Genomic DNA, 71,413 nt, shown 5'->3' with positions numbered 1-71,413 from the left:
CATCTTGGAATCCCTGAGCGTATTGAATCAGCATTTTGCATGCAGTAAGCTGTGCCTTTTTTTGACCCCGAAAACTTTACTTTCGTTATCCGCAGCTCATTCCACTTGTTACCATCGTCGGCGTCGGAATGGCAGGAGCAGTATTCTACACCACTCGTCTCGCGCTCAGGAACCCAGATGTCAGGTAATCACTTTCACTACGAACGCTTAGGGCTATGTTGGTCAGCTGGCACTAACGTAAAGGCGGGAACCAGAGAAACGCTACAATAACATTTTAAGCGGCGGGATTAACCTTTTTGGTATGAGATCTGGATTTGTATGCAAATGCATGATAGGAAAAGAATATAATTTGTAGAGCTTCATATGATCACTGGTTGCTGAAAGAAGCGTGCATTCCGTGAGCAAATTAACTTGTGTGTATGTGTTGAAGTACAGAGGTGAACATGCTTGTCTAGATCACTGAAGTGGTGTGCTTTCTTCTTCTTCTTTTTTTTGGAATTTCACAAGTGTTAAATTTCGACAGTGTTGCTTTGTTGCAGGAACTTTCTTGCACTTTTGCCGTTTATGTAGCAATATGGCAGTGCTTGAGAGCAAGAATTACATGCAAGAACTGCTACATGCCTTAAAAATTTGCACCTTTCACTCTACCGGCCACAGCTCGAGTGTTTAGTCAAGCCTGCTAATGTCTCTACACGCTTCCAATTTTTAACAATATTGTATGGGTGTCAACCTTGAACGTAATGAATTTTTAGGACAAGCCACATGTCACCAATCGCTTGCAGCCTGCTCAGTGTTTTACTAACTAATCTTGCAATCAATCCTTATTTTACTGTTTTCGATTGAAGCACTCTGCAAGAAAGAAAAAAAAAAATACAGAGAGCTAAAGCTGCTTTTTATTGACCATTTTGTGAACCCACAAGCTCTTGCCGCTAAAAGTTTTCCTTGCACACGCACGATAGGGCCAGTACGTTTGTGAAAAAAGAGGGAACACTATACTCAGTTGTGGTAAAGCCTTGTTTCATTTGCCCTCTTCAGGCCGATAAGGATAAGTTGGACAAGTAGCACGATAGATCAAGGCAATAGTTGGGTGGATGCGTGGTGCTTTAGGAACACCCTAGCAGACAATGGTTGCCCTGGTCTCTCTTCCGTTCACATGAAGCAACTCTTGCAGAGAGCTGGTGTTCACTCTCATGGATGCTGATCGAATGAAAGGTTAATGCTTGCGTGATATTCTTTTTTTGAATTGGAAGGATGTACAAAGCACTCAGCAAATTGCGTTATGTTGGTCTAGAGGCTGTTAGCAGGTTACGTCTCATTCAATTGGCAGTTCATGTGTGGGTGGAAAATACTGCTGATTTGCAGTTTAAACGCTCAATGCACGAAATGAGTTTCACACAGAGAAATAAAGAATGATGATATGTGAGTCTTGGAGATGTCCACTAATTGTCATTTGCACGGACATGAAATCCAGTGTGAGGCAGAAACTCGTCTGGTAGGGAATATTTATGGCAGAAATGTATCTAGCGCTGATCGTCTGTTAAATCAAAACAGTGGGTCTTGTTCACAAGGAAGAAATGAAGGTGAATGTTTATAGTATACATTTCATGATATCATGTAAGCAGTGGGTGTATATCAAGGGTAGGTGTTGTGCATGTGCATGTGCTGTTCCTTAAATATGATAAGATTCCAGATAAAGCAATTTTGTCATGCTACGGTATACTGTTAGAGCTATCATGCATGCGTTGCAAAGTGCTTCATGTTAGTATGACAAACAGCAGTCCACAATTGGCCTCATGGTCCATTTTGTCTTTGTGCACATTGGCTGCTGCCTTTTGCATAAGCATTGTGTTTGGCATATTTATTTCGTTAATGTATGTGATATGATGTTGTGACTTGGGGTGTTTTCCATTGTACTGGTAGGCTTGATGACAGGGAATTCAATTTCAGCAGTGGTGGCTGGATTTTAGTGAAGGCAGAGCTCAAAAAACCTTAGTGTGTGTGTGCTGTGCGGAGCCAGTGCTCATTCAGGGGTCCCATATGGTCAAAATCTGTACTTCTCAGTTCTGGCCTTCCTCATAGGCCAGAACTGAACACCTCATACACCAAATCAAACCATTCATAGCCCTTGTTCAGGTTCTGAAAGTGCACATGTACTGGCATTCTGAAAGTGTTAGTACCAGTAGTGGTATCTTTTCTTTGAGCATTATCATAATACTCCCCGGAGAGAGAAGGGGACATCAATTATTAGGGTACAGCTATGATGGCACTATGCAATTAACTGCACCCAAATCATTTAGCGCCTTCCATGGATATGTGTTACCACTTAAGCTGCATTCAGGGAACCTTTTCGGCTGAAATACCGTTTACCTTGCTGGCAGATGACGAGGAAGGAGAAAGAAGTTGTGGGACTCGACCGTTGAGAGATCGTAATTATGCAACCTAGCCGCCATGGCGCAGTTGACTTTTTTTTTTAGTAGTACCACCTAGCGAGAAATAGCAGAAATTTTGTGTTGAAGAACGCTTCTTTCTGTCACTTCTGTGGCGCAATGAATTAGCACTGCATTTTTGAACACCACTTTTGAATCCACTCCATCAAACTTTTTTACTTTTCATATCGATAACTTACAACAAGCAACTAAATTACTTCAATATTCCCTGAAGAGAGGAGGGGACATCAATTATTAGGGTACAGCTATTATGGCACTATGCAAATAACTCCACCGAAATCATTTAGCGCCTTCCATGGATATGTGCTACCTCTTAAGTTGCATTCAGAAAAACTTTTCAGCTAAAATACTGTTTACCTTGTCGGCTGACGACGAGGAAGGAGAAAGTTGTGGGACTCTACTATTGAGAGATCGTAACTATGGATGCTCGACTGTTGTGCCCAATGATACAGGATCGAATCTCGGCTACAGCGGCCGCTTTTTTAATGGAGGCGAAAAGTGAGGCACCCACGTGGTTGTTGATGTGAGGGCACGTTAAAAAAAACCACAAGTAGTCAAAATTTCTGGAGCCCTCCACTATGGCGATAGTCTGAGTCACTTTGGGACGTTAAACCCCATGCACCAAACCAAATCAGTCATAGCCCGTGTTCAGCTTCTGCACTTAAAGTGTACTTAAAGTATACGTGTTACACCATTAGTGGTACCCGTATTTTGATTGTGGAGATGAACCACAGACACAATCGTTGTCAGGCCTTCACAAATATATTTGATAGGACCCACTGAGCCAGGCATGAATGAGACAGCGAACCGCCGGCATTCAGTCCTGCTGCCAGGCAGAATGAATTGAGCGTGCTTGGGAGGCGTGCTGAGACTGTCGTCTTCTTTTACGGCGAGACCACGATGGCATGCCACAGCGCCCTTCCTCTAGCGATGAAGCCATGAGCGAAGGGGAATGGCGAAAAGCGGACGCTGTGGGTGTGAATCGTACGCGGTGAGAACTGGCACGATCGGAAGGGGTTGCAGAGTTAGCGATGATGTCTGATTAAAGGTGGGCAGTTTTGAGACGATCGATATAGTGTCCTCTCGCCCGTTGATGCGCAGTACAAAATGCTTAGGAGCATGCCGGAGCACTTGGAACGGACCATCATATGGTGGCCATAAGGGTGAACGTACGGCGTCGTGGCGAACAAAGACGTGAGTGCACCGCTGAAGGTCGGGGGGGAATGGAATGCGACGAGAGTACTGGCGCTACCGTGGTGGTACGACAGTGCTCATAGCGCTATGTAGACAACAGGCGTAATTTTGACGTCAGCAGGCGTGGGTGGTGAAGGCTCAAAGAACTCGCCAGGGACATGAAGAGTAGTGCCAAACGTCACCTCTGCTGCACAGTTAAGAGTCACTGCGAATTGTGGTGCGAAGACCAAGCAGGACAAAGGGTAGGCGCTTAATCCATGGTGCAGGGAAAGCGGACGCCATAAGTGAAGCTTTTAACTGCTGGTGAAAACGCTCAATGATACTGTTAGAAATTGGGTGGTAAGAGGTCGCCTTAATGTGATTGACACCGAGCCGCTGAGATACATTGGCAAATAATGCAGAGTCAAATTGACCACGATCAGTCATAATGGTGGAAGGGACACCGTAGCGGCTTATCCAGAGTGTGATAAGCGCTCTTGCGATCAACTCCGCCGTTATGTCTAGAAGGGGCATCGCTTCAGGCCATCTCTTGAACCTGTCAATTGAGGTTAACAGGTAGCGGTGGTTCCCGCAGGGTGGAATGGGACCGACAATGTCGACGTGCAGATGGTTGAAGCGGGCGTCTGGGGATGGGAAGGATATAAGAGCAGTCGCAGTGTGTCTGTGCACTTTACTTTGCTGACAGCTGAGGCACATGCATGGCCAGCAGCGGACGTCGACATTGATGCGAGGCCAGACATAACGAGCCGTGACGAGGCACTGAGTTGCACGGATTCCAGGATGGGCCAAAGAATGGAGAGCATCAAAGACGGTTCTGTGGTATGATGACGCACGTAGGGGCGAGGGCGGCCGGTCGATGTATCACAGACGAGAGGAACGGCACAGTCAGGGAGCAAAATGTTCTCCAACACCAGAGAGGTGTCGCGCTTGTGAAGCTGGTGCAGCTTGGCATCGGCTCGTTGAGCAGCAGCCATAGCCATGAAGTCGATGATTAGCCGTTCATTGCCCATCGCATCGACTTTGCGCGAGAAAGAGCATCGGCAACTATGTTTGACTTGCCGCTGACGTGACGAATGTCGCAGGTAAACTCTGAAATGTAGGCAAGCTGTCTGATTTCGCGTGGGGTGTAGGAGGAACTACTGGATACCAGCGCAGACGTCAGTGGTTTGTGGTCAATCAGGTATGAAAAGTGCGTCCTTCGAGAAAATGGCGGAAGTGCTTTACAGCTGAATATATTGCCAGCAGCTCTCGGCTGAAGGTGCTGTAGCGGCGCTCAGGGGAGCAAGTTTCTTGAAAAGAAGGCGATTGGCTGCTAAACACCAGCCATGAATTGTTGCAAGACCGTGCCGAGAGCAGTGTCCAATGAGTCAACCATGACGAACGTGGGCGCGTCACATTTGGGATGAACTAGGAGCGTGGCGCCGGCGATGGCAGCTTTGATGCCACTGAATGCGCGGTCAGCGGTATCGCTCTGAGGGACAAGAGCTGTCGGCTTGCTGTGGCCTAAGAGAAGGTCGTGAAGAGGCTGCAGTATTGCAGCGTAGGGAGGAATGAAGCGCCGATAATAGTTTGCGAGGCCAAGAAATTCGCGTAGTTGTCGGGTGGTGGTGGGCCGGGGAAGTTGAGTGATGGCAGTGACATGGGCCGGTAACAGGCAGATGCCATGGGCGTTCACGCGATGGCCGAGAAAGTCCAACTCTGTAACACCAAACTCGCTTTTCGGTCCATTGACCACAAGACCAAAACGGCTGAGCCTTGCGAGGACTTGACGCAGATGGAGCTTGTGGGTCTTTGCCGTAGGGCTGAAGATGAGAATGTCATCAAGATGGCAAAGCAGCACGCTAAACCGCATAGGACTTGGTCAACAAAGTGCTGAAAAGTCTGGGCTGCATTGCGAAAACAGAAAGGCATCCTCAGATATTCAAACATGCCAAAAGGCGCAATAATAGTGGTCTTCGGGATATCCGAGGGGTTCACAGGAATCTGATTTGCCTCCACGAGATCAACCTGTCTGAAAATTCTGCAGCCATGAAGGACCGATGTAAAATCCTGGATATGTGAAATCTGGTAGCGGTCAGGGACTGTGGCCTTGTTGAGAGCCCTGTAATCGCCGCACAGGCGCCAGTCACCATTCTTTTTGGCCACTATGAGGAGGCGCGATGCCCAAGGACTAGAGGAGGGACGGATGAAGCCAAGCTCCAGCATATGCTCGAATTCTTTTTTTGCGACAGCGAGACGATCCAGTGTGAGGCTACGAGTGCGAGCAAACACGGTAGGCCCAGTCATCAAAATATGATGACTCGGGCTGTGCGCGACCGGTGCTTGAAGGGACGGGGGTCGGAAGACGTCTGGAAACTCTGCAAGTACGCTCAGCCAAGGTTCGGGAACTGTGCTGTGTTCCTAGAGGAGCCCTAGTGGTGGATCGTGGCAAGAGACGCCTTGGACGACTAGGCTCGTTTCAGAATCCAGTATGCGGCTTTGCTGCATGTTAACTAGGAGCCTGTAGTGCCATAGGAGGTCGGCACCGATGATTGGCGAGCGCACGTCCGCGATGACAAATACCCAGTGAAAGGTGCGGCGGAGTCCGATGTGAAGAGTCGTCGACTTCTAGCCGTATGTATGCATGGTCGATCTGTTGACTGCGATCAGAGGTGGAAAGTCAGAAGGACGGTGTCGCTCAGCCAACGTAGGCAGAAGAACACAGATCTCAGCACCGATGACGATTAGGTAGCGGACTTTCGTTATACTGTCAGTAACATGGAAGAGAGACTGGATCGTGGGTTGAGAACACCAGCCGCCTTCAGTGTTCGACCAGACCGTTTCCTGCGAAAGAGCAGGGCTGGTGGCATTGGCATGCGCGAGAGCCGTAGTAACGATAGTACCAGCAAAAAGGTCCTGGAGGACGGAGGACGGTTGCCAGGAGTACTGGGGCTGGTACAGCGAGGTGGAGATGAGGAACGCGGCCACCGAGCGTGAAGGGCTGCAACTTCAGCTGTAAGCCACGCTACTTGCCGAGTGAGCTCCTCATTAGCATCTGTGAGGCGGGCGTAGCAATTGTCAGTAGCTGCACTGGGCAACTGAGGGGCAAGAGGGCGATGAATTGTTCCCAAGAAGGGAAAACCGGCATCCATAATGTTATCTGCCAGAGCAGCAAGGGATTCCAGTGTCTGAGATGGAGACACTTTCAGGATCATGCGCACCTGCGGTGGTAGGCACTGCAAGAAGAGTTCCCGCATGAGTGTGCTGTCATGCGAAGCAGTGGAGCCTCCAGCCAGGGCGGTCATGCGATGCAACAGCCAGGTAGGCTTGCGATCTCCGAGCTCTTCTGAGGTAAGGAGCTGCTGCAGACGATGCGGCTCCGTTTCAGAAGTTCGCCGGATGAGCGCCGCCTGAAGGTAATCGTAAGAACGATCAGCAGGCGGAGAGCGCAGGACGTTGCAAACTATCCTAGCAGTAGCAGGCATGAGCGCGCGCACCAATGACGTGGTCGAACATGGTCACCTGCGAAGTGACGCGGTGCTGCCGGAGCAAGGCCTCGATGGTGAGAAACCAAAGTTCCTAGTCCGATGACCATAAGTCAGGGAGCTTGAGAGCGAAGACCGCAGACTCATGAGGAGGCGCCGTGTGAAACGACATAGTTGATACATGAGTAAGGGAATCTGTGGCCATGGCTTACACGAGGGAAGGTGTAGGCCTAGCGAAGCGGCTGATGCAAGCGCAGGGCAGGAGCAGAGAGCGAAGACGCGAAGTCCGGAGTCACAAACACACTTGTTGTCAGGTCTCCACAAATATATTTGACAGGACCCGCTGAGCTAGGCATGAACGGGACAGCGAACCGCCTCCATTCAGTCCTGCTGCCACGAAGAACGACCATGCTTAGCAGGCGCGCTGAGGCTGTCGTCTTCTTTTATGGCTGGACCACGATGGCATGCCACATGATGATGATCATCATCATTATTGTAACGAAAATGATATAAAACACAGGAGATAGTATGGAAATGTCAAAGAATGTTGCATAGTTTTTTGAAAGCAGGTTTAAAAGGATTCAAGAAAGTTGTTACCCTCAGGCAGTGAGCAGTGGCAGCAGATACAGAGATCAGAAAAAGGGTATTTGAAAGCATTTATAAAGGTCAAAGACTACTGAGTGAAAATTTTCGCAATTGTTCATAATGACATCTGTGGCAAGGAGTTTGTTTTATAGGCACATAGCTACACGTGATAGTGAGGAATAAAACGAAGTTGTGTACATGAGCGGCAAGAAACTTTTGCAGTGTCATTGGTTCTAGCAGAGGTAAGGGTGAGAGGCAAACTGAAGAGGTGCACTTGGTGCGGCATATTTTGTGAAAAAAATATTGCCTTGATTATTTCAACTTTGAGCCAAATCGGAAAGAAATCAGGCTCACTTGATGTCAGATAGGCTAGTTGTAGTGTTGTGTTAAGAAAGGGTGTATTAGGCTGCTATACTGCATAGGGATTGGATGCATTATTTAGTCAGACTTCATTATTGAGGATTCCAAATTAGAGGCATATTCTAGTTTAGACCTAACGAGGGCTTTTGAGGCAGTGAGCGGAGTGTTGGGGCTTTACGATTTCAAAAACTGACAAATGAAACCATGGTTAGATGACAATATTACATTATCAATGAGGACATCCCAAGATAGAGAGCAAATTAGGTGCAGCCCCATGTACTTAAACAGAGACACTCTTCAGGCACTAATTGGTGAGAGAATAGGTGCATGCAAGGCACGTTGCTAGTGCAAAAATATCATATACGTATGGTCTTAGAAGTCATATCTATCAGTCATTCACAGCACCATTAAAGATAGAATTTATACCCTTCTTGAATACATAGAATTTATGCCTTCTTGAATACCCTTGTTGTCTGATAACTTTATAGTTTTTATATAAGAATACATCATCTTTAAATAAGGTTTTTTGTTGAGAACAGTTTAGAGGCCAAGGGAGTTACGTAAACAAGGAATAGGATGGGCCCCAATATGCTTCTCAGAACAGTTGAACAAAAAATGTTTGAGGATTTGCAGTTGTATGTTTCGGCATATTAATATCTGTGCGGCAAAACATTTCCTATCCAGCTGGTGAGTAATGGGCGCGTACGAAGTGCTCTTAGCTTAAAGAGCAAGTGACATTGAGGCACAGAGTAACAGAACTAAAATGAGGCATGTGATTCGTCAGTGGTGGACAAACAGCTCACCAGTGCAATTATCAACAGAAGTGCATGCACACATCGACATATTGTGGTTTCAATGGTTGCATTATCATTGCTTCTTCCTTTACTGCTAGCCAGGGGTGCTCTTAAGGCTTCATTTGGCAATTTATTTTGGCACGCATCACAGCAGAAGAGTTTGCCTTTGGTGTCCCATGCAGTCTGAGTCATCACAAATGCGACCATTTTCCGAGTGCGTGCTCAAGTGCCTGCTGTGGTTCGAGCTTCGCTTTGCTATTACTCTTTAACCACTGAATCGCAGCTTGCCAGCTGTAAATCCTTGCCTGAAACATTGAATGTGACCCTGGTCAGCACTCATTGAAGCAGCTTGGCTGTGTCAGTACTGACTTTTATAACACTGCTCAGTTTTTGATGGGTAACACATGAAAAGAATATCGCTAAAACGTGCTCCATGTTATCATGGCCGCAATTGTACTGTGTGCACTTGTTTGGTGCTACTTCACGCATTGATGAATTAAATAGTTGCCCAGTTAGTAGAAATTTGGTTCTGCTGTGGTGAGTACTGCATGGAAGAATGGTGCTTGCCAGTCGATGCTTCATCTAACAAAGCATTGCTGAAAGCTTGCTGCACGTTATAGTGCACGAGTAGAACTTGTTTTTCTTTTTAATTTCTTCAGCTCTGGTACTATGACAGGAGCGAGTTGGCTGGTCAGGGCTGTTTAAGCTTACATACACAGGCAGAATCCTCCACTAGTATGACTTGTAGAATTTTTACATCCTGATATGGCCCTGTGCCGGTGTTATCACTCACGGAGTGATCCGAAGTGAGCTAATTTCAGTACTTGTTTATTTTAATTTGCGCATAACTGCTGATTTACCCATTTCATTTATCCAGTCTATTTTTGCATTTGTCAAGCTGTGCTGATGGCATTACAGTGAACTATGATTTCAGGCGGTAAACTTGGGTACTGCTATCATGCCGCTGAAATTAGTTAGGTGCCAACATGCGTACATACAACCTTTCAGTTTCATTCTGGGAATGTTTGACATTCCTTTTGTGAAATTTGTGTGGCACCCTGGCAAAGGCGTACGTTTAGTTCATGATGCCACCATTGATATGCCTACTCTGCACCGTGTATAGCAGAGAAGCGTCAGTTTAAGTACTAGCCCAACCGACTTTTTTTTCATTTCACAAACTTGCCATGATTTTTTTATAATATGCATTATGGCAATATGCCTTACGGCGTATTATAAGAAATTATGTGAACTGTTTTCTTGCAGAAACCGATAAGGCTCCTGCTCTTATTGTTTTCAGTCTGCCACATGGAGAAATCCAACTTGGCATGGTTTATTATAACCCTTCACAGATTCGGCTCTTTAATTTAGTTGACTTCTAAAACAGCTACAGCTGCCTTCTAAACACAACACAACACGTTTTGGTCCCTCACCCAGTTTTCATGCTCACTTCTCCACATCGTATATAGTTGTAAGTTATCATATTGCTACGAAGATGACGAAGCGGGCAGTGGTGCTGGGCAGAGCGCTTACGCCAGGCCCGCTGGCCGTTAAAGCATATTTCATCGTCATGCCATCGCGTCATTCTGTTTCTGTTGTGTCGCCGTGTTCCATCGCTTGTCATGCCACCACGTAACATTTGGTTGGAGGTGCGGTTCATCCCCATCCTCGCCTTGCACTGTCGAAGCCAACTGTACGCCGGGTCCCCAGCCCTGACCACAACACACGACGACCAGAAAGAGCCCAAAGCCGACCCCACGACGAAGTGACCTCACGACCACTCGAGTGAAAACAGCACCCCCACCCAAACCGTTCGGCGTGTCCATGAGCCTTGGCCTTCGGCAAACGGTGAAGATTGGACTTGATGCTCCGGTGCAAGCATTCTTCCCATCTTCGCATTCATTGTGGTGTCCAGCGTTTCATGTACCAATCCTGTGTCTGTGTCCATCGTCACGTCATGCATTGGATTTCTAGCAATTGATCGGGATGATCGCTCGGTGGCCCCGGGTAATGCTACGAAGATGACGAAGTAGGCAGTGGCACGGGGCGGAGTGCTCGCGCCAGGCCCACTGGCCATTAAAGCATATTTCATCGTCATGTCATCACGTCGTTCTGTTTCTGTTGTGTTGCCGTGTTCCATCACTTGCCATGCCACCACCTAACAATATTATGTGAAGCTCCGCTTTAACCAAGCCTTACGAACGTGCCTTGTGGCATAGGGGTAGTGTGTTCTTTTTGGTATCCAAGAGTTCCAGGTCCAATTTCCATCTTCCCTCCTTAAATGTTTGCAGTGAATTTCACCTACTCTTACGATTCTTCCATTCTACATTGTCAGACATTCCGACCAATTCAGATTTCTAACCGCCACTTCCGCCTGGTTTTCCACTATATGGAACCCTTAAAGGCCCACTGCCCACCCTCCGGTCGAAAATATTTTCTTCCCCGGTGACTGTTAGACTTCGCCCCCAGAACGCAAGGCAGCAAAATGTTTTTGAAAAGAGTAACTAATAATGCTGTTACAGCCTCCGCAATCACCCGATTCTGTCGTGCTTCTCTCCTTCCGTCCCCTCGCACAGGTTTTTCACTCTCCTGCCCGAGGTAGTCTAGACACCGCAAGACAAATTCCCCTTCCTCCTCCACGTTTGGCGGGAGGTGGGGCGTGGCACTCCGTGTGGGCGAAAAAAAAAAAGAGAAAAGAAAAAAAAATGGGCCAGGGAGCAGGCGCCGCTGGATTCAGTCTGGCCGTGGCGAGGGAAATGCTCGCAGCGAGCGGTGCGCACCCATCCTTTACCCTCAGACAGCGAGACGGACCAATGGAGGTCGTTTCTCGGCAAGTATGTCATAACTGTGGCTCGACGGGCCAGCGCAGGAAACGGGGAAGCTGGCTTCCCGAAGGAGAGCATGAGGGAGCTTTGATTTGTATTTTCATTGCTTTGCGGCGCGCGTCACTGTAGCCTAATTTTGCACAGACTATCTCCGGTACCAGATCGAAGCACTGGGCTGCTTCGCTTAAAAGGGCCTTCCCTGGACAGTGGCCCTTTAACACTTTCTTGTTAAAACTGTTTCCATTTTGTGGTACATGTGCACATGGGCGGCAAGTGTTGCCATTTTACTGTACACCTTTCTGCTGATGTTGACATCTGCCTCTGCTGCCTGTACAATGACATATGTAATTCACAGTAATCATGGTGTTCTTGCCAGTTGAGTGACACACAAAGAAAGAGAAGTATTAAGCAAAACAAATATTTTAAGTTATGTGGTCAGTTTACTTACTTATAGCATGGCCGCTCGGGCTGGCGCAGTGGTTACGGCGCTCGACTATTGTTCCTGAGGACGTGGGATCGAATCCCGGCCTCGGCGGCAGCTTTTCGATGGAGGTGAAAAGCAAGGCGCCCGTGTGCTGTGCGATGTCAGTGCACAGTTGTCGAAATTTCCGGTGTCCTCCACTACGGCGTCTCTCATAGCCTGAGTCGCTTTGGGACGTTAAACACCACAAACCAACCAATTTACTTATAGCATGTAGCTTGCTTTGCTTAGTAGCCTCATTAGCAATTGTACATTAAAAATTTATCTTAGCTTATTTGTCTTCTCTGGGAACTCTGTTGGCAAGGCAGAAATGGCATTAATGACTGCATTGGCAGGTTTTTGTTGTAGAGTTACAATTTGGCGACAACATTTGTGTTCTGAATATTTCAGCTGGAACAAGAAGACCAACCCTGAGCCCTGGCAAGAGTTCCAAAACAAGCAGTACAAGGTAGGAGCCGGTTGCTTGCCTGGTTGTTCATGAACCAGAAGTTGAACTACAAAAAATGAAGGAAGGGGGGGGGGTTATGATATGTTATCGTGTTTCAGCAGACATATATGATAATTTATTGCTAAGAGAGCAAGGGACACATAAAAGATGCCTGCTAGGAACATAGTGAAACAGTCGGGCTATGTAGTGAGACAAGACTTTCATACACTTGAATGCTGGTTATGCCAGTAGCCCCTGGTTTCACATTCTGCTGGATGATCTTAGCGATTGTGAAGTGATGTAACAGAGGCACTCATCTTTTAATGTAAATTTTTGAAAAAAAAAAAAAAAAAAAAAAAAAGCAAGCTAAAGTCACTTCTCGTCTTATACAGCGGTCTTTAGCAGAATTTGAGGCACAGTCTGGCAACAAGTAGTATGCCTGCTCGTGAACGGATAGCCAAAACTAGTGTTCTAGAATTGAGAAGTGTGCCATCTTCAGCGCACGGCAATGGCAGTGAGGTGGTCGATAGAGCGATGAAAAGTGGATGGCGCTGTCAGTCGCAGGGTGCGCTTGGGCCGCAGAGGAAGGAAACAGCGCAGTCACAGTTCCAGTCCGTCTCGTTTGGCTTTCACCCCCCACACACACACAACTAAATGCTGTCTTTTTTATATTTTTTTCTTGGCTCATTGCACACTTTTTCTGCTCTCTTCCCCATTCGAACCCTTCCCTTCTTGAGATGCACTCTCTGTGCAGGTGGGGGGGATTGCGTTTTGCCACTGGGGTTCACAGGCACTACTCTGTCATTCTCAAAATGCAGTACTTGTATAGCATATGTCTCTCGTTCCGAGCAAACTGTGCGCGGCACAAAACGAAAAAATTAATTTATCTCAAATTTTGACCACGGAGGTCTTTATCCCTCTGCGGAGCTTGCAAAGCACGTAAACACGCTGGAAGCCTTTCACAATTTTTTCAGCTCAAAGAAGAATGATGCAAATAGCATGTGTGAATTTGCCATGCTTTTGCAAAGCGCAGAGGTTTCCAAGCCGAGATGTCCTACCTATGACAGAGAAATGACGCTTCACATAGTGAAGTTCTATGTCCTCATACGATTTTGTTTTCATGTGAAGTCACTAAACCAAGAGCAGAGCTCTAAAGCAGAGCAGATAAAGCACCTGAAGATAAAGAGGTGCAAATAATCGTGTTTGAGAGCTCTATTTAATGACTCTGCCTGTTTTGTGTGTTTTCAAATTTAGCAGCTTAATTCATTCACATACCTGTATGTAGTTCATTGACATTTCCATATAATTCTGTAGTGTTGGTACCATATATATGTTTGAACTATTATATTCACTTAAGTTGAGAATTGTTTATCCTGCTCACTTTTATGCCGTCTTGTACAAGCTCTCGTTGATCTATTTCGTTTTGTTTACAACTGCCTGTTCATATGTATCCACCCATAATTAAAATACCCAATACGTTGAGGAAATTTCGTGCTGTTGCTTATCAGTTCATTGGCAACCTGTATCCTACATTGGCTGTATCCCCGCTGGGGTGGCGCAGTGGTTACGGCGCTCGACTACTGTTCCCAAGGACGCGAGATCGAATCCCGGCCTCGGCGGCCGCTTTTCGATGGATGCGAAAAGCAATGCGCCCGTGTGCTGTGCGATGTCAGTGCATGTTAAAGAACCCCAGGTGGTCTAAATTTCCGGAGTCCTCCACTACGGCGTCTCTCATAGCCTGAGTCGCTTTGGGACGTTAAACCCCACCAACCAACCAACCAACCAACATTGGCTGTATTTGTCTTGCCGCTTACAAATATTTTTTTTTGGCGACAGCCACTTTTATAGGGAACTAGTTCCTTCATTTACGCACAGAATTGGTTTGATACATTTAGTCAAGCGTGTGGGAGCTAAAGCGACACGTTGCACGTCTTTGAGGTCCAGAGAACTAGAGGTGACTGAGGCGGTTCACCCAGCTGTCCGCTCAGCGCTCATCGCTCTTTTCTTACACACAGCACACACAGATGTTGGAGGGTTGCGTTGCACACTGATGAGCGGAATTCATTTCGATCACATTTGCCACCATGAGACGCGCTGACGTCACATCGGCACATTGTGCCAAATGCAGAATGATCACCTTTTCTTGATGTCACGAAGGACAAAAATTCTAAAGTGTGCAATTGCAAAAGCATCTGCAAATATCTCTTCTTGAGCTTTGACAGCGCCATGACTTTAAAGGGGTCATGCCACAGTCATCCAATATATTACTTTTGTAGTCTGGCAGATAGTACTGGACCTTATTATTCTATTTCCGAAATTTGGGTGCCTTAGACGCATTCCTTATTTCGAAATAAGTGGCTGAATTTGATACCGCAAAGCTCCTCCCACCTATAATTGGTCGCCATGTTGAAACGCTTGGTGAAGTCACAGAGCGACACTGGCCACTGCATCATCTGCTGCTGTACCGGCGCTGATAAGTTGCCGATACACTGTACTGTGTTCGCGCTTCTAAGATAACTTCCAATAAGTATACGCAGCACGTTTCTGAAAACAGAACACAGACTGCAGTGCAGCGCGATTTAGTTCTTGCCTGGCATCCATCTTCGGCGCAACCGCTGCCATCGTACCGCCTCTATCGCTGTAAACACCGCCGCGCTAGCTGAGCCGGCCGAGCCTTCTGCCCAAGTCGTCTGCGTCAGCGATATATAGGGTGGATCCCTTGCGTCAAAAAAGGTGTCGCCGAAAATAATCATTTCTTTTACTACGAAATAGTGGGGTTGAGAATAAAGAAGTTTCAATGATCGAATGGTCCATTTACTAAAACGTCTCGCTGATCTATTGCAAAGTGCCATCCACTGCGACTTCACTGCGAATTTAGGCCTAGCGACGATTAAGGAGAAGCAGACAGAAAGTGCCGTCGTCCTTCGCGCTCGCGGGTGCTGTTGCTGTAAGCCTCTTGAGCGTATTGTCTAATTTCATTATGCAGCTAGGGCCTAACTTAAGCCCGCCAACGAGCAGCGTAAACGATATACTGCTAAGACAGGATGGCCGGGGTATTGGGTGCCTGGAGTAGTGCGCCGCGCCCAATATGTTACGCTGCTGTTGAGTGGTACCCGAAGACTATAGAAAAGCGCCATCGGACGGCGCTATATCCATTGCGCATTTTGTGTTTCTTTTCAGACTTGTTTCAGTGCAAAATGTATGTGCTGTTTGAACGGGTCAGCTCGTGCGCCTTTCGTACTCTAGTGCAGACGTGCACCTGAGTCCCACCCACAGATGCTGCTACGCCCTGGGCTAAAAGTGTTAACAGAGATCGATGAAAAGCTCAGTTTGCGGTAACCTTGGTAAGAGGCATTACTGCTGTTAGGCCGACATTACCGCAGCTTCGCGTCACTGCGGTTTATGCTGCTCATGCACAGAACATAGAGCAGACGACGCGTTGGCAGCCTATGTCGTCACCGGCTGCGCCGGTTGCCAGATCAGCAAGCTGTTCACGAAGAGACGAAAATGCTAGTTTTAAAAATACCTGCAGCTCCGATGCAGTTGAAACTTTTATGTTTACTTGGCACATCAGAAGTAAGATGCAATAAACAGTTTATGCTCCAAAATTGGTGTCATGACCCCTTTGAGCACCTGAGTATTCTAGCTTTGCACTGTGCGCCGCAAGCAGGTGGCCTGATTAACCCTAAACATGCATGCAAGCAACTGCAATAGCAAACATGAAATGCAATGAGCCATAGCAACTTTAGCTTTGATCAGTTGCTTAGCTGACGATGTCGACAGTGCAGTGCAGCCTCAGATTCCGTGGTGCCGGTTTTTGCAAAACATATTCTTGCACGGGCAGAGGCAACTTATTGGGAGCTAGAGGGCAGTGGTCATACGATCGGATAGCTCAGTAAAAAATCGGGAGGGTTGGCAGTATATTTGTATGACAGTCTGTGCTTTACATCCCTATTTTATTGTGCTCTTTACCTACATTCTCTCCATTTATTTCTTTCTGCAGTTCTACTCTACGAAAGACTACAGTGAAGTGCCGAAGGGTCAGCGACCAGAGTTCTAAGCTGCTCCATACTCTGCATATGTATAGCTCGGTGTTGCAATAGTTAAATAAACAGCTCTGGTGGTAACGACCAGCAGGACTCACCCATTGTTTCTGTATTCAAACACCAGAAGCAGCCTCAAATCACTGATAAACACTTCACTAACACTTGTTTGTTGCTGTATGCACCTGTGAAGCAGGAGGAATGTGTGAAAATGTTCAATTATTAGATGTCTATAGAGCTAGGAGGTACAATACTTCCTTGTATTTGACAGAGTGAGTGTTTCTTTTTATCTTGCACTGTTTCTGTACAAAATGAATGATTTCACAGGACATTCATGCTTATTTCCGAAAGCAGTAAATATATCTTCTAATCTTGCATACTATACTATATTTCTCCATGGTAATCGTGATCTCTGAAGTTTGCATCTAGCTCAGCTAAGGTACTGTGCTATTGCAAAATCTATTTTCACTCATATCTGGTAGGTTCGCATCTTTCTCATCACGCCTTGTTGTTGGAGCAATTAGTGCTGTCACCTGGCTGCTATGCTAGGCTGTTATGCCATTCCGTTTATCTGTAAAGACAGGCTCCAGGGATCACATTTGTCGCTGCTACTTGTGCAAAGTGCTGTAAAAAATATGAGATGGTGTTTAGCACCTGTGAGAATTTTGGGTAGGGCTAGTTCTTGTGGCAGATTTTAAAGGCTAATGATAAAAGACTGTGCAGGTATTTGGTGATCACGACACTTTAAAATGGACTTTTTTGCTTGGTTAATGTTTCACTAAGTTTTTTGGCTTGCTGTGGGTATCTGCTTTACACAAGCAAAAGTATAGTATACAGTTAAACCTCGGTATAACAAATTTTAGTACAACGAAATCCTTGATATAACGAAGTTACAAGCAATACATAACATAATGCCCATTGGAAACTATGTATATTTTGTCTTGATATAACGAAATAAATGTTTACATAATTTCATGACATCGAAATCTTAGACAAATACATTTTACCCGGTAGGAGAAAAATTTTGCAGAGGCAATGACAGCCAAGGGGAAAGCATTGCCAGTGCGCGAGACTTTGGCAACGCACGCGAACGGGCCTCCTGGGGTATGCGGCATTATCTCCCTATAAGCAAAAGATAAGCGATAAGCCACTGGAGTATCTGTGCCCCACCTCCTGCCTTTTCTTTTTTTTTCTCCCTTTGTCATTTTGCTTCATCACAAATGAAGGAGAAAGGCGGATCGGAATCTCCCCCCCCCCCCTCCCCTTTTCCTGCTCTACTCACTTCTTTGCTGCGATCCAGAGAACCTGTGTCATTGGCCCTTTCTCGTGATGCAAACTTGTGATGCAAACCCCGTCAGTTTCCGAGATTAACCACTGTGACAGAGCTCCAGCATTTTAGCTGCTGGCTTTTTGAACAAAGGTAAAATGCAAGTGCACCTTCATAATTGACATGCTGCTTGGGACATTAAAAACATGTTCATTCCCATACCAACAACCTATAGACCCTTTACAGCGCGAGCACATGGGCGTTGCCATATTTGATCATGTGACCCTTCCGCTATCGCCGGCCTTTGAGCCTTCTGCTTTGACTGCTTCCGGCGCGCCTGCACCCGGCTGCACGGTGCTGCATACCTGCTGTCGCTGGGGGCGAGCGTGTAGACAGCTCAAACACCTCATGTGAATGCTCGCAAGTATGTGTAGGTGCTACAAAACGTTTAATTTAACCATGTAGTTCTTTTATTGCGTCCTTCTGACTGTCTGCATTGGCTAGAACGTGTCGACAAACCCGTCAGCCGTCGATGCATTTTTTTGTCAATTCCTTCTCTAATGGTTTTTGTAGAAAACATGGTTTACTGTAAAACGGAATAGATTACAAGCTAATTATCCCCTCACGCAATTTTCTTGCGCAAAGGGCGAAAGCATGATCGGACCATGCTGGCTGAGACGCATTATGAATGTTCACCATTTAGCATTGTGCACTATATTAACTGCTCAATATGGATGCACGTGTAATCACCGACAATTGATAAGGCATAATTTTACCTCCTGTAAACGCCCTGGCTTGACAAGACTTACGCTGCGTGAAGGCCGCATCAGGCGCTCAGCGGCGTTCACCTGCGCTCGGGCAAAAGTTAATGAAATCTGCACTGGAATTCAGAACCCACAGTAGGTAGGCCGAGCAAGTGAGGATATAAAAAATCTTACCATGGTAAATTTCATCATTCACCCGTGCATTAGTTTCATAAAGCAGCAGTTAGCACATGTATTGCAGCAGTGCTTGTATAAAGTAAGCAGGTTCACTGACATGCCCACACTGACTTCTCTTCTCTGCACAATCAATTCTTATGATTGCGTAGATTGCATAGCCACGTCAAGATACTTAGCACCCTGCTAAAATAACGCGGCAGCAGTGCAAAGACGCAATTACAACTCCTGTGAAAACGTCAGGGTCATTCTTGGATTCCCATGGCTATTGCCGGTGCTAAAATGAGCTCGTGCGTGAGGTATAGCCTTTCTCTACAACTCGCAGGCACTTTCGTTTCCCAGAAAAAAATATGAACTCATGATACACCTCAGAGAAAAACGGCAGCCTAGGCCTTGATGTGCATCAGTATGTAGAAAACCATCGTGTATTCTTCCGCCAAATAAACCACAGGATCATTAGTTCTACTTTTCTGTAGATTACTCTGACAACACAGATGACACCTGCATCAAAGCAGCGGTGTTTAAATGGCAGCCGGCATATGCTTACACAAGCTGCACAGCAGCAGTCCGCACTGCGCAGCAATGCGTTCAGAAGGCCAGAAATGACGGCCATCCTAGTGGCACCACCTGTTAGGGAGAGTGGAGCTACTCTCTCTAAATGGTCTATACCTTGTCTAACCCCTTGTATCTTATCTAATGGCACACCTGGGCAGAACAAGTGGCATAAAGTGTCATTTAATTTCTTATGATGAAGTAATTACAAGTCAGTTGACAAAAGAGTGCCTCTGAGTCACTTCAAAGAAAAACTTGACAACCAGACAAGGCTGATTGTGAGGTTGAAAGCTCTAATCCACGTCACTGCCTCTATCCGGGATGAGCAACTTGTGGTAACGTCTCTCCAAGGCATCCTGGTAGAAGGCAAAGATGTCGCCTGCTGCTGCCTGGCACAAAGCCAGGCACTTCTGGAACTCGTCCTTGGAAAAATGGCCAGTCGTGTGGGTTGACACCAGCTTGGACTCTTGGCTTTCGAAGGACAAGGTGCACACAGCCTTTGCTTCCTGGGAAAAGAGAAACATTTTCTCATTTTGAAACAGGAAAATATGACCATGCAACATAAATATTGGTTTACGTATACATGCATGCGATCAATCAGGTCAGATGGGAGCAGAATAAAAGATGGCCACCTGGAAATATTTTTTCTTTTTACCCCATGAAATGCATGTCGCACATGGATTGTCATGCACTGTGGAGCTGTGGAAGGTATGCAATAAGGCTGCGCTTGTGTACCCTTCTCGTCCTTGTATGTAAGTGTGCAGTACCCTTTGTATGCAGTATGCAGTTGTGCAGTATGGAGCTCAATATGAGCAGCAATATGGAAGGCCTAGCAGGAGCCCAGTACTCGGAACAGCACAGGCCTGGTGGTGCAGGAATTTTTATTCAGTGGCTGATAAGAACACAGCACCATGAACGTTTGTATGTTAGGTGCTTTGAACGAAGCCACATCAATTTACAGTAAAATGGGAACCTCTGCTGGTTCACTCCGGACGAGCTGCGTGTTAACCGAGTGCAACAGTACGCACTGTCAGCATTGAATGCAAAAAACAAAAACTGATGGCAAAGAAAGTGAGTTGTCATTTTACGTTAAAAGCAATAATAAACCACACAAGGCTTTAGCAGAGCGCAGCTCTGATGTGCCCGTTCGGCAGTAGAGCCACGTTGCTATTGGTGCCATTGCCGGTGTAACAGAGTGAAAGTCATGAGCCAAAGCTCTCGCTGTTTGCTCATCGGACACCTGAGACAGCCCATCAGGCCTCACCGAGGCCGGCATCAACAAATGCCCTAGATGTTCTCTCTCTCTCTGGCTCACCCCCGTTACCACACCAGACCTTTGCGTTCTCTTTCAACTTAAGACCTGCACTTACATTTTACATTGGGAAATGCCATAACTGTCCTCAGAATTTCCAGTTTTTATTTTATTCTCATTTTGGAAAGATCTTCCCTTTTTTTTTTTTTTTCTCTTTGCACTCTGATCAAACACTTGCATTTCCTCTGGTGCTAATAGCATGTACAGAAAAAGAGCAGAATGCATTCTGCTCTGTTTATCTTGCGGCCATTTGGGTGCAGTAACTAACTAGCCATCCAGATATAAAGACCACAGAGGACAACTTCAGTTACTGGATACACTAAAAAATTTATTCTGTGGCTCATTCTGGCTGTGCGAATGTTTGGTAGAGAGAGATCCCACTGGAAAAGTTGATTTAAAAGCCTGTGTTTCAGAAGAAACGGCTCCAGAAATTTTCGTGTCTCTATGAAATATGGTTGCCACAGCCAGGGTCAAACCTGTGTCCCTAGAACTAGGAGTCAAGCATGCTAACCACTGAGCTTTTTGTTGACGAAAAAATTAAATTACATTTATTTACCACTTGTTTGCAATCCATTAGGGCTACCCATGCTTTCTAATGCGCAGTACACCATTCCAAAGAAAGAACAAACAATTAAAATTTGGTGTGTTTACACCAATAAAGGGATAGGGAACGAATTGACGTCGACATGTATATAAGTAGATTACCACAGCTCAATGACAAAGGGGCTAGTTGCACTAAAAATGAAGCTTTTATAAAGTAGACAAGGTCGAGAAATGAAATACAGGTATCACCATCACTGGCTGTTTATGCAAAGAAAAAAAAAAAGTGCAGCTACAGTACAATTATAAAGCGTAAATTGCAGAGTTTAATGTCCTACAGCAAAACACAGGTGCAAGAGAGATGCTGTAATGAGGCCTCTGGATTAATTTAGACAAGGGTTTCCACCATGGCAAGTATTCGTTAAAATGAGAAAACTTAAACAATCGGTAATCCATCAGTCTTTTCCACAACACAAGAATTTCCAAGCTTCACCAAAGATGCCAGAAATAAAAAATAATTGCTCCTCGTCTCCCCTCTCAACTCAGCGCATGCCAGTGAACAAGAAAAAAAATGCAGAAAACAAGCTACGACAGCACCCATCATGCCCTGTCCAGCCAGAGTCACTTGGGAGCATCCAATATGAGGGCGCTCCCAGAAAGCCCAGCTGACAAAAGGAAGGGGGCAGCTACAAATGCGGAGATTTCGTCCTAACTGGTTGCGAGCATTTGCCAGGAGCACATTTTAAAAAGTACTTGCAAGTTACATGCTCTATGCAAGGCTTTTAAATTTGACTAGAGTACTCACTAAGGGCATTTCTACAGATTTGTTGCTTAAGAATATTTAATATAAATATTGTTTCAGGATAGAGCACTGCACGGGCCTGGGCCAGATAACTGCTGTATTGCCGGGCTCAGGCTGGGCTCGGGCTTGAAGTGGTGGGCCCAAGCCGGGCTAGGCTAGCTGTGTACAGTTTCATTTGGAAATGAACGAATCCCGGCACTAAAATCGTTCCAAGTGGTTTATATATAAGCCACTATAATAGTACATTTGTTAACAACAAATGAGAGAAGGCTCATTTGCAGATCCAGTTTAATCAGTGGCACTTAGTGGTTTGTCCAAGAAACTTTGGGAGTGCACGGCTGGCGGCATTCAACAATACAAACGAAAAATTTAAAAAGAAAAAGCGAATAACCCTGCAGCGCACTCTATCGTGTCTCATGGAGCACGGCAATACATGACACACGGCTCGTTTAAATAAGCATGCGCTTACTAAAGTACACAGCACAGCTGGCTTGGGATTTTTCAGCTATTAGTGAGCACACTCCGTCGGGTCTAGAAGGAGGCGCCCTTGTATCTATTTGGTTTTGTGTTACCACTAATGAATGGATATTTGAAGCCTCCTAAAAGCTGCTAAAATAAGCTAAAAGTACACATGAAACACAGTCATGACCAAAGGAAAACAAATCCGTGAACACTATACCTACATGCGCTAATTAAACAATTCAGATAACGGAGAATTACTCATGCCTCTTATCATGCACAATATTATTGGTAAGTTTATTACAATCTCGCTTCGGACATAGTGGCTAGGCATACAGAAGGCAGGTGGATAATTCCTCATGCTGTAGCCACTACACTCATATCTAATAACCAATTAGCCCAAATAAGGGCCTTGGCAATAGTCTCGCGCTCTTCTGATAGTAAAGTAATACTCTATGCAGTTTTTTTACTTCTACGTGCATGGAATTTTTGTTGCGTGTTATTCGGCTTGTACTGCTGCATCTCAATTATAACTAGGTCATTGATGTTTGAATAAGTTTTTTTCGCCTTAAATATACATTTTTAAGGAATCCGCACAGAATGACTGCCCGGCCTGGGACAGGTCGAGTCTTCGTAGCGCGGGCCCGATTCAAGCCTGCTCCATATCAATGGCCCGTGCTGGCTCAGGCTTCAAAATTGTTCTCCTTACAGATCTCAATTGCTTACTGCCATGCAGTTGTTCCAATCATCTGTAAATCAAGCTGGCTTCTAAAGTGCTATCAGTGACAGCAGTCACCGTGAACATTTTTCCCTACTTGTGGCAACTATTCATCACACCACTTCTGCATGGTACTCTTGTAGCACAATTGCTGTTGTGAAATGTGTAAATAAATGCTGGTGCCTTTCTTCTCAAATTTTGGTTTATTGCAGCGTATACTAGCATTGTAATTTTTCTATTGGAGCTAGCGGAGTAGTCATGCAGTTTTTCGAGCCATGCGCAATTCCTTGAAACTGCCTGACATAAAATGTCATATAGCGTTGGTGTTATTGCCTAACAAGTATCATACTCACTTGTTATGCTTAGTGGATGTCGGCCTTACAAGTAAATATGCTGAATATGCACAATTCATGCTCAGGAACAGTCATCCACTAGCGAATAACAGTGCTCCCGCCCCGCGCCGACATTCGTACCCGTGCGACCCGTGCGCCTCGACCCCTACGTCAGCGGCGCCCTCAGCGAGAGGAGCAGCAGCGCCGCGCAACTTTACCCGACGGCGCCGCTTTATTGTTCGCGCGGCGCGTTGACAGGCACAGAGAGTATTAAGGAGGCTATGGTTAATGCTAGCATTCTTCCAGGACTGCGGTACCCCCGAGGTCACGAGTCAATATGTATACAAGGTGGCCAGTCACAATCTCCCTGCTTTCTCTCAACAAATTTTCTGGTATCTGATCCTCCCCATCTGCTTTGCCCCTCTACATTACTTCAAGACTTTTTCTTTACTTTTTTTGTTACCAGTGGAATTTCTAATTGCTATGCGCTACTGACTGTCTCACTGGCTTCCCGATTACTTTGGCTACTGTATAGATCTGTGCAAAACTCCTCACCTATATTAACTATCTTGTTCATTTTAGTAATAATGTTTCCCACCTTGTCTCTCGTTTCTTCACCTGACACTGACTTGTGCCTATAGCTATACAGAACTTAAGAATGTAGAGGTAAATCCCTCAGCATGAATTCGCAAAGGAATAGCTGGTGCAACCATGAAACAAAATTAACCGAAATATCACTGTAATTGGTCGATGTTGCTGGCTGCATACTCCCTTACGTCACTTACGTTATGTTTGTGGTTAACTCTGATAGCTTTCCCAGTTCTATTCCGTTTGTTGGGCTAGAGGATTTTGTGGTTTGACATTTCTTAATGCAACTATCCTACTGCCCATTTCTACTACACACTCCATAATAATATCCCTGAAATTACTGTTCACTGCTTTTACACTAAAGTCGTCCTCCTCAGTTAAAGCAGTGTATCTGTTCTGAAGCGAGACCCTGAATTCCTGTACTTTCCCTCTTTCTGCTAACTCTCTAAAGGACTCCTTCCCGATAGCTTTCATCCGTTCCCTTTTCAAGTCAAAACTGACTCGATACCTTGTCATCCCATGGTCACGACATTGCAGCTTTCTGATGACCACATTCTGAACGATGCCAGGGTGAGTGAGAATATGAAATCTATTCCATTTTTAGTCTTCCCCATTCAAGCTCTTCAATGTCCGCTTCAGACTGTTCCGTTTGCTGAAGAAGATAACACATTCACGATCCATCAACTGTTTTGTTCTGTGAATTCTACCAGTAATTCTTTCCTACTATTCTTACAGCTTATACTACTGTATACCGAGTTAACTTTACCTCATTGCTGATTCCACATATTCATGGAATCTTTCGACTACACGATCATCATGACTGGATGTAGACATTTAGACCTGTACCCCTCTCAAGTTGAATTATGATAACTTCCACCCTCTTGTTAGGGTTATAGAGCCTCTCTCTGTTCACAGCTAGATATGCTTACTGACACTTAAAAAAAAAAAAAAAAAGAATGGTAATAAGGCATATATCACTCTGAAATACACTAGTAAATAAATGAGCACATTTCAGTTTCTTTGCTTTTTCTCAGCCCTTGTTCAGTATAAAAGTACATGCTATCACACTTGTCACAAGTAATAAACTGCATTCAGTAGGAGGCTGCTGAAGGAGTGCATTAAGAAAGCTCTGATATTTCACGGTCAATGGTATGAAGCTCTTGCTTCTTTACTTTTGCAGTCTTCCTAAGGCTATTCGATTTCACATTACATGCGGCATCATTTGCGGCCTCAGGTTTTTCAATATAGCTGTCAGCAGATCATCATGAATTCAGCTACTGCTAAGCTTCATGTTCCTTTTGTTTCTTCAAGTATGCTTGGTAACGGTGTCATACAGATTAAACATATTTCTGCAGCTCCTTTGTAATTGCGACATTAAGGGCTCCGCCAAACTTCTTTAAAGCATCACACACAATTCTCTGAGATATGTGGATTTCTTTCACGTTTTCGACAGAGAAGCGGCAATAACACTAAATATATCCTTTCAACATTAGTCTGCCCGTAGCTTAAAATAAGAACTTTGACTACTGCCTGGTTTGAGCATGAGGCACGGAACTTCAATAAACAGAATTATGTCCTAGCTGTTGGAATGCCTGTAAAATAATCCGTCAAGTATCAAGTGGCTTAGTGGCTTGAGTGAGCGTAGTGAGCAAGCAGCCACAAATACTTATACCTTGCAATATGGCCTGACACTCAGTCGAGCTGCTAACCAAAGTCGAGTGTGAAATTAAAGGACTTTCAAGTACCTCTGTATTTTCAAAGGTTTTCAAGGCCTTCAAATGGGTTCTTAAAAATCAAAGGTTTTCAAGGACCGCTAAGAACCCTGACATTTGGCAGAGGTGAGTTGGCCTCGGCAGCTCTGGGAGCTGTGGCCATACCTTTGATATTTGCCGCAGCAGTAGTGTGGGTTTAAGATGTACTGTCTGAGTTTAGTTTCATGCAGCCTGCTTTATCTGAATCAGGAACAATGAGTGATGCAAAAGTCAGAATGATGTGCTTGGTTTGAATCTCTTTGTCACTGTGCCTGATTTTAATTTGATACACATCTGTGACATTTTGTTCCTTTAGACCTTCTAATAATTCCTCCTCAGTAAGGTATTTGAGGTAAACATCAGAAATAACCCCACAAACTGTGTTCAATTACCAGTGTGGGCTGATTGTAATGGGGATATCTCCAAAAGATGTTATTGGTGCCAGTTTTCCACACTTATGGTTATAAACCGCTTCTAGAAGGAGGTCACCAATAGGTAGCTTATGGTGTCTGTAAGTGCCTCTATCAGCGGAAATGGCAAAACTTGCGGCACAGGTTTTTATGCACGTTCTGAGTGGACTACGGAGGGAAAGCTGTTTGCATTCTAGTGAAAAATTTGCTTGTCAACTTGGTGTGCTCTTATTTGGTGGGAGGGCAATCAGTTGTTATTTTCGGTGATGGTGCCAGCCACCCATCACGGAGCTCAACATGGGGATGGGACAAGAGCCTGAAAGAAAGCCCTACTCATGCTAGCTGTGCACCCTGACTATAATCCAATATGGGATAATGCAGGGTGGTTAACCGCACAAGGTTAACCCTTGCCATGTGAAAGAAGGGAAAAGCCAAAGAAGGAAGGAGAAAATAGGAGAATTATGGAGAAAGAGGATAGGAAAACAATTAGAGGGGTTCACTGAACTGAATGTGAAGCAAAATCTCTGGCTGCAGGCGGCCAAGCGTTGCATCGAACACAACCAGTGTTGCATTGGATGCATCAAAGTTACTGGCGTTCTATGCTGAAATTTCGTGCCCTGCAAATGCAATAATGGCAGGCAGATGCTTTCCTGCTCTACTCGGTCAGCTTTCTGTGGAGGCCCTTGCATGCACAGTGAGGCTGCATAAAGAGGCATGTGACGTCACGAGTCGGCGCAGCGGCGGGACACCTGTGGAACGGCACGGCTGGTTGCCATGAGTACGACGCACGCACAGTTGTGGCGTCGGACAGGCACGGTGAAACTTACTTCTACTAGCCTAGTGTAGCTGTTGCTACAAAACCGGCTGCCGATTTCCCCAGATGGGTCAGCCCTGGGGTGCCATCTATTGCAAGTCGGGCCAAAGTAGTGTGGTGGTTCCACCGAGGGGCCGTAAAGGTCAAAAGACTCGGCGTAGGCTCAACTACCAAGATCCATCCCTCTTTCCCCCGGACTTGGCGATGCCACACCTCGCTATACTCCATTTCACAAGCTATTTGCAGCACTACGAAAGCTAAGAGTGATCTGGGCCAATGAGTGTGGTGCACACTGCATGGCTATGCTCGTCATCTTTCGTGCCATCAGCGATATTCACGTAGGAACAGTCATGCAATGTGTGCTCTCCTTACTGGCCCAGATAGCTTTTTAGCTTTTGTAGTGCTGCAAAAAGCTTGTGAAACAAAGTATAGGCGTGGGTGCTTGGTGGCCATGGTGTCACACAGCACACCAAATATCTGCTTTAAAAGATGCCACCAGCGGGGTGACTGGCACATTTTGTCATTTGCCGCGACATACTATGTGATTTTATACACTCACCATCTGGCAGCTGTCTGCATGCAGGTATTTTTTATAAGCAGCTTGTGACATGTCAACAGCTGTCGTTGGAGCCATATAATCGTGCATTTCACGACATGCAAGGCATTTCAAACTGGAATGCAGCTTATTGAACACAATGGCAGCTGGGATGATGATGATGATGAAAACGTTTATTGAAAGCCACATTGGCTTAGATTAAGGGAAGGCTGATCGGGTCCCTAGTCTGGGACATCGTTGGTAAAAGCCGCTGCCCGTGCTCTTTCGACGAGGGCTCGTTGAGGGCAGCTGGGATAATGCACTCCGTTTAATTCTGACTTAAGTGTACACAGCTATAAGCTGAAGCAGAATTAAATTTTTTTTCTTTCGTATTTCTCACCTGCCTTCACAATCTGTTACTGTTTGTATAAACTAGGCCTGGCTCTTGAAACAATGGTAGTTCACTGTAGGCAACAGTTTAGAAAATGGCAAGTGTCTAGTTTAGTTAATGTCGTAAAATGGACATGATGAACAAAGTTGCAGAAACACTTAAAGCACTGAGTATCATGATATGCAGAAAGGAGTCAGGCAAGCAATTTAGATGTTAAAAAATGAGTTCCTGGTCAGTGAACTAAAGTTGCAGTAACAAAGCCATGCCACTCCTATTTGTACCAAAGAGGTTGTAAAAATAGCTGGCTTACCTCTTCCTGTTGTCTGCTGGGATCAAGCACTACTGTTCCCTCTTGAGTGAGTGCAGCTGTGACTGCTGCTATGTGGCATTTCATGCTGACCGCTGCATCAATTACTGCCAAACAGGATGCATTTATGCAGCATGCCAGAAGCTGGAAATGGGCTGTGTTAAGTTTAGCCTGCATTCTCACTTCAACATCACAACAATGTCTTCAGTAGGCCCCTCTTTTACACACAGCTAAAACCAATTACACAAAGGAAATTTGGAGACAACAATTACCAGATAGACAAAAGAAATGCAAAAGAAAGGGCAAAGAGAACTCAGCAAAATTGCGAAGCACTGCACGAGCAGAAATAGTGCATGGCTGGGGCATTAGTATGCCTATTCCGAGATGGGGAAATTTGTGGACAACGTTCATTCACTGGCAATGGCTTGGGAGCGTATGCATAGGCTGTTCAAAACTTGGCCACAAAACTCAGTGGTCAGATGGAATTTTTGCAGTTCATATTTCTGTAGTGAACTATGAGAGCATATCAGGAAGATGAGGATGAGAATGACGAAGTGCCACAGTGTTGCTCGAGCTTGCTGGTGTGCTTAGGCTGGATGTTTTTGTTATGTCTGCCGTGCAGCTTACGGTGGATTATATTCCGTGTTTAAATACTCAGTAAAACTCCTTTTACTTGATGGAGGTGAAGATTTCCTGCCGCCCTGAGGCTCTGCAGCAGCACACTCCCGATAACAACCATGACCAATGCTACCACCCCTAGTCCAGCCAAACCCTCGCCCCCCGTCTTCTGTGCTGGAGCTTTGCGCCAGTGTGACCCTCCTATCTTCACCAGAACCGGCGACCACGTCAAAGACTGGCTGGCCCCCTATGAGCGGGTCAGTACTTACAACAAATGGGACAACGACCTAATGTTAAATAACATCATATTCTACCTGACAGACATTGCGAACCTGTGGTTCTGCAATCACGAGGCCGACATCACATCGTGGTCAGCCTTCAAGGCTAGTTTTGCCGATATCTTTGGCCGGCCTGCAGTGCACAAGCTGCGTGCTGAGCAATGCCTGTGTGGCCGTGCACAGATTCCAGGCAAGAATTTCACCAGTTACATTAAAGATATTGTAGACCTGTGCAAGGGCGTGGACACTTCAATGTCAGAGCGCGCCAAGATCGACCACATTTTGCAGGGAATTGACGATGGCATGCTCCAGATGCTTCTGGCCAGAAATCTAGCAAACATCGTCAATGTCATCAACGCATGCCAAAGCTACGATGAGTTACGCAAGCACTGTTACCTCACTCACTCTTCGCTCTCACACCCGCAGCCTCTTGCAGCTTTGAAACCGGACTCAGAATAGCCATCCTTGCTGCCACAAATAAAGCAGTTTGTTAGAGAAGAAGTTGCTCGTCAGAAGGTGGGCCTGTGCTGTTTTCTATTCACGTGATTGCGTTCATTGCGCCACATTTCTGGGTACTTTGTTCGTCAACTATTCCTTGTTCACCTGCGTCCTGACACTCCCTCTCTTTGGTGCCTAAGTTGCAGCAGGTTATCTGCGAACAAGTCGCAGAAGCACTTCCCGTGCTTCCTGAAGTTTCTTCTGTCACTCCTTTGACATACGTCGGAGCACCAGTCCAGTACAGTCAACCTTTTGTTCCGGCCCCTTTGATCTATGCCACAGTGGCTGTGCGGCTTCCGCCTGAGCCGTTAGCACCCATTCAGCCTGTCCTACACCAAGCACCGCTTCCTCAAATGCTCCACTTCAACCTCCCGCTCCACAATATTACAAGCTTGTAATATTGGCACACTTCGGACAATCGCCCAATTTGCTACTACTGCAGTTGCACTTTGCGCGGTCGCATCTCCCGAGCCTGCGCCTTCTGATTACTCTCCACCACAGCTTCGTTCTGCTCCCTCTTTGCCTGCATACGCCACCAAGCAGTGCCCGTATACGACCCAACGTTCTCCTTCTCCATGGCACCGGTCACTGTCACCAATGCGCCATCGACCTACATCTCCTGACGAGGGAAACTAAGTTCCGTGGTCCCTGAGGCAAGAACTGCATGCTCTGCGAAATCAAGGCCTCATACCGCTATAATGTACAATATAGCGGTCTCTATCGATGGTCTGTCTACATATGCGCTGGTCAATACGGGTACTACAGTGTCAGTGATTCATGAGCAGTTACGACGCCATTTCCTGGTTTGTCGCTCCGCACTGCTAGAGAAGAGAGGACTGCACTCTTAGCAGCATGTACGGCATGTGTCATCATTGAAGGTCTTGTGTACAGTGTTGAGTTCCAAGTTTTGTTGTCTTGCTCCCACGATTCCTTGTCCAAAAATAACGCCATGATCGATTGCACCCGAGCTGAAGTGGAATTTTCTACACTATGCGATGAACTGCCCGATGACACCTCTTCCGTGTGTTTTCAAAAGCTCACCATCGCTGAAAACGTCGACGTAGAGCCAGAGGCTTGCGCTCTTATGCCTCTTTCGTGTGCTGCTGTGTCAGCCGTCACCATTTTATTTAAGCCGTCTGCTGTTCTTGATGGCTTCACGCAACTACTCATCTACAATCCATCTGCTTACTCTGTTATATAGTGAACTTCCCTGTTCTGTTTAACCAGAGCCCACCCTCGCTCTGATCTGGATGGCTCTAAGACCTACCGCAGTAACTACATCAATGCTCTGCATTCCGATCCGACACCTGATTCGTTGCCAAACAACTTCGTCAGAACCGTCATCGATGACACTCTTCCTTCCACCTACCGGATGTAGCTCGTGGCCCTTTTTAGATATTTCGCCCTGCTTTCGATGCTGCCAGCACACCTTTCAGCTGCACTTCCACAGTTGTGCATCATACTGAGACCAGTTCTAACACGCTTTTTCGACAGCGGCCCTATCATGTGTCAGCGGCAGAGCGTCACGGAATCAATGAACAAGGACGTGCTACAATGTGGTGTCATCTGCCCGTGTCAAAGCCCCTGGTCATCACCGGTGGTACTAGTAAAGAAGAAAGATAGTTCTGTATGCTTTTGTATCGATAACTGGCACCTCAACAAAATTACCAAGGACAATTACCTCCTTCCGCGTATAGACGACGCTCTTGATTGCGTCCAAGGTGCCGACTAGATTTCGTTGCTTGATTTACATTCCGGCTACTGGCAAGTGCCGCTGGCCGCTTCTGACAGAGAGAAGACCGCATCTGTTACACAGAATTTAACGTGATGCCCTTTGGTCTGTGTAAAGCGCTCGCCACATTTGAAAGGATGATGGATAACATTTTGCGGAAGTTCAAGTGGCACATCTTCCTCTGCTACTTGGACGATACTGTTGTCTTTTCCACCGACTTTGCCACCACCTAGAGTGCTTGCGACAAGTTTTGGTTTGCCTGACTGACGCCGGCCTACAACTAAATCTCAAGAAGTGTCGCTTCGTACCTGGGAGTTGACCATTTTGGGGTACATCGTCTCTAAGGAAAGTGTTCGCCCTGATACGGCCAAGCTGCGCTCAGTGGCGGAGTTTCCTAAACCAGACTCGCTCAAGCAGCTTTGAAGCTTCATAGGCCTGTGCTCATATGTTCGGCGCTTCATACGCAATTTTGCTTCTATAATTGCACCCCTGACGAAGCTACTCAGGGAAAAGAGTGACATAACTGCATGGTAGGCCGAATGCGATGAAGTGTTCACCGCCTTGCGCCATCTTCTGACTTCACCACCAATCTAATCCTTCGTCACTATGACCCCACAGCACCCACCGAGGTGCATACTAATGCGAGTGGCGTTAGCCTCGGAGCTGTCTTGGCTCAAAAGAAAGATGGCTTTCAAGAATATGTTGTCGCATACGCGAGTCCTCTCCTCTCCAAAGCTGCATGCAACTACTCTGTTACAGAAAAGGAGTATCTATTCATTGTGTAGGCACAAACGAAATTCCGGCCCTAACTGTACTGTCGCCAGTTTGACGTCGTCACCACTGTCCTCTCTTAAAGATCCTACCCTGCCGCCTCACATGATGGGCTCTTCGCATTCAGGAGTTTGACATCTGCATTATATATCGCTCTGGCCGTAAACACATGGATGCCGACGCTTTGTCTCGTTCTCCTTATCATGCGACACTGCTTGCTCCTTGGTAGCTGGTCCTGTCCTCTCATGTCTTACCACCGCTAATATGCCTGCAGAGCAGCGCAAAGACCTGTGGCTTGCATATCTTACCGACATCGTGTTCACTTCAACCAATGTTGCGCCTTGTCGGACGTTATGCCATCAAGCACTACACTTTGCCAATTGCCATATGAGACGGCCTTCTCTACCACCGCAACGACATGCCTGATGGCTGACGGCGGCTTCTCATCCTTTCTTGCCATTTACGGTTTGAAATTTGCACCTCTTTCCACGCCGAGCCTCAGTGTGCCCATCCTGGTGTGGTCAAAACATATCAAAGAATTTCTCAATGCTACTATTATTGCGGCATGTACGGCTATATTTGCAAATACATCCGCTCCTGCATCGCCTGTTAGCGGTGAAAGTCATCCACACCCCGTGCTTCTGGCCCCTTGCAACCACTTCCATGTCCGGTACGTTTTTTTGATCGCGTTGGCGTTGACCGCTATGTACACTTCCCTGCACAGCCTCTGGGAATCACTTGATTACTGTCGGCATCGACCACTTCATCCGGTATGCCGAGACCGCCACCCTACCCGCCACTATTTACCGTAAAGTTGCTCTGTTCTTGCTACATCACTGTGCTTTTCGCCACGGCGTGCCGCGGTGAGCTGCTAAGTGACAGAGGCCACGTCTTTCTTTCCAATGTCGTTGAAGCTTTTAGTGGCCAAATGTAGCATCATACATAGGACCATCACAGTCTACCACTCTCAAATTAATGAGCTGACCGAGCGTTTCAATCAAATCATACTCTCGGAGATATGCTCAGGATGTATGTCGCCGCCGATCAGACCCACTGGGACGCTGTCCTTCCTTTCGTGACGTACGCATAAACACTGCCACACAGTCAACCACCGGCTTTAGTCCTTTCTTCCTCCTTTATGGGAGTGAGGCATCGTCCATGATGGACACTATCTTACTGTATAGTCCAGACTCCTCCGAGTGTACTCCCCTTTCAGATGTTGCAAAGCATGCAGAGGATTGTCGCCAGTTGGCCCCGTCTTTTACATCGTAATCCCAAGGCCGCCAAAAGCATCGTCATGACAAAGATCAGATGCTGCACGTTTTTCCTACAGGATCCCTCGTTTGTCTCTGGGTTCCTGGTATCCCACCAGGATTGTCTTCAAAATTTCGAACCGAGTACCACAGCCCTTATCGCATCATCCACCAAGCCTTCCCTGTAAATTACATTGTGAAGCCACTCACTTCTTCGGACATGTGTCATCGTGACCGAGAAACTGTACACATGAGCCGCCTCAAGATATACTACAACCCGCTCCTCTTGCCCTTGCCATATATTGCCAGGGTCGCTCCTCTTCGCTCTTGGGGCAATTATGAGAGCATATCAGAAAGATTAGGATGAGAACGACGAAGTGCCACTGCACCGCTCAAGCTCACTTGTGTTTGTGTTTTTGTGTTGTCCACTGCGCAGCTTATGGAGGATTATATTCCCCGTTTAAGTACTCAGTAAAACCCCTTTCACTTCATACAACTCAGCTTAACATCAGCACCTGCTGGTTGCATGTGCAAAAAAAAAAAAGAATTCAACGTTTTCTTCCATCTTGGTTTGCAGATGCTATTTTCTTTTTTTTACAACAGGACATTAATTATGCAGTCAAACCACTTTTAGGGCATTATAAAACCTCCCACTTTACAGCATTTACTCACAATTAAATTCATTTCATCCACCCATGTATGTGCCACCTCCCGTTACATCTGACTTCTTTGAATTTACTGTTACTCTAAAGGACCGCTGGTTATTAATAACACCCTTTGCATTATATGCCTTGTCTGTTTCTTCCCGATTTCACCTATGATATGAACTCAAATTTGTTCCCTGGCCCACTCAGTTTTTCCCAGTCTATTAACATGGCGCCAATTATTTTTCTTGATGCAGATTGCTGCACTGTCCAACACCATTTCAACATTTTTTCATTAGCCTGTAGGTTTCTACCACATAGGTGGTAGTGGTTAGGTACAGCTATCAAGTACTTCCCCCTATCAGGAATACCGAGGAAGTATGTATATTCTGAAAGAAAAAAAAAAAAAAAAAAAAAAAAAAAAAAAAAAAAAACCCAGGTGTATTTAACATCTGAGTGTGTTCAGGGTGCCTACAAATATTAAAAATGAAGATATCGAAAACTAAATGCACATGTGCTCGAAAAAGGAAAGACAGTTACTTGTTCTATATGGATTAACTGAAACTTCCAGTACCACCACTTGTAAAATTTAAAAGGCCCAGGAATTTACATGCCTGACACCACAGCGGGAGTGTGTTGATCTGTTTGTGCAAAATCGGGCAGTGAAATGTCTCTTTTGCAATTTAAATAGGAAAACCAGCAGGCTGTGACGGTCACAGTGTGTCTGCGTGAACCTGTGCTGGTCATAGGCAATGGCGTCCTGTGATCGGAATAGACTCATTCTGAAGAAGTATGATGGGAAAAGTGGATAAGAGTTAACTAATGCCCAGGAATTAATCCAGGTACCTTGACTACTGTCAAAAGACTATAAGTGCTGTAGCACAAGTGAAAGAGGTTAGTTCTTGCTAATTACAAACAGCCTGGCACTCAGTTATACAGTTTCTGTGGGTATCCCCAGAATCCTTTCAGTGAACAAAGGAATACAATTTATAAAGACTGCATAATCAGGTACGATTCGACTGTCAAGAAGCCTGTTTTATTTATCAAGGTAATGTAGCTTCATAGGGAAATGATGAATAAGATGAAATTGTTTCAATGGCATTTTAGGGTATCAAAACTATTCAAATGCTTTTTGCTGTTAACCAGCATCAAAAATATTCATATGTGAGCAGCTCAATGCTGATGGACAAAATGCACTCTGTGTTTATTACTTCATGATTAGATTTACTGTTATGATGTGCACTCCGTACCCAGAAATGTCATTTGCACTGTCAACGAACAAGAAATTGAGGAAAAGGATACACCTCCATCATTGTGAAGCTCTTGGCATGTGAGTGAGATGCAGGAACGTGGATGTAAGGCAGTCAACATGGCAGTCTCCAGTGTGCTCCTTACAACCTTTTCGGTCAACCGATCGGAGCAACCTGCAAAGGTTGAAGAAGCACTTTATAAGTTACGGGATCTAACCGCGGGAACAAAATTGAAGTCAAATATCTCGTGGAAATGGCGTCTGCGTGTGCTGTGCATTCGAGGCTGAAACTGATACATACTGATATTTTTCATCTGAGTGATTTTCGATTGACGAAAAGAACTCGGATGAAGAATATCAGTCTATTTTTGAGCGAAGTAGCAGTAATAAACCATACTGAGAAGTTACTACATTCAAATGGTTTAAAAGAACTTTTAGACGGGCTAGATGGTTTTCAGCTTCAGACGGCATCTTTAGCGCAAAAAAACACACGCACACGAGAGAAAAGGCGGGACACGGGACAGGCGCTTGTCCCGTGTCCCGCCTTTTCTCTCGTGTCCGTGTGTTTTTTTTGCGCTAAAGATGCCGTCTGAAGTTACTACATTCGCACACTTTTTTCCCATGTGCTCGGCTTTTGCTAGATTAGCACTGAAGTTATTACAGAATGGTAACCGGGGAGCATAAACCAAAGAAAAGTTTACAATAAACGTTACAAAAGAACAAAAGTTACTTACTTTGATGCCCCGATTTCGATCGAAAAAATACTTCGACCGTAGCCTTCTCGTGTAGCTCGCGCGCTTGTTTTACTTCAGCAGGACCGTAAACGCCTGCTTGAACGACAGTCTCTCCTGCACAAGGAAAAAAGAGCAAACAGGTTCACCAAAAGCGGTTGCTCTCATTTCAGTGAAACTATGCTGCATTAACTTGGATTCACCTTGGGCTAAAATTGCTGATCCGTCGGGGCGTGAAAGGTTTGAAAACTTCGCGGCTAACTTGCGAAGGCGTCCCGTTTGACTTGTGTCCATTATTGACGAACACTTTTTGAAAATTTAGAATTCAAAGTGATATGTAAAAGTACGTGGTCACTGTAGTCTCGAAAGAGGAATTCTTGAGAGTAATACAGAGATACAATCAACTCCAAAAGCCACGTACACACTATTGCAGTAACAATCTATGCACTGTCGTGCCCAGCTACTTTAAGATACTTTAAGAATGCATGGAAGCCGCCATGTTGTACTATAAGAAACGTGGACAGATATACTTATTTTAGTAACAAGTAAATGGAGCAACGCACCACTAGTACTGCTAGTACCACGCCATGACCACGCTGCAAAATGTTGCACCACAGCGCCAAGTGACATTCATAGGCCCTCTTGCATTTTATTTCAATTTCTTTAAACACAATTACTACTGTAAAAAACTACTCAGTAGGCTTGCAGTAGAAAATATTGTACACAAAGTATGGCGAACGTGTTCGTTGCTTTCTGTCACGCTGAGCGGCGTCACGTGCAACTTCGAAGAGCGCGACGCTCAAATTGCAACAGTAAATTCCAACGCGGTAAGTCCGTTTCAGTCTTGGTTTCAGTTGGTTTCAGTAATCATAGCCGTGCGGGATATGGTAAAAGAGATGCGGTGGACATTTTTATTTTTTTTATTTCTTCGTTGATTTTTCATGTAGGACTACAATGAGTTACTTCACTTTACACAAGGACAAAGGTCATACTTATGAACAGAAAAAAACTAAAGAAGGACTAGATAATACACACGCAGAAGGCGTATCTCGGGGCTTTGATATCAGCCACGACGATTTGCATGACACTGACACATCTAGATATGAATCAATAGCTGTTAGACACTAGAATTTGTTGAATATGCGCTAGCAAAGGTACTTTGCACGTCTCTATTATTCACAAAATAGTAAAAGAAATCTAAACCAAGACGTGACAATTTATGTACTTTCTAAATAGGTATTCGTAACGAATCGGAACCGACAGGGAGAAGCGTCGGTTAGTACCTTCGTGGAGGCCAGCCGGTGAGGCATCATGCAGAGATGCAGCGCAAACGAACAAGGACGACAAGATACAAGGAAAACAGGACTAGCATAATCCTGTGCTAGTCCTGTTTTCCTTGTGTCTTGTCGTGTTTGTCCCTTTGAGCTGCACTTCTTCGCGATGTGAGAGGCGCGCTGTCGCGCCACTTTTACTTCTGCATCCATGACGAAGCATAATTTATTTTGTTAAGCTCACAATATTTTGTATATGTAGAAATTTAATCGCATTTGGCCTAGGGGCCCTAAGAGGCCGGACAAGGGAGGGGGGGGGGGGGAGGGTCTTGGCTACCCTTACGCATTAACACATTACGGGCTAGTTGGTTCGAACCTGTGTTCGTCTCACCTTTCTGCGTCCTGTGTGTGGTTTTTGCGCTGTTTTACCTTGTGTACCCTTACGCGCAACCATGCGCACGCCTATGTCAGTAATGATAGTAAGGCAGGGGAACGAAAGAGTACGGGCCTAGGAGAGCCGTTGCGCCGCCTTCTCAATAGTTGAGACACCGTGCTTGAAGTGGGAAAGACCGGACAATGGCGACGTGCAGTGGCGTGCAGTGTGGGTGAGAATAGGCTGTAGGGCAGCAGTGCGACGTAGCAGTTAGGACGTGCCATAAATCAACCTTTTGCTGGCCTGGTAAAACAAGTCGGCAAAGAAGGTGCTTCGTAGACGCTTGTACACGTGAAGAAAAGGGCTGCCAGGATGCATGTCGGAGAAGAGTCATAGAGGATAGTTTTGAGTATGACCGACATTGGTTTTGTGGAGTGGTCTGACGATAGTCGGTATATGTAGCGTGATCGGGCTCGATCGTGCTCTTATAGTGTTTTTTTTTATTTATTTTTTTTATGATACACCTACCCAGCTGTCTCCCTATCGCTGCCGCCTTTTATTTCTTCTTACTCTCTGCTCACTGTTTTGTTGTTTTCGCCACCGCAGCAGCTCAGGTACCCCCGAGCGCGATGGCAGATGCCGCGGCTGGCACAAATCATTTCCTTCATTATTTTAATCATTTTCATTAAGACCACTTGATGGTGATGAGACACAGCTGTATGCTGCGCACTGCAGCATGTTGAATCTGTAGCGGACGTTGGAGCGGATGCGGCGCCATGATGGGCAGAAGAGAAGAGCGACTGGTCGAATGGTGGTAATGAGCGCGCGGTATACAAAGCCACTGGGGCGACGACGCAGCCAATCGACAGTAGTGATGGTGATCCCTTCGCATGTGCAAAATGGGCAGGTAGGTAAACTTTAAACGTGCGCTGCTAATGGTAAAGTCATTTGGCTCCAAGAACTGTATAACTATCCGGCTGGATGAAAGGATCGAACACTGAGAAAACGTTGATCCCAATAATTGTTCCCAGTAAAAAATAAATTATCTAGCTTTTCCTGGCTGTGCTGATGTTTGTACGGGAGCAAAATACGTATTGATGAGCTTTCAAATTTATTGCATATAAAATCCTGCCAATCAATTCAAATTCATTACATGCTTACCGGAAAGAATGGATTGCCACTATATTGAAGTGAATGGAAAGGTAGAGTAGCCTCTGTGCCAGGATTTGCGCTGAGGGGGAGAGGGTATCGTGTAGAGCTTCTGGTGCTTCAAAGACGTCAGCTTCGAAAAGTGGTTGACAATGATCCAGAAATACAAGGCAGTCATCTACATATATCTGAAAATCTTATTTACAGTCGGAAAGTCTTCGCAGAGCTGAAGGTATACATCGGCCGATCGTCGGACGTTGGTTTTCAAGCTTTTCCTAAGCTTCCCATATATTTAAACATGTAGTCTCTTTATTTCAATATTTATTGCTTACTATGATTTCGTGAATTGATTTCGGTTTCCGTATTTAGTGATCCATGTAGGGAATATCAAGCTGCCCGTATCACTATCTTAATACAATTCTGGTGTTCACGCACGCTGTCGTGTGAATAGTCACACGTTTGGTCAGTATAGACCAAACCAGGGTTAAATTATGATTATGAATTAACTGTGTCGACACGAGCCATCAGACGCATCGCACTTCTGTTCTACCAGCCAGGCTGATTGCAGAAAAAAAACATGCCGCCCCCCCCCACCCCTGGCTCCTTCCACCCCCCCCCCCCCTTCCTTTTTTTCTTTTCTTCATTTGATGAGAAAGATTGCAAATGGAGGACACTGTAGTGCACTTTTTCTCCTTCTTTGGGGGTGAGGGGGGGGGGCGAAGAAATTCCTACGGCGAATTACGGCATGTTGCCGTCTCACTACCCGTCGGGACGAATGCGATCCAGCATGCCCGATGCTCTGCATCGCAGAACTCGTTTTGAGAAGCGAGAAGCTTTGTTCCTGGCGAGTTCAGGCATGATATATTGCACCTTGCAGCGCAGCAATTCATATTTGACAGCAGAATTCCACCATTACAAATAACGTAAGAAGAACACGACGAATATATCTGGGTTACTTCGCAGTGTCTGTGCAAAGTAGGTGTGCACGCATCTCCAATTTTCGTTTCCGCCTCGAAGGGTGCATGGATCGCGGTCAGAGTTAGTCCTGCACGAAGCCTTGTCAGACAATTAAATGGACAAATAAAATGATGAAGTTTGCTAAACGAAACAGGCGGTGCAAGAGGCCTTTGTCCGGCAGTAGACATACTGGGTCGGTGGCAATGCTGATAAAAGTGCCTACTCGTGTACCACAAGTTGGTTCTTACGTTTCTAATTCTATTTTATTTAGTCGTGATGCATCCTATTGGGCCGTTCACTTCTCGGTTCATACCGCGATCCTCGCCTCATATGCTGCAATCCTCGCATAAGGCTAAAAAAGGTCATTCGCTCGCTTTTGTACCTCGTACTATACTGTCACTATATTTCTGATTCATTGTTTTGCCATTATGATTTGTTTCTTCCTGTAAAAAAATGAGGCAGCTTCAGGTGCCTGAAGCTGTGCAGGATGAACTTTTGCAGCGTGAGCTGAACCAGAAACATTTAAGTTTCTGATAAAGATAAAGCCCCTCTTTCTATTCGTATGGCTGCTCTCGGGTGGATGCCGATCAGTAATTCGGCTCCCTTATTCCTCCTTCCTTGCAGGCCTGAGATGAGAGAGGGCTTTGATCGGTTCAGCCTTAAGAAGCTTAAGAAGCCGTACCGCGCCAAAGGCGCTCGTTTTGGGATGCTCTGTGTTGTTGCTGTTGAGAAGACGAGGGAAAGAGAGCAAAAAGGATGCAGCCTGCGCTTTCAGCCTTGGTCTGGAGCCTTCTACCGCCTCGCATTTTGGCGTCAAAGGCCAAAAAGCCCATTCTGGTCGCGGCATACTTTTTCTCTCTCGAATATATTTTTTTCTTAACTACCTGCCAATTGCATTTTCGTGATGGCAAATGAACATTGTTGTTATACTATTTATTACTATTTATTATTAAATATCTGATTCGTATGCAGATTTAACGCAGAGGTTGCACTGTTTTGTGCATATTTAGCAGATCATTCAGTTGTGCTTCACAGACTGCCCTTTTTGTCTTTTCCGAAACGTTTGTGACGGTAAAACATGCGCCGACTAGAATCAGCCTGAAATATGTTAGCAAGGTACTTGTCAATCAGTGGAGTTCGTACCAACTCCATTGATTACTAAAGACAACTCTCACTCACTCACTCACTCACTCACTCACTCACTCACTCACTCACTCACTCACTCACTCACTCACTCACTCACTCACTCACTCACTCACTCACTTGTAATCGTGATGTGCTGGACTATATTGATCGGCTCGATTTATGGGGGCTAACAACCCAAATCGACTCATGCATTGACGCTATAGTAGGGAGCTCCATATAATTTGGACCACGTGGGGTTCTTTAACGTGTACTGATATCGCTGTTAGGTTTGGGCTGTCGCGTGCACCTGGGTAGCGTACCACTGCCAGCAGTTATTACATGCGGCTCGCGGCCCCCCGGTAGCGTTGGCCTGGCGGCTCCGTGGACGGCGGACGGCATCAACGGTCCCAGCAAAGACGAGGCGTCTTCTAACGAAACAACCTTTACTACAACATCGTGAAAGAACGGGCAGAGAAGCTGACCCGGAGAGAATACAGACACTCTCGCACAGCTGGTGTCTAGCGTCGTCTCCACGGCGCGTCAGAGTAGTCTCTATCTCAGCGGGTGGTGGTGGTGGTAGTGGTTGTTAGGAAGAAGAAGGGGGAGTGCACTGGCCGGTTGACTGCGGACGGTGTCGACACCGCCACTGCCGAGTGCAGATAGTAGGAGAAGGAGGAGGGGAAGAAAGATAAGGGAGCTATTTCAGCGGAGTCGGCCGCTGCATTTTATAGGTTTTCCAGTTCACAGGGAAAGGGTAAACCCTCACAGGAAAGGGAGAGCCAAACACGTTTGTACACGACGAGATGACTCAATCGCAGGTGGTCCGACCTCATCTCCTCCACCTCCTGCAGACGGGCGAGGGCGGCGCACTCTCTGACGAGCTCCAGGCTTGGCCGGCGTTTGCACACATACGCACGCACACACATTTGGCGCGTGGCAGGATCACGCTGAGACTTGTCCGCGGGAGGAAGCGTTGCGCGGCCGATGAACGGCGCCGAAATGGCCGATCCGCTCGCGGTTCTGCCTGTTGCTATGCGGTGGCCGCGTCAGTTGTCCCACTTGTCGGCGGAGAAACATAACAGACTGCCCCGCCGGGGAAGGGAGATCCCGAAAGGGCAGGAGACTGCATCCGCTGTCCGGAGGGATCGAGATATTGCTGCTAGCCGGGGTCGTCCGACTCTGCTTCTCTTGAGCCAGTCACACTGAAGAAGCCCTTGGCAAGTCCGGTTTCCAAGGCACTCTGCAACTTGTCTTCGGGAGAGATTTCTGACAACCCACAATGTCACAACCACGCTAAAAACTCAACCGGTCAGCCAGCAAGCACGGCACAATCTTCACTCAGTTATGCCAGACTATTTCCCTCTTATGCCCCCATCTATATTAAAGGGCAGATCAGCAGCACTTGGAACGCGTCCACAAATTTGAAAATTGCGCTTTCAAAAACGTCACTTCAAACAAAGATAATACAATGCAACCTGTTCAAAATCCTATGTCAGGAAGAAAAACACCAACAAGTGAAAATTGAGGCTTCTCACGTTAGGGGCTCCGACTTAAGCCATCGGCGTTACCATTGAGATCACCCTTTTCACTAAAGCTTCGGTTGTCCGTTTCACGGAACAACCGTACCTTCCTGTTTCTGTGCAAAGAAACGCATGAGCCTGAGTCGCTCACTCTTCTAAGCAACCTATCCCTCTCCTTACGCTTGGCGCACCATGTCACGCATTTTCTCGGCACGGATGCATTTGTGCCTTTGGGATAGTCGCTTTCTTTTTCGCGATAGCCTCAACTTGCTCCATTCTGTCTTGCGCCTGCCTTTCCGTTTTTTTCTACGGCAGCACTGGAACACAGGCTTTCTGCTTTCTTTTTGCAATCGTTTGAGTTTGCTCTCTTTACGATGGCAGCATTCTTTCTCGCGCCTGTTCCGCGTTTTCCGTCGGCAGCACTAGAATACTAGCCTTCTGCTTTCTTCCTGAGCCATCTCTGGCAAGCTAGCGGTCAACGTTCTAGCGGTAACCGGAGCTTGTAGGGCACGGGTGCCGTCGAAGCGGTCAAAGTGCGGCGCCGCGCCTGCATCGCGGCCAGCAGCGCATGACTCACTTTCAGTCAAGTTCGAACATATGGGGGTGTTACTCCCGCAAGAATGCGCCACGAGGGGACTAGACGCTACAGTCGCCTTCTAGCCCCGACGTGCCAGCCCTAGCAGACAGAGCTGTGACCCCCAACCCGCGGTGCGAGAAATCGCCACTGCGGCGGGTTCGGGCCAGAGGGGACAAACACGAGTTGCGTACTCGAACAAGAGTTTATTGCACTGCTCGAGTACACGGCAAGAGAATAGCAATTAAGAACAACCGCCGTGTAGCGAGCGAAAGCCGCGTACGGGGGTGCAATAACAACCACCTAATGGGGAAGCGCGCCAAGGAGGTGAGAGGAGGAGTCTTCTCACCTGACACAGCTTCTCGCTCGCATCCCGTTGCGGTAAGAGCCTACGGTCAGCGGGCGATTCTCGGTGACGGCGGTGGTCTCCTCGGCGGAAATCATGAACCGCGCGCTGCGCGCCCATTCGCCGAAGAACACCAGCGAGTTGCTACAGTCGCGCTCCTCGACACGGAACGGGAGAGAAGGTCTCCCGGTTACGCCGGCAGGAAAGAGGGAAGCCCGCGGCAGCGTCGCCGCAGTCCCGGGAGGCGGCGGGGGGTGGCCAGCGTGCCCTCTCCTCCGCCAACCTCTCTGCCAGCGCGCGTAATCACGCGTGTTAATTACGCGCGGGCGTTATAATGGAGGAAGGGGATTGTGAATCCCCACATCCCCCCCTCCTTAAAACCGCCGTACGGCTAAAAGTAGTCACGTTCACCGAGGGATATATCGAGGGGGCCGGCTAAACGCCGTTTAACTTTTAAACACAAAGAAAACCGTTTAAACCCAAAGAAAAGTTCCAATATACAAAAAGTTGCAGACAGCTCACAGCCACGGGTGTCGGAGGGGGAGGCAAGGCCGACGACCACAGGAGACGACCTTGGAGCTGGGGACACACGTGCGGCGGCGCAGGTCCCGCTTCTTCACCGTCACCGGGCCAGCCTTGGAAGTGTCGATGGCTGCAGGCGTGGTGCTGCATTCATCGTCGGTCAGCCAGGGAAGCCTGCCGGGGGACGGGCAGGAACTGCGTCTTCGCGTTGCGTAGCGTGTTGCAGGCCCCCCTCATCGGGTCGTCCGCTCGCTCCCGGCCGGCCTCTTTTCCCTCCGTCGTTGACGCCGCCGGTGGCGAGGGCAGCGGGGCGCCAAGCTGCTCCCGCTGGTGAAGTCACGGCCGCGAGCACCGAACAGCGCCAAGGCGGGCTCTTTGCTGCAGCTTTCGTCGTGCTAGACGCAGGGGCCTGTTCCACGAACTCCGACTGGCTCGCTCCGTAGCCGACCGGAAACCGTTTGTCTTGGCCCGGTTGACGGTGAAAGCATGCTCTGGCTGCGGGAACGCCACTCCTTGGACGGCCTGCTCCTCGATGCTGCAACGGTCGTCGTGGCCTCCGCCGGCTCCCCTCCTTGCTGGCTGCAATGCTGTCTTTTCCCTAGTTACATTTTTGTTTTTGTTTTTAAATCTACCCCCACTCGATCTTTTCCAAGAGAAAGCGCGTGCTTGCTCTGGAAGCAAAATGCGCTGAATATTAACAGAGCGTCCCATCTATATTCAGAACAAGAAATTACTCCCTGCGCATTGGTCAGAGTACGTCTGCCGTGGGCGCAAGTCGTAACGAGGCGCGATGCTCGGGATCCCAAGCCTTGCCTCTCGCTGCAGCTGCCTACTGGTGGGGGAGTGCGTCCTCCTCGGGCCACGCAGCGGGGCTCGGATTGCGGTGCGCTTTGTGAAAGTCTAGCTCCGCCATCTTTGCTTGCAGCTCTGTCGCGCGTCGGCGTGTGCCCAACGCTGCAACCGTGGCGTTGTTGCGAACTTATAGCGCAAGTTTACCGGTTCGACAACGTCACCACCATGCACATTACTAGGCAGCGAAATGACACAACTTGAAGAAAAGTCTTAGGGCCGTTCGCATGCTCAGCGATGCACATGTGCGATATAGCTCGTCTCAGCGTGGCGTGACCAACCTCGAAGGACTCATGTGTATCCTTCGCGTGGAGAAAGGATTGCGCAAGGTGCTATCGGAGTACTGACGGCAGGGATCCAACGCGCTCACAGCAATACAAGCTGTGTAGCGCCCGCGCAGGCAGCAATACCAGCGTGCCCTTTGTGCGCCGCGGCCGCGCCGCTCGGCTCCCAGAGCCCGTCGAACACTGGTCGACAAAAATAAAAAAGAAAAAGGATCCTACCGCTTTCTTCCTAAAGCTCCCTTAAGGCTGACTAGGCTCCCCACTGCACTGATGGAATTAAAACGGTCAGCACTTAAACTCAGAGAAGCCGGGTAGGCGGCCCTTCTCTGAGGCTGCGAGCCATCGCGACGAACTGGCTAACGGGCGCGGCAGAAAGGATAGTAATAACACTTCTCATGCCTTCAACGTGCGTGTGCAAAATACATACGCTACAACGTTTCCAGTTCTCCCGTAGAGCATGGTAAGTCAAAACACTACGAGAGAATGCCCATCACACCAGCGTCCGCGCGTCACCCTGCTACAGAGCGGTGGAGTCGTGTGTGACATCCTGCTCTCGCAGAAAATTACAAGATCACAGTGGCTAGCGTCAGCTCCTGATCTCTCGCAATAAGATAAGTTAAGGTGGTTTTGCTTGCTTGCCGTTGTGCAATCACCACTGCAGTATTAGAAGATACTGAAAAGTCAGTCCTATTCACTGCCATGGCTAGTCTATGTGTCGGCGTCGCACACACACAGACACTCGATTTGTCACACCTCTGGCCCCACGTTGGGCGCCAAAATATGGGGGTGTTACTCCCGCAAGAATGCGCCACGAGGGGACTAGACGCTACGGTCGCCTTCTAGCCCCGACGTGCCAGCCCTAGCAGACAGAGCTGTGACCCCCAACCCGCGGTGCGAGAAATCGCCACTGCGGCGGGTTCGGGCCAGAGGGGACAAACACGAGTTGCGTACTCGAACAAGAGTTTATTGCACTGCTCGAGTACACGGCAAGAGAATAGCAATTAAGAACAACCGCCGTGTAGCGAGCGAAAGCCGCGTACGGGGGTGCAATAACAACCACCTAATGGGGAAGCGCGCCAAGGAGGTGAGAGGAGGAGTCTTCTCACCTGACACAGCTTCTCGCTCGCATCCCGTTGCGGTAAGAGCCTACGGTCAGCGGGCGATTCTCGGTGACGGCGGTGGTCTCCTCGGCGGAAATCATGAACCGCGCGCTGCGCGCCCATTCGCCGAAGAACACCAGCGAGTTGCTACAGTCGCGCTCCTCGACACGGAACGGGAGAGAAGGTCTCCCGGTTACGCCGGCAGGAAAGAGGGAAGCCCGCGGCAGCGTCGCCGCAGTCCCGGGAGGCGGCGGGGGGTGGCCAGCGTGCCCTCTCCTCCGCCAACCTCTCTGCCAGCGCGCGTAATCACGCGTGTTAATTACGCGCGGGCGTTATAATGGAGGAAGGGGATTGTGAATCCCCACAAACAACAACCGCTCATGCCAGCCCTCAAGCTAGGCATTTCCTCTGGCGGCTTGCCACTCAAGTTACACGGGTCCTCCGATGAGCCGCATTGCTCAGCTATGCTCAGCGCTAACCGGCGCACAATCAAGCTCCTTCGACAGCTGGGGCGCTTCGGATTGTGTGAGGGCCATGTGTGCCACATCCGCATTCGCACCGGGGTTGCTTTCGTGAATACAACCTAGCGTGGTATCGGGGCACGAACGATTCTGACTCTGCTCTGGTCGCTCGCTGTCGCCTTCGCAAGTCTCGCTCTCTACAGCGTTCGCGCACTCCTCGTCGGTCTGCCCTGGCTGATCACAACTCGCGGGCTGCGCTGTTTCCCTGATCGGCACTTCGTTTTTCTGCGTGCCCTGCTCTACGACGAAGCTGATTTCGGAAACCGAAATTTTCTCATTTTCTAGCTGATTTCCATCTCCGCCACACTCTCCACAAGCTTCTGCTTCTGACTCGAGAGGCGGTTCAGCTAGTACCAGTTCCCCACACTCATTTGATGGAACTGTATCTCCTACAGCTACTTGGGTCGGCATGCAGTTCACCTCGCTTAACGGCGTCAGTTCGGATTTCTCGCCGATTAAGCCTGTGCTAACCGTCTCAGCTAGCGTCTCGACCAAGGTAACATAATGCTCTTCTATTAGAGGCTCGGTCGGCTCGCTACTGCGGTCACGTTGCCCGGCCGCTTCCCCAAGCTGTTTCTCACACTCCGGTGCAAGTTCGATTTGCTCCGAAACTTCCGCACTGTCTAGCCATTCGCTTACAGCGGCTTTCAACTGATAGGCCAAATCAAAGTACGATTCGTCACGATGTTTCTCGCTCTCATACCTCTTCCGAAGATCATGAGGCGTTATCTGATATCGTATCAGCAATGACTCTTTTAGATCATCGTAATTTTTCAACCGGTCGCCAACCAATCGCTTGATTTCTTCCGACGCTTCAGCGGAGAGAAGAGCTACCAACTTCTGCGCCCAACTATCTCGCTCGAAGCGTTTACTTCTGCAGACATTCTCGAAGTCTGCCAAATACTCGGCCACATCCTCGGCAATGAGGAACGGCGGCGGACCATCTCGCGGTATTGAACCGTTACACTGAATGGCATTGCGAGCTTTAATCCTTTCCACACTCATTCTATGGGCTGAAATCTCCAGCTGCATCAGTTTCTTTACGCGGGCGTCCTCTTTTTTGTAACGTTCCCTACGTTCTCTACGTTCACGTTCCACTTTCTTGTGACATTCTCTACGTTCACTTTCCTCTTTCTCGTGACGTTCGTCAATGATTTTAAGGCATTCCGAAAGCTCGTCATCTTCAGCTTCCAACGCAAGAATAGCCTTTAACACTTCTGGTTTTCTGAGTTTGTCTGACAAATCCAGACCCAACTCCTTCGCAAGCTCCAGCAATTTCGGTTTGCGCAACGACTTCAAATCCAAATCCATGGCTGTTCCGAGTGCTGCTTTCTCTACTGCCCACTATTGCCTTGCTGCAATTAACCCAGCAGCAACGACAACACAATTACCAGCTCTGTTCTCTACTTAACAAAAGCCTGGCAAAACTCAGTAGAAGAAAGTACCGCAATCACCAAACCTCGCAGCCAAGAATCCAACGCAGTCGTTCCGCTGCAGGCAACCAGTCATCACACAGGGCTCGTTGCACTGCTCCCGTCTTTCCGCTTAGCTGCTTGTTTCACGGGTCACGCCTGGGACATCTCCGCTCTTCCCACCAGATGTTGCACCTCGGTCAGGCCTGTCTCGTTTCACCGACCACGGTCACTGCTTGGTCGTCCTCGTCCCTCCGCTGTTGACCAGTTGCTGGACGACGGTATCGCCTGGATCGTCCCTCCAACCACGATTACGGCTTGGTCGTCGTCGTCCCTCCGCTGTTCACCAGTTGCTGGACGACGGTATCGCCTGGCTCGTCCCTCCGACAACGGTTACGGCTTGGTCGTCGTCGTCCCACCGACGATGGTTATGGCTTGGTCGTCCCACCGCTGCCTACCAATTGTTAGGTTTGGGCTGTCGCGTGCACCTGGGTAGCGTACCACTGCCAGCAGTTATTACATGCGGCTCGCGGCCCCTCGGTAGCGTTGGCCTGGCGGCTCCGTGGACGGCGGACGGCATCAACGGTCCCAGCAAAGACGAGGCGTCTTCTAACGAAACAGCCTTTACTACAACATCGTGAAAGAACGGGCAGAGAAGCTGACCCGGAGAGAATACAGACACTCTCACACAGCTGGTGTCTAGCGTCGTCTCCACGGCGCGTCAAAGTAGTCTCTATCTCAGCGGAGTCGGCCGCTGCATTTTATAGGTTTTCCAGTTCACAGGGAAAGGGTAAACCCTCACAGGAAAGGGAGAGTCAAACACGTTTGTACACGACGAGATGACTCAATCGCAGGTGGTCCGACCTCATCTCCTCCACCTCCTGCAGACGGGCGAGGGCGGCGCACTCTCTGACGAGCTCCAGGCTTGGCCGGCGTTTGCACACACACGACGCACACACATTTGGCGCGTGGCAGGATCACGCCGAGACATGCCCGCGGGAGGAAGCGTTGCGCGGCCGAAGAACGGCGCCGAAATGGCCGATCCGCTCGCGGTTCTGCCTGTTGCTATGCGTTGGCCGCGTCAGCTGTCCCACTTGTCGGTGGAGAAACGTAACATCGCGTAGCACACGCTTTGCATTCTGCCCCCATCAAAACGCGCCAGCCGAGGTCGGGATCAGGCGTCAGCAAGCCGCAACAAGAACACCAAATCGTACGTACTGACGGCTTTTGTAGTACGCTGACAAAAAGATAATTACAATGCCTGTGCCTCAAATGAGATATTCATCGACTTGACAGCATTTGCCGTTCTAAAGGGGAGCTTTGTATTTACGTCCGGCGGTCTTTTAAGGCTGTAGCGTACGACTCTATGCATTGTAATGAGTAGGTGTTAGTTAAAGAACAGGCGCATCTCTTTTCGAGAATTTCGCGATATTGAAGGATTCAAATCTGCAAAGGCTGTAGGTAATGCATGCAAAGTGGTTTTGAGCTAGCATTCAAAATGATTACGTAATCGACGATTAAACTTCTAGCTTCTCCTCACAGCACTTAAGTTGTGCGGAGAAGCTAGGTGAAGACCTCACGGATGGTAATTTCTGATGTTCGTTGCCTTCGCCCACGTCCTGATGGGCCTTTTCTGAAAGGTGATAATCAACATTTCTAGACTTTTGTTTTTGGTACCATTGTTTTTATTTTTTAAAACTGTGTCTATGCAGGAAACGTACCGGTACCGTCAGTGATATTATCATGCGTCCCCCCACCCGTCGCTGTGTAGTGCGGTGAAGCCTGATAGCCGTCGCGGTTTTAAACGCTAATTGCGCCATTGTTTAAAACGCTGGTGCCAATATATTTCGCATGCTTTAAGAGCGAGCCGTAATCATTCAACCGCTCGAAACTCATCGAAATCTAAAACCGGTGCAGCTTCCCTTTAAGGATCATTTTAAGAGATTGATGATTAAGCGAGTAGCGTATATAAAAACGAACGAACGAGGATCCTCAATGGGAGCAGTGGGATCCCGGCTGACTCACCTGCCCAGGTAGCACAGAAACGCTACGGCAATTTTACATTTTTGTTTCAGCCGATGTTATTTTGATGTTGTAAATATCCTTTTTTTTCTAATGTTTTAGTAACATTACATGTAAATGGTAGTGTACTATTTTAGTAAACATTTAAACAATATAAATCTAACATGGATCCAAAACTGTTCAAAATAATGAAGTAACCTTGCTCGAGAGTGTAGGCCCACCACTTGTAATGGTACAAAACTTGCACTCTTTGCAGAGGCCACACGACAACACAACTCCCACACTCACCCCTGAACAAATAACAGTCAAGCTTTAATATCCTTCGCCAAGCGTGTCCATGGGTGATAATGGCGAATGGATAATAAGCAAAGCTTCCTAAGAAAATAATAGAGCTATACGTGTATTCTGCGGCAGACATTATCTCAATTGAAGAAACAGTTCAAAAGTGCTGGCACTCAATGCTTGAATTATATTTGATATATTATTTTATAGTTATGAATGAATGAAACATTACTTGAACGTCTCGAAGATTATATTGAAATAACGTTCTTTTGCAACATTACAATAATGTTCAAAATACAGCTTAAACATTAACATTCAAAGGTCAACATTAGTATAATGTTTCTTCTGAATGTTCTAATAATGTTATATTGTATGTCAAAAAATATTAGGCAACATTCATGCAAGTTACATAACACTTGCATAACATTATTATAATGTTCGGTGCTTTCTATGTTCTAATGCTCACCTTATAGTCAGTCCGCGCGAAACCATTTCTGCGGCGATTCGGTGGTATGACTGTTTTTTCACGAATGTCACCACGCACTTTCAATCTGCGTGACCGCCGTGTTTCGCGTTGCGCTCGGCGGCGAGTTCGTTTCTAAGCTAGCGTATAAACGCGCGTATATTGGGTAAATGTGGCCAAGATTTAAACACAGTGGTGGTTCCACATGTTGAAGGCATAATGCAATTAACGACCAAGCAGACAGTGCCATGCCACCGAGCAGCTCCACCGAATCGCCGTAGCAGCGCGGTTTCTCTCGGGCCGACGATAAGACGGGCCCCTCATGTAATGTCCCCTGTGGACCCTTGAGGAAACAATAAATAAATCACAACATTGGTGGTGGTAGAAAACATTTACATAGGATACAAATACAGGCTGACCCTGAAGGGGCCAACGCTCACAAAAACTAGGTGGAGGTCCCTAGTTCGGGACCCCAGTGGCGTCTGCCGCCGCTCGGGCTCGCCCGACTAAGGCCCGTTGGGCCTTCAGGTCGGAGCAGCCGAGCAGGGTCGCCTCCCAGTCCTCCCGGGTTGGGTTGGGGTGAGGGGGGATAGCCTGATTTGAGGGGCAGGCCCACACCATGTGGTAGATGTCCGAAGACACCACCCCACAGTGCGGGCAGCTGCCAGAGAAAGCAGGGTCGAAGTGTTTTAGAGCTGCCGGGCACAGCAGTGTGTTGGTATAGAGGCGGAGTAAGAGCCGCTCATCCGCCTTTGAAAGGCCTTTACATGGGCGGGGGTAAAGGCTGTGGCTAGATTGGTAGTAATTTACGATATCTTTGAATGTATAAGCCGGATTAGGATCAGCGTCCTGGTCGGAGGGGGAGGAGGAGGAAACTTCCCGGAGAGAGAGCGCGCGGGCGGCGGAGTCGGCAGCCTCGTTTCCAGCCAGCCCCTGATGAGCAGGAGCCCAAATAATATATCGGGTAGCGGGGTCCCCAATGTAGGAGCTATGTTGAAGTATTCGGTAGGCTAGATAAGGGGTCCAGCCCTGTTCGACGTTCCGACAGGCCCCTCGCAAGTCGGAAATTATATATTTCGAGCCAGAGTGGGAAGCAGCCAATGCTATGGCGACCTCCTCCGCATGAGTTATGTTGCGGGCCCTGAAGCTAAGACCGTTGACTGTTTTCGCCTCGTGGACGACTGCGGCCGTGTACCACCCCCATGGTGCGGGCCAGAGGCATCCACATAAAAAACGCCGGGTTTAGAACCATAATGGCGTGCCAGGGCTTCCGCCCGCACCAGGCGTCTGCCATCATGGTCTTCGCGTGTCATTTTGGTGGGAAGAGGGCGCATCTCCACGGCGCTGGAATGCGTGCCCGTTCTTCCATAAGTGCCGTATGTTTGATGTGGAGCCGGGCAAGAAGGCGGCGGCCCGACTGCGTCTGCGACAAACGCGTGTATTGATTTGTGAGGTGCGCTTCCCTCAATTCCCTGAAGGTGTTCACCATTCCCAGCGCCATGAGGCGCTGGTTTGAGGTATTCACCGGAATATCGAGGGCACGCTTAATGATTTTGCGGAAAATGACCTCGAGGGCATCCTCATCTTGCTTCCGCAGGTGGAGATATGGAGTCGAATACAGGATTCGACTGGTTACGAAGGCGTTTGCCAGCCGCAAGGCATCCTTGCTTCGTAACCCCCCGCGTTTATTGGAAACCCGGTGGACCATGCGGCCCACCTGTTTCCCCACCTTGCGGAGTTTAGCCAATGTGGTGTCTGGCTTGCGGTGTTGGGGAATGAAGAGTCCCAGTACTCGGACTTCTTGTGTTTCTGGAATTGGACCTGATTGAAGAGTAAGTTGAATTTTAGTAGTGCATTTGGGAGAGGGGCGGATGTGCACAAATTCCGATTTCTGTGGGGAGCATTGAAGGCCGCAGCGGCTAGCATAGCGGTCTACTATAGTCGCCGCCTGCTGCAGGCTGGCCTCAATGTCTCCAAGTGAGCTCTGTGTGGCCCACAGGGTGATGTCGTCGGCGTACAGAGCATGCTGCACGCCCTCGACAGCACCCAGCTGGGCCGGCAGGCGCATCATGGCCAAATTCAATAGCAGGGGAGAAAGCACTGCGCCTTGCGGCGTTCCCCTGGTACCTAGGGGGAAGGGGCCGTGTTCGTTATCCTGAATGCGGATGTAAGAGTGGCGGTCTGTGAGGAATTGGCGGATATATTGGAAGGCACGGTGGCCACAGTTGGTTTGACTTAAATAAGTGAGAATAATATCATGCGTTACATTGTCGAAATCCCCCTTAAGATCCGGGGCGAGTACGACCCTGTCGTTATGAGGGCACTCGAGGGGGTCAAGGACTTCCCGATGTAGTTGAAGCAAGACATCCTGTGCGGATCTGTGTGGGCGAAATCCGTACATGGTGTCCGCGAAGACATGTTGTGTCTCAATAGGTACTCAGACAACCGGTCCCGCACCATCGTCTCCATAAGTTTGCCCACACAAGAGGTAAGAGAGATGGGGCGAAGGTTGTCCGTGTTTATTGCTTTGCCGGCCTTTGGTATGAATGTGATCACAGCGGTTTTCCAATAAATGGGGAGTGGCGTATCTCCTCGCCATATTGCATTGATGTAGTCCAATAAAGTTGTATAAGCTGAGTCGGGAAGGTTAGCTAGTAATTTAACAGTGATTTTGTCCCGGCCAGGTGCAATACCACGTTTCATTTTTCCCAGGGCTGCCCGCAAGTCGTGGAGCTTAAACGGCTGATCAAGCTCAGCGTTCTCAGAGCCTGCATAAGAGTACGCCTGCCCACGGGTGTCCTGTATGTTGCACAAATATCGGTCCCTGAGTTTGTGCGCGAGTTGTGTAGTATTACCAGAGAAGGTGTGGATTACACGCTGAAGATGTTTTTGTATTTCTCTACGGGTCTGAGTTGGATCAATGAGGGCGCGAAAGAGGCGCCATGTGTTTCGGCTGGACATTTGATGCGCTGCCGTGTTGCACCTATCCACCCAGTTAGAGTCGGCGAGCTGGGCCGCGTACTCAGCCGCTCGCTGGGTGAGCTCGGCAATTCGAGCTTTAAGGTTTCTGTTATGTTTCTGCCGGCGCCATCGGCGGACGAGGGAGTGCCAAGCTTCCCAGAGGTGGAGTAGGTGGTTGTCCACAACCGATACCACCTCTGAAAGCTGAATCCGAGTTTCGGTCCCAACATTGAGGTGGGCCAGCCCGTGGAGCCGGATATGCCACAGCTTTGTCGATCTCTGCTGTGCACTTGCCGATAGAGCGCGCTGGCAACCAGTTGTGTCCAATTCGGCCACTGCTCGTGTACCTGTATGTGACGCCCTAAAAAGCGGAGCACAAGCTTACAACATAATTTTTACTAGTTGTATTACTGTATACGTGATCCAAAGAGGTCGTGTTTTGCACCCCCCCTCCCCCTGGTGGCTTCACGTGTTTATGCCAGGCTGCGCAAGCGAAAGCAGTTTAGACATAGGCGTTAGACTGTGTTCAGCATTATTTTGCTCCTTTATTGCTATGAAGACTGATCGATGGTCAGTAAAGTATTTGGCTGCCGTCTCGACATTGGCCACATAGTATCGAGACGACGCTCCCTTTGGAAGATCAGCTCTATTGCGGTCCCCCATTTGGCGTTTTGAACAGTCGGGTCAGCTACAAAGTGCATGCCAACCTTGCTCTTCCTTCGCTGCATGAAACTGTCTTCTTTTCCGTTAAATTACCCGAAGGTTAGACACAATTCTTGGTCAGTCCCATAACCGGCACGCACTTAGCGGTTACATCAAGTGTCTGTTCAATCGTTAGACCCGGGACCGAGGTAGATTCCTTGCCGGAGCCACGTAAACACCTTGAGTGATGCCGCTGTCAGAGACGGCGCGGCGGCGGAGACCGAGAGGCAGCTGTAGCACCTGTGAAGCCACAGCGACGGCGCGTGCGTCGGTCTTGGGCCGACCACGCCGAAACTCGTGCAGTTAGCCCCGTAAAGCTTTCGCGAAAGCTTTAAAAGAAGCTTTCGAAGCTTCTCGCGCAGGAACAGGGCGAGACTCAAGCGCGCGCTGTATTTGCACCGAGGAAAAAGAAACAGAAGGACGGGCTTCGGAAGCTGGGAGATAGGGGCTTATCTGCAGCAGTAGCAGCAGGAACAACAGCGGCTCTCAGATCAAAGAGCCATGGCGAAAGCCTTCGTCGACAGCACCATCGAGGCCAACAACGTGGTGATATTCTCGAAGAGCTACTGCCCTTACTGCAAGAAGGCCAAAAAGATCTTCGAAGACCTGGACGTGTCCTACCTGGCTGTGGAGCTGGACACCCGCGCTGATGGCGACGACATCCAGAAGGTGCTGGGCAGCATGACCGGCGCCACCTCGGTGCCCCGGGTCTTCGTAAAGAAGCAGTGCCTCGGCGGTGCCTCCGACGTTGAGACAATGAAGAATAACTACAAGCTGCAGACGCTGCTCACCTCCTACGGGCTGCTCAAGAAGTGAACCGGTGCGAGGCCTAACTCTCAGTGGCGATGGCGGCCTTTCGGACAACGTGCGCTTGATGTCCCGGACTCCCGTTCCCCGTCGACGGCACGTATTCAGCGCGGACTTTCTTAGATACAAGTTAGAAAAACGTATTAAAAAATTGCACCTACGTCCAATGTGGTTGATGGAACCTTTGTTGCTTACTTGCACTCCGTACTCACACCTTCATCGTTCTTCGGCGAAAACATCTGCCAGCGTGTTTGGTGATGGGTGTACATTCCTTGGAATTTTGCTTGTGCCTAATAGGCATGGTCCGCTAGACAGGCCGCCATTGGAAACTGACCCTGGCAACGTTTAGCGCTAGAACCCTAGCTAGTGAAGCTAGTTTAGCAGTGCTGTTAGAGGAACTAGAGGGTATGAAATGGGATATCATAGGGCTTAGTGAGGTTAGGAGGCCGAATGAGGCATATACTGTACTGAAGGATGGCCATGTACTGCGTTATCGAGGCTTACCAGAGAGGCGACAACTAGGAGTAGGTTTCCTTGTCAATAAGTATATAGCGGGTAATATAGATGAATTCTATAGTATTAATGAGAGGGTGGCAGGCATCGTAATTAGGCTTAATAAACGATACAAACTGAAGGTTGTACAGCCTATGCACCCACATGTAGTTATGGTGACCAGGCAGTTGAAAGCTTCTACGAAGATGTAGAATCGGCAATGCGAAAAGTAAAGACGCAGTATACTGTACTAATGGGCGGCTTCAATGCCAAGGCACGAAAAAAGCAGGCAGGAGACCAGGCAGTAGGTGACTATGGCATTGGTTCTAGGAATAGCAGGGGGGAGTTACTAGTTGAGTTTGCAGAGCGCAATAACTTAAGAATCATGAATGCCTTCTTCAGCAAACGGAAGAGCCGGAAATGGTCATGGAAAAGTCCTAACGGGGAGACTAAAAATGAAATTGACTTCATAATGTGTTCAACCCCCGCCATTATGCAAGATGTAGAGGTAATCGGGAAAGTGCGATGCAGTGACCACAGGATGGTGAGGTCCCGAATTAGCCTAAATATGAAGAAGGAACGCGACAGATTAGTAAGAAAGAAACCCATCAACGAATTAGCGGTGAGGGGGAGGGCAGAAGAGTTCAGGATCTCGCTACAGAATAGATATTCAGCTCTAAACGAGGATGGCGACATTACCCTAGAAGCAATGAACAATAATTTCAGATATCATTACTGAATGTGCGGTAGAAGTAGGCGGTAGGATAGTTAAGGAGGATACCGGTAAGCTGTCTGAGGAGACGAAATATTTAATTAAGAAACGCCAGAGTATGAAAGCTTGCAATCTAACAGACCAGATTGAATTGGCCGAGATATCAAAGCTAATCAATAAGCGCAAGGTGGCCGATATAAGGAAGTATAACATGAAGAAAATCGAGCATGCTGTAAAGAACGGGGGAAGCCTTAAAGCGGTAAAGAAGGAATTGGGCATAGGCAAAAACCAGATGTATGCGATAAGGGAAAAGGCTGGCAACGTCATCACGAATATGGAAAAGATAGTCAAAGTAGCCGAGCAGTTCTATACAGATCTCTACAGTAGCCAAAGAAGTCAGGACCGTAACGAGATTGGCGGTAGAGAAAAACAGCCAGACGTGCCACCAGTGACGAAGGACGAGGTCAAGAAAGCATTAGCAAATATGAAAAGGGGGAAATCAGCTGGAGAGGATCAGATAACTACAGATTTGCTGAAGGACGGGGGGGGGGGGGGGGGGGGATATCGTGTTAGAAAAACTGAACTGGCAACCCTGTATACGCAGTGCCTGGTGTCAGCGACGGTGCCGGAACCATGGAAGAATGCAAACATTATCCTCATTCACAAGAAAGGGGACTCTAAGGACCTTAAAAATTACAGACCAATCAGCTTACTGTCTGTTACGTATAAGGTATTTACTAAGGTAATCGCTAATAAAATCAGGACAACCTTAGACTTCAATCAAGCAAAGGATCAAGCAGGTTTTCGGAAACGGTACTCTACTATCGATCATATTAATCAGGTGATAGAAAAATGCTCGGAATATAATCAGCCCTTATACATAGCATTCGTTGATTACGAAAAAAAAAACAAAAACATTTGACTCAGTTGAAACCTCGGCGGTGATGCAGGCATTGCGAAATCAGGGGGTAGACGAGCCGTACGTGAATGTGCTGGAAGATATATATAGTGGCTGCACAGCAACCATAGTTCTGCACAAAGAAAGTAACAAAATTCCCATAAAGAAAGGTGTTAGGCAAGGAGACACAATCTCCCTGTACTACTCACAGCTTGCTTAGAGGAAGTATTCAGAGACTTGGAATGGGAGCAGTTAGGGATGAGGGTAGATGGAGAATACCTCAGTAATCTGCGATTTGCTGATGACATTGCCTTGCTAAGCAACTCGGGGGATGAATTGCAAATAATGACTGATGACCTAGACAGGAAAAGTAGAAAGGTAGGCTTGAAAATCAATTTGCAGGAGACTAAGGTAATGTTCAACAGCCTCAGGAAGGAACAGCAGTTTACATTAGGTAGCGAAATACTGGAAGTATTAGGCGAATATGTCTACTTAGGACAGGTAGTAACCACAGATCCGGACCATGAAAAGGAAATAACAAGAAGAATAAGATTGGATGGAGCGCATTTGGCAAGCACTCACAGATTATGACTAGCAGCTTACCGGTATCGCTAAAGAGGAAAGTATATAACAGTGGCATCTTACCTGTACTCACCTATGGGGCTGAAACGTTGAGCATAACCAAGAGAGTTCTACTTAAGTTGAGGACAACCCAGAGGGCTATGGAACGAAAAATGGTAGGGGTAACATTAAGAGATAGGAAGCGTGCAGAGTGGGTCAGAGAAATAACTCAAGTTACCGACATTCTAGTGGAAATTAAGAAGAAGAAATGGGCATGGGCAGGACACGTAATGCGGAGAGAGGATACCGATGGTCGCTTAGGGTAACAAACTGGATTTCAAGGGAAGGAAAGCGTAGCAGGGGGCGGTAGAAAGTTAGGTGGGCTGATAAGGTTAAGTTCGCAGGGGTCAAGTGGATGCAGCTAGCACAGAAACGGGTTAAGTGGAGAAATATGGGAGAGGCCTTCGCCCTGCAGTGGGTATAGTCAGGCTGATGATGATGAATAGGCACGGGAAGTTGCATTCGTGCTGCTTGCACATCACGTGGCGCAATTTAAATCTTTGTTTTCACACTTTGCTCATCTCAAAGCGTCGAGAATTAATTTGCGCATTGAGAATGTTTAAAGCAAGATAACACCTTTATTCTTTTCGGGGTCCCTGGCGACGTTCTCAGACTTTGCGGTTGTTAAAGACTTTGGTTCGTGTTCGTTTTGAAGGGCGTGCGTGTTCTGCCCGCTGCGGTCATTTTGTCTTTTTTTTTTTTTTTTTTACTTTTTGTCACGATGTGGCGAAGGCCGAAAGGGATGTTAGAAATCCAGCTGTTTCACATCAGTCATTGATTCTCTGACCTTGATCAAGCTTTTGCGTCCGGCTAAAGAGATGCTTTGTAGAGTTTGTATTTGACTGGGTGGAATGAATGAATGAATGAATGAATGAATGAATGAATGAATGAATGAATGAATGAATGAAGCCCTTATTTGCAGGAAGGGATGGCTCTTGGCCGCTGTTTGGGTAATTAGGGAGGTAGGAGGGATGGGAGTGTAGCTCATTGCTTCTTCACGGTTCTTCAACCTGTTTCTTGTTGCTCCATGCTGCCGATCTGCGCGCTGTAAGTCGACCTCTCTCACACTACTCGAAACAGGCCGCTCTAACTGCCATAGGTAGCAATGGAATGTTGTATTGTAGTGCTTGATAGAATCTGATGTGCTAGGGTGGGCATGTCGTCGTGTAAAATATGCGTAATTTTGTTTCTTCCTCATGAAAACGATGCGCATTGGCATATAAGATGTTTTAGGTCTGCTGTACACTGCTCCTGACAGTGGGTGCATATGTTATGTTTGAGTGTTTCGTGTCTGCCGAGAAACCACTTGCCAAGTATGTGTGGTGTGTAGGCTGCGTTTGTTATTACTTTGTTGAGAAATATCTCTTGTGGTCGAGTGAGCGCTTTCGTGTTGTCAAACAGCAGCGTTGGCGTTGCTAATTTACATAACGCAAGCCTGCTGTCGTGTTTTATTTTGGTGCGTACATAGCGCATCATCGCTCTGCCAGGGGAACCTTTAGTGTGCATTGCTTAGTAGGGACTTAAGTCTACCGGGTTGGGCATGGAGTTGGGGTGTGGGGCATTGTACCTTTCAGCTAGCTCACCCGCTTGCGCGGCTGCGGTTCCCCCGTTCGTGCCAGTATGTCCCAGTGTACATAAAATTTGATTTTTTTTTTCCATCTTCCCGCATTCGCTTCAGCTTCTTTTTGATGTCGTTGGCTACTGCATCTTCTGTAGTTGGTGTCGTAAGCTTTGAAATCGCTGCGTATGAGTCGGTTAAAATTCGATATCCATTGAAACTATCTCTTGTGGCTGCAGCTGTCGTAATGGTGTTTATGGCTCCCCATGTAGCAAGCAACACGGCGTGTAAAATTGTCCTCCAGGTAGGTGACACGTGTGCTGTCCGTTGTGTTGGGGCGCTGGCACACAAACCCAGCCACACCCACCCTTTCATTTCTAATTGCAACGTCAGTGTAGATATCTACTGTGTTCAACGGTCTTGTGAGGGCCGTTCTCTGTTCTAAAAGGTGCCTATAGCCACCACGTTCTGCCTACTAATAGATCGTTGTGGCCTCAGTGCGATTACCGGAGCCTCCCACGAGGGTGAATTGTTTGTTCTCAGGGGCTTTGGGGCAATGCTGATTCTGTTGTCCCATGCCATGATCTGCTTCCCTTGCGTCGTGTTTTCTAGTCGGGATCGCATTCGTATTTTTGCTTCTCTGATAATATCTAGTATGCTGACCAGCATTCCTTGTGTGCTTATGAAGCCCAGTAAGGGTGCGAAGGAGTGGCCCTGTGTAGAAAACTTTTCGATCTTCAGGTCGCGATCAGAAAACTCATACACGGGGACCCTGTACAGAATCCTGCCGACAGCAACCGCTCTAGACAGTGTTTGGCACGCTTTTGGCTGGATTCCATCGTACTTGTTTGAAATCCGGCCAATCATATGCAACATCGGAGTCCAGTTACGCTGCAATGTACGAATACATTTACGAGGACTATTGCAACTAGAAATCTGTGCCCCCAAGATGTTTGTCTGCCCGAATGCAGACGTGATGTTGTGTTCTCCAATATGCAGTGTAATCTTTTTTTTTTTTTGGCGTTCGTGGCATTCTCGCTATCTATGTTTATGAGTCTTATCTTTTCAGGCGACAGCTGTAGTCCCAGTGCCTCTAAGCTGTGAGTAAGGATGAAGATTGCTGCTTGTAGCTAGGCCTGCAGGCTCTCTTCATTTGAGTAATCCACTGCTTCTGTCCATATGGTGACATCATCTGCGTAGATGGTGAAGCGGGTCGAAGTGTATCTCTCAAGCGCTTCTGCTACGCGGGGTATGGTCAAGTTAAATAGCAAAGGGCCGATGATAGAGCACTGGGGCACCACCTATCCAAGGTTCTGGGGCTCCATCCCGAAGCTTTGCATAAAGCTTAATAGGTCTGCTTTGAAGGAAGCTCTATATCCAATTGTATGCTTTTTGGCTGGGATATCTCATTTCTAATTCTTGTGGGATTACTTGTTGTTTTACATTGTCGAAAGCTTTGCGCATATCGCTTTGCGCTTCTCTTTTTCCCCAGCAGGCTTCGTAGAATTCCCCACAGCGTTTTGAGGCTGGGTTCGCGGCCGAGCGTCGCACAAGTGTTGTTTCAGGCATCTGTTTCGAGCTGTTGTTGATACTCCTTGATAAGTCGATACTGGCGCTTGGTGAGACCCCGGTGGCGCTTTCCTTTATGTCTGTGTATTGTATGCCTAAGGATGTTCACATTTCACCACAAGTTGACAAGGTGCCAATTCATGTGTGTTATGGTGTCGTCGCATATTATTGTGCCTCGGGCCCAAGGCCGCGTTTCTGCAACCATGACACCGAATTGCGCGAAGTCCATGAAGTTGCCGCCAGTGGCTGTCCGAAACTTTCCCCAGTCGATGACCACCGTTAGATTTTTGTCTCGAAGCAGGCAGGCGCAGTGGAGTATGAGATATTCTTGCGTCTCACTCTCCGCTTTGAATTTCTGCACAAGGTGCAGGTCACGGAGTTGTCGAAGCGGCTACGATATACGAGGGTACGCAATGACCCAATCCTCACCTCAAACATAAGGCCACTCCCAAGGTTGTTCTCATAGAGGACGACTGCCCTCATAGTCTCCTTGTACAGTCGGTAGCAGTCGGCGGTAGAATTTGATTTCATATTGCTCCAAAATATATTTTCAGTCTCTGAAACCTGCCCCCTGACTGCCGCCGTCCTCTTTGCAATCAGCCGTGATGTCAGAGCAAAGAATCCGTACTTCTCCAGCTCGGCGTGCCCAGTCCGTTTGCAGGCAGACGCCCTCTGGCGGAATTACCACCTGGAATTCTTCACGTGCACCGATACACGGGCACTTTTCTTTTCTTCTTTATCGAAGAGTGGCCACCGCGTCCTAAAACAACGATTGAGAGAAGGATGACAACGCCCGTGTTTCAAAATATGTAATTATTTTTTACTTGTGATATTACTTGGTCCAAGGAGGTTATTTCGTATTTTATCAACAACGCAAGGGAAAAGAAACAGTACTCTTTCGAAGCATTTTGCGCAGTAAGTCGGCGAAACTCAGCTTTCTGCTCAGCTTCTCAGCTTGTCGCTTTCTGCTCACTTGCGGTTCGTTTGCGTGGCTTCATCCTTTTTTTGTGAAAACATCAATTTTTCTTGCATACATGGACTGATGTTTGTTGGCATTTCATTAGAAATTGGCTTTTACTTACGTGAGGGGGGAAAGTTACTTCCGTTCTGCTGGTCTGTCGGGAGCTCTAATGTTTCTATATTTTGCGCATTTCTCCCTTGTCAAGAAGGGTTGAGAATATTTGAAGCCCGGATACAGGCGCATACAGCGTTGCTTGACTCTGCGGCATTAAAGTGATTGTCTGTTGGGAGCTCGTGCGCATGGTCGCGCGAGGATACCGTCAAGTCGGTCGTTTTGTTACTTTAATTATTTTCTGCATGATAGGCCTCAGGGTGGCCCCAAGCCAATTAAAGCTATAAGCTTGGCGTTCCACTTGTCTAGCGTTAGTCATGCGATGTCTTGACCTTGCTTCAGCTTTGGCACCAAGTAAAAGTACACGCAGTGTTTTTCAACTTTTGAACGGATGGAGTGCTAGGTGTACACCAAGGGTTGCACACACGCGGCCCACGAAGCTGTGTGATCCTGTCTGGTCCAGAAATTTCTGCCATTTCTGCCATCTCAGATAATTTTTTAACCGTTGGCACAAGTTAGCTGGGACACCCGATATATGAATATTGCTACGTACCTATAGCACCGCGCGGCCGTCGCGCTCAGGGGCAACGACCGCTTCGTCGTCGTTGTTCCCAAGCGCAAATCGAAAGTTAATGACAGGGACTGTGAAAAAAACTCGAGCTCAAGTCACCCAGCATATTGCAATCTATTGATCTACCCCTGACACCATTCGAGCAAGTGGGCATGAACCTTTTACGCCCATTTCTTTTATCCTCGAACGGGCACAAGTTGATCGTAGTCGGCACAGACTACTTGACAGGATACGCTGAAACGAAATTCCTTGCACGAGGTACTGCCGGTGAAGTTGATCACTTCTTTATGAACGACATTATGCTTAGATACGGTGCACCCTCGACCATCATTGCTGACCGAGGCTATGCGCTTACAGCTCGGCTGCTGCGGGATACCTTAACTCTCAGCCATATACCGATCATCGCGCAACAACAGCATATCACCCTAAAAAAAATGGCCTAACGAAACGGCTCAACAAAACATTAGCGGACATGATCTCCATGTACGTCGACGTTGAGCATAAAATGTGGGGTGATCCTGCCATATGTCACCTTCGCCTACAATACGGCGATGCAGGAAATCATGCAGTTTTCACCGTTCCGTCTTGTCTATGGCAGAGAGGCCCGCACGATGTTGGACGTGATGCTCCCGCGCGGGGATGAATCGGTCGCATCCGATGCCGCCCATTTCGCGGAACAAGCCGAGCAAGCCCATCAGCTGGCCCGCTTGCACATCAAGGAGCAGCATGCCATCGACGCTCGACACTAACATTCGGCACAGGGAACTCCGCTTCGAACCAAAGGACCAAGTATGGATGTGGACCCCCGTGCGCCACAAAGGCTTGTGAGAAAAACTCCGTTGGTTTTTCGGACTGTATAAAGTCCTGCGCCGCCTAACTACGAAGTTGTTCCCGATGGAAGTGTGGCCGTCAGTCTTCGGCGTCAGCGGCTTAAAATTGTGCACGTGGTGCGCTTAAAGCCGTACTTTTCGCGTGAGTGCTGTGTCAACGTTGCGTTTCGCAAACTTGACTTTTCCCGCAAGTGAGGACTTGGCTTATTGTACAGTTCACCTCACCCCTAATATATTTTTCTTCTCATCTTGTCATTGAGACGACTTTTTTTCTTTCGCGGGGTGAATAACGCCACGTGCCTAGCAGCGCGCGGCCGCCGCGCTTGGGGACAACAACGACGAAGCGGCCGCTGCCTCGAGAGGCGCGTTGGAATTGAACTCGGATATCAGTGCTGGAAGTAGGCCTGGTTCTCGGGCTCTCGCCGACGCGTACTTTCACGGCTCTCTGGGGATTGAGTCGTGACAATATATATGGGAATCTGGGTGCACAAACGTTCACTGGCTTTAACAGTACAGTTTCATTCGCACTATATAGGTGAACACTCTCGGTGTTCACGAGAATAAACATTATTGGTATTTTGTGATTGCACGGATGGTTCGCCCACATACGAGAAATATTTATTGCACGTGATCAACCATATCACGAGCTCCCTGATGTCATGCACCCGTTGTCTTCCTAGTCGTTGGCTGCTTTATGTTCGTTTTCTCCCTTTTAGGAAAAAAATACTGCGTGGTAAACTACAGCTTTATATCTGAGCATCTTTTGGAGTGTAAGGTGCTTGCGATGTAGAAGCTATGGGGCAGTTTTCTGCCTACATTATGGATAGATCAGTATTGCATGGAAAGACAGTGAGGTAGGTCGGAAATTTGAACCTCTGGCTTGCTTCTCTGCACTGAGAAAGGGGAAGAAGAACACAGCGACTGAGGAACACGGCTTTTTAGAAGAAAGAAGAAGACAACAAAGAAATTTATCGCGATCGTTCCTATACCGCTGCAGCACGACGGCTAACTCAACTCGCAACGAAAGAGGCTCCAGTCGACGGATATTGGGGAGAAGAACGTTGCAGTTGGTACGGCCCTTCAGTTCTAAGTAATTTTCTCGCGTAAGTTTCGCGTCAGGAACTAGTTGCCGATTTGGTGAAACAATTTCGCCATGTATCAGCTTCGCAAAAATCCGCGCGTGGATTGAAGCGCAGTTAATTATTGTGCTTGAAGTCGGGCTGATTGTACGCTGTGGGTGGTACGCTGCACATCATAAAAAAACAAAACAAAGTGTCGTACGATTCGTACGAGGAGGGTCGTAAGTCCATGCCTTCATTTTCGCGAAATATAACCCTATATAATGAGTGCGACACACATCACATACTTTATTAGGAGAGATATGCACCGAATATTTTAAGTAAGCCTAACGCATTTTCAAGAACTGTCTTCTGCGGGTAATAAATTCAGAACAATCGACTGTATGTAGAGCACTTATTTCTTCAAAGCTGCTATCCGCCGCGATGGCCCAGCGGCTGTTATATGGCTGCCGCATATTGTCTTGTGCCTATTGCCAATCTCTAAATGCTGGTGAACTTTTCTGGCCACTATATTTTTGAAACATTATAACATCATTCCTCCTAAATAGCTGTGCAGATTATTTTGGAAAGGTAGAACACAGCCAGTTAATATTTTGCGGGCCTTTACAAATTTTTGTGACTGAGGTTGAAATGAGTAATGGAGCGATAAGCAGACCGCGTTTTTTTTTAGAGGCGGAGATGAGGCTAGAACTCCATGATAAAACGACATTATGGTTGATAAAATATCTGCTTTCATAACTGTGTATGATGACATGCTACCGAGCTCACTGTTTTGAAGAATATAATTCATTACGCCCCCCTGGCTAACATGCAGAAGTCGTCTCTCTTATGGTAAGACTTTAAAGTAGCCCGAAATCAAGAATTGAGTTATCTGCAGCGCGCTTAGAAAGTGCAGCCCTGTCCAACCGAAGCATCCTCCTCGCCTACTGCGCTACTTCCAATCTTTTAAATGTTGTGAGTGTGGGATCAGCCTTAGACAGGCATTCAGTGCTTACTTGTTTTACCGTCCCGTGTTTACGCAGTGTGGCCGTAAGCCCTTGATGCCCGCTGATGTCCGACGTTAGCGTATCTTCGGTAAGCAAAACGTATCACTTATGTTCTAAAGTCGAAGTCTGCGCGTTTTGGGGGCTGTACGTGGTGGCATTAAAACTTATGGGCCCCTTGCAGATATTTGGTTTAAAAGAACTGAATTTGTTGTGCAGTGTTGTCGTAGAGCCTAAGTGCGACCTATGTAGCAAGTTAGTAGTACGAAGGAGCAAATCTCTCACACCGGGGGGATTTCGTTCACTATCAAAATGTATTTCTGTTCCTCTCTAGTACTTTACGTTTTCGCAAAATTCGCGACGAAGTAATAGCTCCTTTCTAGCTAGTACTTATTCAGTCTACGCCATAATCAGGAACTCTTATAAAGCTGTTTTGAACTATAGGCACACCCACACCCAGTGACCTCTGGCAATGTGTGTATCATGATTAACCATTGCGACTGACTGCATGGGGCGCCAATTACTCAGCCGCATTGCAGTTTATGTTTAACTTCGCTAACAGATGACCACATAAGGAAAAAGCATGCACGTTGTGGGTTGACAGCACTGAAAATGTATATTTTGGATGTAGTGAAATTTCATAGTAAGTAATTACATATGAACCTAGAAGGATCTCGAGTCTAGCTAATTAACACGAGGTTGCGGCCAGCACAAGGCAGCACTCCTATAGTGCAACTTCCAGAATCTCTTCTTCACAAAAAATACACGTAAATAACCATTGGCAGTTGAAATTAATTCGAAACTCCTAACTACACCGTGTTCCGGTGCGCACTTTAGAGGTATGACGTATAAAACATGTAAAATTAACATTTCTTTAGATTAGGGGCTCTTCGCTACAATAGGTTATATGATTTGATGACAAGCCTTGTCTTTATCAATCGGATGTTGCCTCATCCATATGTTGTTTACTTTTCTCTCATAGTGCTCGTAGATTGAAAAATATAGTGCGGGCTATTGTCAAAAGAATTTACTTTGCGATTGCTTAGTAAAATTTCCACCTAATCTTTATCCTATATATTAAGAATAAAACATTTAAATAATTCTTTTTCCGGGATTTTAGTGCTTATGGCATGAACTTCTCATCCAATAGGGCCCGACGGCTGTGGCCTACTTTGCGACGAACCGAGGAAAGGCGCTTGCGTCAACGGCTGTAAGCTTAGTTTCTGTCTTTTGCTTTTTGTTCAAGTCAGTTTTCATCCCAAAATAGAGAGCGTTCTCAAACATTATTCAGGAGTTTTCCAGAGCCTTTCATTAATTTTTGAGAACGTCACGTTATGAAGTTGTGATCGAAGGGAGATTTGGTTGAATGGTCCTATGTTATTTAGTATGCTGATGCAAAATAAATAGCATGATTAGTGCTTGCGCTGACTTTCAACCGTAGAAAGACAGCGCGTTGTCTTTTGTGCCAGAAACCCACGCCATGAGTGACGAACACACCAGACGTATACAATATCTCTCTATTTACGACATTACATGGTACAAGAGGGCTGAAGAAGAAGGTGCCTACAGGCCAGATTGACAAGCTCGAATGATCCTCTCAATTAATAAGAGGTCGTGCGACGTGTAGAAAAAACAATGGGGATATCACTTCGGAAGGGGAAAATGACTAAATAGACATAACATAAGCCCCCCCCCCCCCCCCACACACACACACACACACGCACACACACACACACAGAAACAATCACGCAAACAACCAAAACATGGACAAGTATCACATTTTGAACATGTTTCGCAGTGCTTAAGCGCGACGCTCTCAGTCTGAATCTTTTTATTGCGTAAACTCTCTGTAAGCTTTATTTCAAGTACTGCCACTGCCTGTTATAGTAGTAATTTTCTTTGATCGGTGTGTTTATTACGGATTTTTATTGAAAATGCTACGCCTTCATTCAGGGTTTATCGTTCTTGATCCTATTGCTGCTCAACACGGGAACCTACCAGACAGGCTCGTTCCTCTGGATGCACTGCATCGCATTCGCGTACGCACTGAACGGGCTGTTCCTCTTCATGCACGGTATCATGGGCGACATGGAACTCCCAAGGAACTATGTAAGGAGTGCGTGTTGTCAACCTAGTTGGTTCTGCATGTTGAAAAAATTATCTGAACGCCGTGTGAGTGACGCGTCTTTGCACATTTATGACGCTGAAGGTGCCTTTCTTAATTCTTTTTTTTTGCCATAATCGACTGCAGTTGCACGACGTGTGTGTGTGTTTGTACTGTCAGCGCATGCTCATATTTTCCTTTATATCCCTTTGTGTTCATACTCCAATAAACATTTGGTAGTAGCGCTTGTCAATCGTCGTGTATGTTTTCTTCTGTCCCCGTGCAAGTATTAGCGCTAATTTCTTCTGAAATATGAACTATGTAAGCCGTACGGAAGGTAGATTCGTCTCCTCGCTCTGCTTAGCGATTTTCAGCTTATCATCACAGCGAAAGATGCTCTTCATTTTTCTCGTTTGTGATGTAGACAGCTGCTTGCATATGCGGCTTTGCACCACTTGATTTTACGATCAACCAGAGGCGAAATGCAAAAGTGACTTAGGTTGTAATGGTGGGCGCACAATGTTGTAGTCGAGTGTTGCATCAGAATCATAAATAATATTTGACTAAAACCAAAACTGTAATAACGAGTATGTTTTAACGCTAGATCTTTAGTACTCCCATGCCGTCAATCGTTGAGAGCCTCACAGTCTCAAAATATTACGAGCATGCATGCCTCTGGTAGGCGGCAGGGGAGATTACAATTCCCTGACCATGAGATTTTGTTGACCCTTTGAGCTTGTGCCTTCGGCCTGAAGGGAAAGTCGACAGCTACTGTACATTCCGGATGGTCTGTCTCCTAAATGGAAATTATCACTTCACAGTAGAAAAAAATACAGAAATAGATGTGTCATTTCTTTACATAGACGATAACGTAATCATGTAGCATGCTGTGGAAAAGTAACGCTCACATGTATATGCCAGTGAATATCATTGATAGCACGCTAATATTCTTTTCACGTTAAAAGTCTGCTTGGCTTCTGTTTGTTTCCTGTTCGCAGAGCTCAGAACTGTCATCTCTTTGAGAAAACCTGACCTCGTGTCTTTTCACACTGAGCGCTTTGTTTCTCGTCGTAGCTGGTGTCCTATTTCGGCAGCGGTGGTGCAATGCTCATTACCTGTTCATTCATGGCGGCACCTTATACCACGCACACGTCTTCAACTCTTCTGGCCACCATCGTGATTGTGAGTAAAGCTGCGCTTGTAGCACGTGTAGAAACCAGATGTCCAGCGGATGAGCAGATAAGGTTACGCTGAAAGCAGCTAAGGAGAGTACTTAACAGAGCATTGAAGAGACTTCCGAGCTCGCCTTCTTTATCACGGGTGCTCGATCTGCACGCTCCGAGCTTTGTTATGAACTTCGAACCCCGTGTGGCCTATTTAACTATGAAAATCAGATTAAACGTCCCAGCTCGCTGGTTCTTTTCAACTCACCGCAGAAGGCAGGTAAACCTACGACCGTTGCGCCTTTCAGGAAATCGCATGGCGACTTGCCGTTCTACCGTTGGCGGAATAATACACGAGTGATTTTTGGAATATAGTCCGCTTGCTTCGGGCTAGTTGTTTTGATGTTATGTTCTCTTAACCAGAAATATATAGCAGTCCTATCAAATTTGCACCATGTCTGAAACCGTTAATAAATAATACTCAGGGTACATTTACTTGTCATAGTATTTTCACTGGCCACTGTAGAAGGATTAGATTCAGCTCTCCTGAAGCAAACAGTGTACGTGCACTTTTTTAGTGTGAAATAATTTTCGGCTATGTTGACTGCTAAAAAAACCTCCACCGCCGCCCCCCCCCCCTCCCCCCCGTCTTCCTCGCCCCAAGTAAAAAATAACGAAATTAAATTTTCTACAATGCCCTTTCGTGCATCTTTAGGACTGCTCACGCACTGTGAATTTGAAGCCTCATATTGCTTATGAAACGAATTAAGGTATATTACGTGGATATGGAGTACTCACGTGTATATATACTGCAATGAGTAAATGTGAACTTGAGACCGCGTGACTCTCCCAATGACGTCAGGGAGATTTTGTGGGACCACTTTTTCTGGACACTGCCGCCCCCGCCTCCCGGTTCAGATATTAAGGAGAGTTAAGGCATTCGCCTCTGAAGATGTGCCGCGTTTACTAATGGCACCTCGTAGAGTACACGGTATTCGGGAATGGTGTCTTTTTAGTATTGAGGGGGCAGCCAGAAGAAATGCAGGAGAAATGCTGCCTGCGTATATTCAGCAGCATTGGAACGAAGTACTTGCTTCTAAGTCGCCCTCAGCCTTCATGCCACCACATTGCATTAGCATACTAGTATCCTCGAGGCAGTCTAGGAAGCTGACGTTTCGTACAAATACATTCCTATTCCGTGGTCTACAAAGTGACTCAGGAATGAGACGCATGGGGCTGGATCCTCCTGGAAAGTTTTTCTAGATGACACAAAATACAACTAAAATGCTTTGTGAGACCTTATAATTCGTGGGCTGGCATGTTGGCTACTACTCCAGTGGCGAGAGAACCGAGCACAAAGGTTTTTTTACAGGCCGTTTAGCGAATTTTTCGGCAGGTGGTAAGTCGTTGGGGGCTTGACAGATCAGGATTTAGTCTTAGCTGGCTGTGTTAATTAAATGTGAGTGATGTGAAGGGTACTAGATCAAAAATCACGGCACTACTTTCTCATATTGGGAATTGTATGGTGTATCTGCTATGTAGATAAGACTGACATAGCCGTTTGTTAGCCCCAACAGATAGTAATCGGAGTTTCCTTTTTGTTTACTGCGGGTTTTTATTTTCCTTCACGATCCTGTAAAATTTGAGCAGAACATGTTTGTTCTATACTCCTAACGACAGTGTATGTGTACGTGATGTTACGTTGTTCTTATTGCTCTAACAACGGTAAGGCTATTAAGCTGAGATATGGGATCAAAGATATTCGTACTACTAGTTATTGCTCGAGAGCAGCAGACGAGAACGGTCGTTTTTATGCCAACTTTTCTTTTTTAACGTAAACTGTTCTTCTGGCAATAAGATACACTCAAGCTTTGCCTCATACTAGGGATATTTTATTTATCGCATCAATTACTGCCGACATCGTGACTCGCTCAGCTATCGTTTGCGCCGTACTTGAAATTCAATCCTTAGCGTAGTGAGAAAGTTATAGGAAAATAATTCGATATAACAATGATATTTTTTAATACAGGGAGGAATAAGGTTTCTTTACCTTCGTGTTTAAAACACATAAGCGGTCGGAAGATGATTGCTGAACGCTCCGGGTCATAAAAATAAAAAAAAAAAACAACTGAAGAGAAGCAGCGTAACTGGATGTGTAACTAAGCTGATGATATTAAGAAAGTTTATCATAGCTGCGACGTATTAGAGTGGATCAACAGAATACCCGATGTGTGGTGCACACGCGCAGCGGGCATAATCCGGCAGTCGCCCAAGCGAATACCTCCCTGCTTTGTTAAAGCTTCGTTGTTTCTGATTTAATCAACTACGAGTGAAAGGAAGCTGATTACTAATTATTAAGCGAATGAAATGGTGATAGTTTGAACCGCACTAAAGTGATTTTAATTCTTACTGCC

General features: G+C 47.1%; 3 protein-coding genes across 3 annotated transcripts in view; 2 read left to right on the top strand and 1 right to left on the bottom strand.

The window, feature by feature from the left end:
* Positions 1–16,717, top strand: part of ND-MLRQ (NADH dehydrogenase (ubiquinone) MLRQ subunit) — a 17,348-nt gene extending 631 nt beyond the window's left edge. Inside the window, exons 2-4 of the mRNA XM_084605920.1 lie at positions 96–184; positions 12,538–12,595; positions 16,578–16,717. Of these exons, the coding sequence (XP_084462046.1) occupies positions 96–184; positions 12,538–12,595; positions 16,578–16,634 (204 nt within the window). The 3' untranslated portion in view covers positions 16,635–16,717. The remainder of the gene's footprint in view (positions 1–95; positions 185–12,537; positions 12,596–16,577) is intronic.
* Positions 16,718–19,545: 2,828 nt separating this feature from the next.
* Positions 19,546–36,654, bottom strand: Rrp46 (exosome complex component Rrp46). The gene is made up of 5 exons (XM_084605919.1): positions 36,311–36,654; positions 36,111–36,224; positions 35,430–35,551; positions 28,337–28,477; positions 19,546–19,880 (listed from the first exon to the last, which is right to left on the bottom strand). Exons 1-5 carry the CDS (start codon positions 36,399–36,401, stop codon positions 19,668–19,670), a joined length of 681 nt encoding a protein of 226 aa, XP_084462045.1. The 5' UTR covers positions 36,402–36,654; the 3' UTR covers positions 19,546–19,667.
* Positions 36,655–55,041: 18,387 nt separating this feature from the next.
* Positions 55,042–55,356, top strand: LOC146184965 (uncharacterized). Its single transcript, XM_084605850.1, has one exon. The coding sequence runs from the start codon at positions 55,042–55,044 to the stop codon at positions 55,354–55,356; it is 315 nt and encodes a 104-aa protein (XP_084461976.1).
* Positions 55,357–71,413: the final 16,057 nt, after the last annotated feature.

Source organism: Amblyomma maculatum, chromosome 6 (assembly GCF_055883805.1).
Source record: "Amblyomma maculatum isolate TAMU_Amacu chromosome 6, ASM5588380v1, whole genome shotgun sequence".
Taxonomy (NCBI): Eukaryota; Metazoa; Arthropoda; class Arachnida; order Ixodida; family Ixodidae; genus Amblyomma; species Amblyomma maculatum.
The sequence above is the reverse complement of the archived record's forward strand: the minus strand, read 5'-3'. Positions and strand labels throughout refer to the sequence as shown.

Excerpts from the sequence above, each read along its gene's own strand:
- Rrp46 (XM_084605919.1), bottom strand. The coding sequence starts at position 36,401 with ATGGACACAAGTCAAACGGGACGCCTTCGCAAGTTAGCCGCGAAGTTT. Across the intron at positions 36,225-36,310 it reads ATCAGCAATTTTAGCCCAAG|GAGAGACTGTCGTTCAAGCA; the intron begins GTGAATCCAAGT and ends TTCCTTGTGCAG. Across the intron at positions 19,881-28,336 it reads CCAGCAGACAACAGGAAGAG|GAAGCAAAGGCTGTGTGCAC; the intron begins GTAAGCCAGCTA and ends CTCTTTTCCCAG.
- LOC146184965 (XM_084605850.1), top strand. The coding sequence starts at position 55,042 with ATGGCGAAAGCCTTCGTCGACAGCACCATCGAGGCCAACAACGTGGTG.